Source organism: Lolium perenne, chromosome 7 (assembly GCF_019359855.2).
Source record: "Lolium perenne isolate Kyuss_39 chromosome 7, Kyuss_2.0, whole genome shotgun sequence".
NCBI lineage: Eukaryota > Viridiplantae > Streptophyta > Magnoliopsida > Poales > Poaceae > Lolium > Lolium perenne.
The window spans coordinates 202312714-202384802 of record NC_067250.2 but is presented as its reverse complement, the minus strand read 5'-3'; the positions used below and the strand labels follow the sequence as shown (position 1 = coordinate 202384802).

The window sequence follows — 72089 nt, the reverse complement described above, 5'->3', positions numbered from 1 at the left end:
CAAACTCGTGGAACGTGGCGCAACTTCGGCGGTTCTATGCTTAGAAAACAATATAGTCGACTATGTAAGCATACATTGTCCTGAAGAGCTCACAAGTTTTTAGACGCACTCTTTTCCTTTCAGGGCACCGAGTGGGGCTGGAAGGTTTTTAATGAGGCGGGCCTGCGATGCTGCAGTATAATAAAAATAGTGATGGTATATATCTTTTTTCGCAAGGCTCGGGGGCTCGTACCCGAAGAATTTACAAAATATATTCGACTCTCAAAATATAGATCAGAATTACTCGCCTTGGTTAAAAACCTCGCGACTAACAAACATAGATACACCAACGAGGATACTCGGGGGCTTGCAAAGAAAAATAATAACATACAAATTTGCCTTGATTGTACATAAGTCTCGCAATAATTACAATATATACAAATATATTCGACGAAGGCTACGCATCTCGAGAAAAGGAAAAAGAATAGCTTTCATATGAATCTATCTATGGCTATGTTCTCCTTGGCAGCACAGATATTCTGCGTCGAGTTGTCATACCGATGATCTGTAAAGAAAGCGGCGTTGTAACGAAGAAGCTCGTCAATCATTTTCTCAGCAACAAGTGACGCAACTTCATTGTGTTTGTCAACATTCACCATCCTATCCGATGTTTTGCGGTAGAAAAGGTCGAAGAGATTGTTGAAGTCCAATTTTGAGTGATAGACCTTCGTCCAAATCAGAGCAAACTTTGCACCGGGCACCATTTGGGCCTTTACAAAGTCGTGGATAAACTCCACATTCCTGAACTTATCCATAAGTTCAGTAATGTTTGCAGGCTGTGGGTTTCGAGGAAACATGGCGTTATACACCATGGCCAGAGTACTGCCGAAGAAATCTTGGAACTTCCGAACTTGAGCAGCATGATCCTGGAATTGCAAAATTTGGCGGGCACGATTTTCGTTAGCCCAGAAGTCAATATTGTTCTTTCTCGCAAGATCAAGAAGAACCTCGACTCGAGAGTTCACCCATTGTTCTTTGGCGACTGCGTCAAGGAACGAACCTACATACAGGACAGAAGATAAAACACAACCTGGTAAGTGACATGGAAAATATAGAAGGAAGAGGAAAGCCACAATAGAACATACCCGCCATATCTTGACTTGCATCAGTCATCAGCTCAAGCATATAATTCTCGCGCTTAACAACACGAGAAGCATTGATACGTCTCCAACGTATCGATAATTTCTTATGTTACATGCTACTTTATTGATGATACCTACATGTTTTATACATACTTTATGTCATATTTATGCATTTTCCGGCACTAACCTATTAACAAGATGCCGAAGAGCCAGTTGCTGTTTTCTGCTGTTTTTGGTTTCAGAAATCCTAGTAAGGAAATATTCTCGGAATTGGACGAAATCAACGCCCAGGATCTTATTTTTCCACGAAGCTTCCAGAACACCGAAAGGGAAACGAAGTGGGGCGACGAGGCGGCAACACGCCAGGGCGGCGCGGCCCACCTCCTGGCCGCGCGGCCCTATTGTGTGGGCCCCTCGCGTCACCCCTAAACCTACCCTTCCGCCTACTTAAGCCTTCGTCGATAATAACTCCAGTACCGAGAGCCACGATACAGAAAACCTTCCATAGACGCCGCCGCCGCCAATCCCATCTCGGGGGATTCAGGAGATCACCTCCGGCACCCTGCCGGAGAGGGGAATCATCTCCCGGAGGACTCTTCACCGCCATGGTCGCCTCTGGAGTGATGTGTGAGTAGTTCACCCCTTGACTATGGGTCCATAGCAGTAGCTAGATGGTCGTCTTCTCCTAATTGTGCTATCATTGTTGGATCTTGTGAGCTGCCTAACATGATCAAGATCATCTATCTGTAATGTTACATGTTGCGTTTGTTGGGATCCGATGAATAGTGAATGCTATGTTATGTTGATTATCAATCTATATGTATGTGTTGTTTATGATCTTGCATGCTCTCCGTTGCTAGTAGAGGCTCTGGCCAAGTTTTTGCTTGTAACTCCAAGAGGGAGTATTTATGTTCGATAGTGGGTTCATGCCTCCATTAAATCTGGGACAAAGGATGTAAAGTTCTAAGGTTGTGGATGTGCTGTTGCCACTAGGGATAAAACATCAATGCTATGTCTAAGGATGTATTTATTGATTACATTACGCACCATACTTAATGCAATTGTCTGTTGTTTGCAACTTAATACTGGAGGGGGTTCGGATGATAACCTGAAGGTGGACTTTTTAGGCATAGATGCATACTGGATAAAGGTCTATGTACTTTGTCGTAATGCCCAATTAAATCTCACACTACTCATCATAACATGTATGTGCATGGTCATGCCCTCTTTATTTGTCAATTGCCCAACTGTAATTTGTTCACCCAACATGCTTATTCTTATGGGAGAGACACCACTAGTGAAATGTGGACCCTGGTCCATTCTTTTACATCGAATGAAATCTACTGCAATACTCGTTCTACTGTTCTCTGCAAACATCATCATCCACACTATACATCTAATCCTTTGTTACAGCAAGCCGGTGAGATTGACAACCTCACTGTCACGTTGGGGCAAAGTAATTTGGTTGTGTTGTGCAGGTTCCACGTTGGCGCCGGAATTCCTGGTGTTGCGCCGCACTAACACTTCGCCGCCATCAACCTTCAACGTGCTTCTTGGCTCCTACTGGTTCGATAAACCTTGGTTTCTTACTGAGGGAAAACTTGCCGCTGTACGCATCACACCTTCCTCTTGGGGTTCCCAACGGACGCGTGTTTTACGCGTAACAAAGCAATCAAGCATCAGCAACAACAGATTCCTTCAGTTCAAAAGCCTCTTGCGCTTGCCGAAGAGCAGCCCGCTCACGTTCCGATGATTTGTGAGATTGGTCCATGACGGTGATAGCCTGCTTTTTCATAGCTTGTAACTGCTGTCGAAGATCGGCTAATTCTTGGTGTACTGAATCAACACATGAAGAATCGTCTAAGAAAACGTCGGCATGTGTTCTTGTAGAGCGAGACGCGGCAGGCAAAGCATCGGAAGGACCATCGGCCCCGGTATAATTATCAAAAACCAACTGGAAGAAAGAAATAGAGACATCAATCATTCGGTGGGGAACACTTTTTCACTGATAGTCAAGGTATTTACATAAAGAAGGATCCTTACAAAAGTCGACTCCTAGTGAGCCGATATGAATAGTCGCAAGTCACAAAGAAAGCGACAGTTACAAAAGGAAAGAAAAGATATAGGCACTTGTTGGTCTACTTGACCTCCGTCCTGGTGGTGCTAGTGGATGCAGTAGACTTCGGGTTCAGGAAGGCAAGGATTTTCTTTGAGTGGATCTTGGCGTTTTTCATCAAAGCTTTCCAAGTCTCCTTGTTCATCCCCTTGGGATTGCCAGCCTTCGCCCAGTCAACGTTCTGCTCACTGGCGGCAACTAAGCCGATGGTTCCCTCAACCGCAAACATTAGACTATCATGGCGATAGGCCAAAGCAAGATCCTCCTTACCTAAGAAACGTTGAATAAGCTCAGAGAAAATCTCCGGTTGCGTCTCCTTAGGAAAGAAGTGGGGGAATAGACGTGTAAACACGATGCGAGCATTGGAAATATTGGTGCGTGCCAAGTCGCCATTCAGCTCCAAGATAGAGAGAGCATCGAGGAGATTATCCTCGGTTTCCTCATGCAAAGTAAACACTTCACCCATCCGCCTTGCTGGAGGAAACGAAGAGTTCATCAATATCGGAGATAATTACATGAGCAAAGGCAGAAGCAAAATAATAAAGGGCAAGTGAATAACTTACTAGTGAATTTTTGATTCTTCTTGTCAAATCGTGCAACTATGGCGTTTTCACGCTCAATTTGCTAGGCTACCTTGTCGCTCAAAGCATCCTCGGCAGTCTGAAGCCTCGGGCGGAGCCCTTCAACAGTAGCGGCATCTTTTTCAGCTATCTCACGAGCTTTTTCGCTGCGCTCTAGCTTGACGGCAAGTGCATCAGCGCGTTCTTCGGCTCGCTGGAGAGCTTATGAAAAGAGGAAATCGGAAGACAAAGACCCTTTGTTAGAAGGCAAAAGGTCATTTGGCGAGAGCAGGAATTACATCAAGAGCAATGTGGCTTTACCTCTAAGAGCGGTGGCTTTATCGCGGAACCTAATGAATTGGGAGCCGAGGTCGATAAGATTCTTCATCAAAGGCTATCAAGAAACAAAGTCAGGGGAAAACAGTCAGTGGAAAGCAAACTCAACAAGGGTAAAAATATTGGCGGAAAAAGGACAATAGAAAAGCAAAACAAAACAGCAAACTAAGGAAAACACAAGTGACTTACATCGTCCAGGAAGGGAGTCGACGAATTCCCCGTGACAAGTTCACCAGTGTCGCCAACCCTAGTTCTTGCTTTCTTCAGCACATGTGCTCGGGGGCTGGCTACTTGAGTCGATGTTTCTATGATTTGTTGAGGGGGAGGTGAAGAATCCGCAGCAGTGCGAGGTTCTTCCGAAAGAACCATGGTGTTGGATGTGCTCATAGGAGCCGTACCATGAACCACAGGTTCCTCTTTTTCTTCCTCTTCAGAGCTGTCAATATAGAAATATGAGTATCCCGGAGAAAACAAAGATAGGAAAAACACAAAAATAAAGAAACTCACGAGCTAATGGCGCCAGCTTCATCGTAGGGGTCGAAAGCACCCTCTTCTTCAGTTTCTTCGGCACCCGGATCAGTAGGCTTTGAGGCGCCGGAATCCTCTACATCGCTTCTTTTCCTCTTGCGCCCAGGAGAAGTGGCAAGAGGAGGAGAAACGGAGTGACCAGACTCAGACTGTTGTCCTGATCTAGTTCTGCTCTCAGAAGAACCTGCGGATTTCTGTGATCCCACGGTTTCACTCTCAGGAAGAGGTTCCTGAGAATCGCTAGTGACAACTTGCCGATCATCTACCTCTCCACCTTAAGGAAGGGGGGAAGAGAAGATAGAATTTGGTGACCCTGTAAAAAGGCAAAAGCAAGATATGAGTACATATGGAAAACAAAGTAGCAGTCGAAAAAATAGTTAAGCAACTTGGAGGAAGGTTACTTACTTCGGGAAGAGTGTGGCTACCACTGAAGGGCACCACACGACAAGAGGAAGGAACTTCGTCATTTTTACTCAACAAAGTAAAACGGCAGACGAGTTTTTCCAAGTCCTTTAGAGGAAGCTCGGCAGAGACTCTATCAGAATCTTCGGGACCCAAATACATCCACATGGGATTTTTTCGGGCCTGAAGAGGTTGAATGCGAATGCAGAGAAAGTATGCAATAATCTGGACACCCGATAGTTCGGCTCCGTTAGTGTTTTGGAGCTCGTGAATATGTGTGATCAGGTCTCCTGTAGCCGCCTTTTCTTCGGAAGTCGCTTTGGCATCCCCAGATCGACGTCTCTGAATTTCTTCGTCAGGGTCAAAAGGGGCAATGCCATACTCTTGGCTGACAAAAGATTTATCCTCTATATAGAGCCATTTCTTGCGCCAGAGTCGGCGAATTTGACATCAAAATAGTCGACATCTGGGCGAACGCATATGACAACGCCACATATGTTGTAGGCGACATTCTTTGAGTTGTTGCGCCGGAGGAAAAAGATACGTTTCCAAAGGCCCCAGTGAGTATGGATGCCAAGGAAACACTCACAAAGAGTGATGAAAATGGAAATATGCAAAATGGAGTTGGGGGTCAGCTGGTGAAGCTCAATCCTGTAGATAAAGAGAAAACCACGGAGAAATTCATGGGGAGGGACAGAAAGGCCGCGGAAGATAAAGTCAACAAAGGTTACCCGGAAGTTGATGGGAGGGCGCGGAGTGCTCTCGTCACTAGGAAAGATCACGGACTCCTTGTTGAAGAGGTCGAGTTTCTTCAGCATCTTCAGGTCATGGGGAGTGGTCTTTGAGCGTTCCCATCCAGAGATCTTGGCTTGTTCCATGGATACATCGGCGTCAGGGGCGCGAGAGGTGCAACGCTTAGTGCGAGTCATGCAGTGGGTAGCGAGAGGAAGAAGAAATAAAAGCAGCAACTGCGCAAGGAGCTCAAAGAAACAGCAATGGCGGAAAAGGAGAGAGAGAAGATGTGCGGCGCGGCGAAGGGGGTAACTGAGGACAATGAGGTAAATTTATAGCGAGGAGATGATCCGCCGCGCCGTTGGATGAAGAGTAGAGGCATTTTCAGCCTTACGCGTGTCCACAGGGGTAGAACAGTCTTTTCAGCCTGAATTTACTGGATGGGAGTTACTGCGCACGTGCCGGAAATTACGGAGGACGTGTGTCCCCCACTTGCGTCACGTGTCGATGGTGCAGAACTTCGGACCCACGTTTCAGAGAAGTGACAGGAGCCTTGATTTCCCAAGAAGACAATCGTGGCTATCGTCAGCACTGATGTCATTCAAAAGAAAATTCGAGTGCTTCTATCAAATATAGCGACAGGAAAATCTCGAGTGTTCCAGCAGAGAAACTTCGGGAGCTTATGATCAAATACAAGCATTTGTTCATATGCTCGGGGGATACTCTTATCAGAAGTATTGTTCACAGTTCTGATAAGAGGACAAGGTGACAAAGAAAAAGATAGAGTTGGTGAAAGATAGCAAAGGTTGAGCCTACAACCAAGTGCAAACACTTGGCTGTAGCCTCAGGGGCTACTCCCATCGGGAGCGCTGGTCGCGCACCCGATAAAAAAGAGAGGTAACATCATGTAAAAAAAGAGACAAGAGGAAAGGGAGGTCAACAAAATAGCGACAAGACAACAGAAGTTGAGCCTACAACCAAGTACAAGCAGTTGGCTATAGCCTCGGGGGCTACTCCCATCGGGAGCGCTGGTCGCGCACCCGATGAAATATAAACATCATCATACATTTTTGAGTTATACATAACTCTCTATCTACTCCCATCGGGAGGTCAAGATATTATGTCATCATATGATTCGAATAAATATACCACTCCAGCAGCCGACAAAGGCACTCGACAATATATTCTTCGAGTGCATCCGTTGCGATAAAATCTCTGAATGCCGTAATATTTTACGAAGGTAAGTCCCCAGGATCCGTCCTGTGCGGCGTGGTATCGCACCCGGATGCGCTCTACTACTCTATCCATGTCAACAGATGCGAAGAAAAATCCTAACGGACACGTTAGGTACTCGATAAAAATTCAACTAGAATTCGGCATATGGTAAGACCTTAAACGGCACATGTCAAATTAAGCCAGTATCCCAAGGTCGAGTCCATGGACTTGACCTTGAAGTAGGTTTTTGTGGGATTGCCACAAGAGCAGTTAACTGGTACCTGATCCGTCAGATGAACCAGCTCCATCTACTATTATCCCTGTACAAGATATAAATACTTCGAGCAAAAATATTACAAAGATTCATAGAACTTATGGATTGTTTTTACAATGGAGATTTTACTCAACTCTACGATTCAAGCAAAGTCTCGGGGGCTACTGACATAGGCATCCTAGATGGGCCTGCCGACCCGGGGATAACTGAAGGCCCACGATCCGAAGTCTATGAAGCTCGAAAGCTCAACAAATATTGATATGGATAATAGATATATTAGGAAGTCTTGTTGTAATACGAGAAGGACTCGTGTAAACCTTCCGAACATTGTAAACTTGTACGATACGAAAGCCTCGGCTCCACCTCATATATAAAGGGGAGCCGAGGGAGAAAGACAGAATCGAATCATTGTCAACACACACCCTAGTTTTTCATAGTCGAGCACCTTTTCGGCTAAAACCTTTGAGATCTACTTGCCCTCTACTTTCCGCGAAACCCTAGTCTACAACTTGTAGGCATTGACAAGTTAATACCTTGTCACACGGGTCCTACTTATTTCATGTCCAAAAATCTTTTGTCTTTTACAAAATTACTGGCCATCTAGTTTCAAACCAGCAACCTTAAAAATAGTTCAGGCGATGCCACTGTACTATTAATCACTTGTTGATAATAGGAATGGATCAATTTCTTTTGTGCTTAAATTTAGGGCAGGGATTTTTTGATGATCTCTAGTGATTTATAGGCAATGGACCAAACTTGGATTAATCAAAGGACCAAGTTCACATGACCATACATGCATGCATGCAAGGTGTTAGAGATTTTATCAAATTTATGGGACAACACGTGAGCCAAGATGAATCAATATTGCGTCCATGTAGTCACTGCCATAATGTGATGCGACAAGATCAAAAAGAAGGTTCAGCTCACCTAAATTTCTATGGTATGTGCATGACCTATACAAGGTGGGTTTATCATGGGAGGCATTTAGTGATGATGAGAGCCATAGTGAAGAGCACGGTTCATATCAAAGTGGTGGCGATGAAGAATTTGGAGAAGGCAACGATAATAGTTATGATGATGACGCATGTAGTATGCTAGATGATTTGTAGAAGTGTGGTAAAAAAGGTGGTAGTAAGCCTAATTTTTATGCAAAGTTGCTTGAAGAAACAAAACGAGAGCTACATGAGGGATGCAACACTTACACAAGTTTGACATTCATTATGAAGTTGCTTTATATGAGAACATACAACCGGGTCACATATAGAACATTTGATCTATTTATGCAGGTGTTAAGTGCCTCTTTGCCATGGGTGGATTTTCCAAAATCTTATGATGTGTCTGAAGTTGGTCTTGGTTATCAAACAATTCATGTGTGGAAGTTTGATTGAGCTTTGTTCTAGGGAGATCATAAGAATGACAAACATTTCCATGTTTGTGGATTGTCTAGATGGAGAAACCCAAATGCCAAAAAAGGTTTCTCACAAGGTGCTTAGGTGCTTTCCCATAATTCCAGGGTTACATGGATTTTTTTTTTCTAACGAAATTTCAACACACAAGATCTGGCACAAATTAAAGAGAGCTGTTGAGAAAAAAAAGTTTTGAGGAACCATGCTGATGGAAATCATGGAAGCACTTTGACAAAAAGTTTGGTTGGTTTGCTGCTTATCCCCGTAACATAAATCTAGGCATTGCCACATATGGATTCAATCCCTATGGACATATGAGAAATAATTACAATATGTGGACTATCTTTTTCATTCTGTACAACTTTCCACGCTGGATTTTCATGGATTCATCCAATTTCATGCTATCATTGCTTACCCAGGAAATCCATTAGGATTTTTTTTTTCATGTGGTTATGCAGTCACTTATAAAAGATATGATGGAACTATGGAAAGGTGTGGACACGTATGATGCATGCATACAAGATGAATTCAAATTGCATACTGTGTTCCTTTGGTCAATTCAAGTCTGTCCTAGATATCCCACTATATATCTGGACGTAGAACCAGATGCTTTTATGCTTGTGTGCAGTGTGTTGAAATTTCTTGCTACGAGTCTTTGAAACAAAAATTGGATATATTGGTCATTGCCGGTTCCTTCTTGAGGTTCACCTATATAGGAGAAGCGAGTTTTTCAATGGAAATGTTCTGAATGGAGATCCACCAAGGAAGTACACACCGGATGAAGTAGCACAGAAGGTAGAAATTGCAAAGGATTATAAACCATGTAAAAATCCATCATGTAAGAAGCAAAAGTGTACAATTACTGGTGAGCCAACCTAACACATGAAGGCCAGCTTACATGATCTACCGTATTAGTTAGAAATGAAGTTAGCACATAACCTAATACGTGATGCAGATTGAGAAGAACATATGTGCCGATATCCTTGGTACCCTTCTTGAACTCAAGGGAAAGAACAAGGACACTATTAATGCTAGAATTGATTTGAAAAAAAATGAAGACTAGGAAGAAGCTTTAGAGGCAAGATGAGGGTGATGTTTAGAGAAATCCACATGCACCCTGGAGGCTTGAGAAGGAAAATAGGGTAAGATTGTGCAGATTTTTAGCCAGAACTAGATTCCTAGATGGTTATTATTCAAACTGGGAAAGATGTGTGAATATTTTGGCTAGTAAAGTAAACAGTATGAAGATGCATGATTGCCACCTATTTTTGCAACGTATCTTGGCACTTGGCCTTAAATGAATTGCACCAGTAAAGGAAATGTATCAGGTTATTGCTGAACCGAAAAGATCTTTTTAGGGAGTTGTGTGCGTAAACACTCCAAAAAAACCTATGCTCGAACGTTTTTAGGTTGAATTTGTTATAATTCTTTGCAAACTGTAGGCTATCACCGCTTTCTTTTATTGATGTAATGGTACCATTAGCTTTTCATCTACCTAAGGAGGCCCTTCTAAGGGGGCCAGTTTATTATGGTTGGAGAATGCTACATTACCTAAAGTCCGCTATGTGTAAAAAAAGTTATCTCGAAGGTTCAATTGCTGAGGGCTATATCGTCAATGAGTGGTTGACATATTTCTCCAGAGATTTTAGTAGTGACGTGGAAACAAGGTTTAACAAGGATGGAAGGAACCAAGATAAGCAACAAATAGTTAATCCTGATGAGTTTAGGGCTTTTTCAGATGGAGCAATAGGGTTAGGAAGATCTATACTGAAACAATTTGACAAGGAGTTTGAAAAAATGTTTGGTATGGCATAGAAAATTGTGAAGATGCAGAATCATATATCGAGTAAGCTTTCTACAACTTATTAGTCAAATTCCACAGTTTTAGACAAATGTGAATGGTAGAATGTTAAACTTTATTTTTTGTGTATAGCCTTTGCAAACAAGAACTAATGGATATGGGTGTGAATACTGCTGGAATTTTGTCTTGAGCCTTAGCCCATGTCCCAATATAAATTCCGAAATTCTCTTCGCCCATGTGGGAATGGAAAGGGGTGGGACTAAAGTTTAGTCCCACATTGCTAGTTGAGAGAGAGTTTGAGTGGTATATAAGGTGGGCTGTTCTAGTCATAGTAAGTGAGTGAGAAGAGAGGGAGCCCTCGAGCACTCCTCCTCCTCCGCCGCCCGCCTCGCCTCTCCTCGCCTTGTCAAGCACGTCACGACGCGACGTGGGAATCTCGCTGAGCCGAGCTTATCTTTTTGCTGTTTGGAAAATTAATTGTGTATTCAATTAAGAGTCATTAACGGACGTTAACACAACCATTTTTGTTCTGGTTTTTATGGATCGTGGAGTCGTACGTGGGCTGCATCCCACGACCTTCCCGAACCGCACTATATAAGCACGGACGCAAACCCTAGCCTGTACGAGACACCATATGCGACCGCCTTTTTCCAGTTCATTGCGCTGCCGCCTTCGTCTTCCTCATCCCATCCTTCGGCATGCACCGAGCGTTGGGACATTAGGCCTCCGGAACCCTGCCTCTCATAGACCTGTACGGGTGAGGGGCAATCAGGTTTTTGGGGAGCGCTTACGCACGACTACTGGCAACACGACGTCATCCAACGATGACTTCCCGAACGACGACTTCTTTTCGGACATCGACAACCTCTTCGGCAACCTCAACATGGGCGACAACCAGGATGCTGCTACCGCCAACATCACCGTTGCTGCTGCTTCCGCCAACATCGCCGCTGCTGCTGCTGCCGCCAACGCTGGATGGTACGTGTTTCCGTCATTCTCATTTCAGATCTTACAAGAGTTTCTAGTACTGCTGTTTGGAGTAGATGTGATAGGTTTATCTTGTCTAGATGCTATATGTTCATCTACTCTGTTCATCTGCATGATTAGTTCATCTGCTGTTTATGTAGTCATGATTTATCAACTGTTTGTTCGGATTAATTCATATGATAACTTGCAAATATGTTCAACAATCCAAAAACCTGATTATAGGCAAATGAATTCAAGTGGCATTTCCGCTGCTACTAGGCCGCCTCTCTTTGATGGTTCACACTATAAGAGGTGGCGCACGAGGGCAGTTCTCTGGTTTCAAAACCTAAACTGCGATAGCACCCTTCTTGGCAAACCTGAGGGTGATCTTTCTCCTGCCCAGGAGGAAGGTTACAAGAAAGTCGATGCCATGTTTAAGGCGGCTCTCTTCAGTATTCTTGCGGACAACATTGTTGACCCGTACATGACTTTTCAGCATGGTAAGGATGCGTGGGATGCACTCGAGGCCAAATTTGGGGTCTCGGATGCTGGCACTGAGTTGTATGTCATGGAGCAATACTATGACTACAAGATGACTGGTGAGCGCTCCGTTGTTGAGCAAGCTCATGAGATACAATCACTTGCCAAAGAATTTGAGCAGTTTAAGTGTACCTTACCGGTAAAATTTGTGGCTGGTGGCATTATTGCCAAGCTTCCTCCTTCATGGACGAACTTTGCTACTTCTCTGAAACATAAGAGACAAGAGTTTTACGTTTCGGATCTCATTGGGTCTCTTCATGTGGAAGAAAAGGCGAGAGCAAAGGACACACGTGCTCGAGATTTTGAGGGAGGTTCTAGTGCCAATGTGGTACAGAAGAAAAACTTCCAATCTCACAAGTTCAAGAACAAGAACAAATCTGAAGGCAAAGGCAAGTTTGATGGCAAGAACAAGGCCTCACACTCAACCAAATTCAAGAAGAAGACTGATAAGAAGAAAGAGGTTTGCCACGTCTGTGGTGAGCCTGACCATTGGGCTCCTAATTGCCCTAATCGCTATGATAAGCGTGGGAATGGCGGCAAGACCGCTAATGTTGTTATTGCTGGCGATACTGAGATGAAGGAAGCTGGGTCGCAAGGACTTACTCCGTGCTGATGGGAAACGACTCACGTGCTTCTGTTCATGGTGTTGGTACGGTAAATCTGAAGTTTACTTCGGGGAAGACCATCCAGCTGAAGAATGTGCAGCATGTTCCCTCCATCAATAAGAATCTCGTCAGCGGATCGCTCTTATGTCAAGATGGTTTTAAGTTTTTTTTGAGTCCAATAAAGTTGTAATTTCTAAGTGTGGGCAATTTGTTGGAAAAGGCAATGAGTGCGGAGGCTTGTTCCGCTTATCTTTATCAGACTTATGTACTCAAATTATTAATCATGTTGGCAATGATAGTGAGTCCAATATTTGGCATTCACGACTTTGTCATATTAATTTTGGGTGCATGACGTGGCTAGCCAATATGAGTTTAATTCCGAAATTTACTACTGTCAAGAGCTCCAAGTGTAAGTGTGTGTGCAAGCTAAGCAACCTCGCAAGTCTCACAAGACTGCTGAGGTAAGAGATTTGTCACCGCTGGAACTCATACATTCAGATATTTGTGAGATGAATGGCGAGTTGAAAAAAGGTGGAAAAAGATACTTCATGAAGTTAATTGATGAATCCACTCAATTATTGTTATGTGTACCTTCTGAAATCTAAAGATGAAGCTTTTAATCACTTCAAAATCTACAAAGCTGAAGCAGAAAACCAACTTCATCGAAAGATTAAACGGCTTAGGTCTGATCGTGGTGGAGATTATTGTTCCAATGAGTTTGATTCTTTTTGTGCGGGGCATGGTATTATCCATGAGAGGATGCCTCCCTACTCACCTCAGTCTAATGGGGTGGCCGAAAGAAAGAACCGCACTCTAACTGATTTGGTTAACGCTATGTTAGATACATCGGGTCTATCCAAGGTATGGTAGGGGGAGGCTATAATGACCGCGTGTCATGTCCTAAACCGTGTTCCCACAAAGAACAAAACCATTACTCCATTTGAGAAATGGGAAAGGAAAAGGCCGAAACTCTCCTACTTACGTACTTGGGGTTGCTTGGCGAAAGTGAATGTGCCAATACCCAAGAAGCGCAAGCTTGGACCAAAAACCGTGGATTGCGTTTTTCTGGGATATGCATTTCATAGCATTGGCTTTAGATTTTTGATAGTGAAATCTGAAGTATCTGACATGCATATTGGTATAATTATGGAGTCGAATGATGCGACTTTGTTTGAGGACATCTTTCCCATGAAAGACAAGCCTAGCTCATCAAATCAGGAGATGCCTAGTTCATCAAGTCAGGAGTTAGTTACAATTCCTGAACCTACCATTGCGATAGAACACTATGATAATCCTGTGGATGACAATAATGAAGCTCCCAAAAGGATAAAGAGACAGAGGACTGCAAAGTCCTTTGAACATGCTTTCATTGTGTACCTCTTGGATGATACTCCCACTTCTATTTCAGAAGGATATGCATCTCACGATGCTGACTACTGGAAGGAAGTTGTCCGAAGCGAGATGGATTCCATCTTAGATAATGGGACTTGGGAGGTTACTGATCGTCCTTATGGGTGCAAACCTGTAGGATGCAAGTGGGTGTTCAAGAAAAAGCTTAGGCCCAATGGTACCATTGAAAAGTACAAGGCACGACTTGTGGCCAAGGGTTATACTCAGAAAGAAGGCGAAGACTTCTTTGATACATACTCACCTGTAGCTCAACTGACCATTATTCGAGTACTACTTTCCTTGGCTGCCTCACATGTTCTTCTCGTTCATCAAATGGATGTTAAGACAACTTTCCTAAATGGAGAGCTTGATGAGGAAATTTATATGGAGCAGCCTGATGGATTTGTAGTAGATGGTCAAGAAGGAAAGGTGTGTAAGTTGTTGAAGTCTTTGTATGGTCTTAAGAAAGCACCTAAGCAGTGGCATGAAAATTTCGAAAGAATCTTAACTTCTGAAGGCTTTGTTGTAAACGAAGCTGACAAGTGTGTATACTATCGCTATGGTGGGGGCGAGGGAGTTATCCTTTGTCTCTATGTTGATGACATATTGATATTTGGGACCAGCCTTATTGTCATTAAGGAGGTTAAAGAGTTCTTGTCTCGTTGTTTTGAGATGAAGGACTTAGGAGTAGCTGATGTAATCTTAAACATCAAGCTTCTCAAGGATGACGATTGTGGGATTACATTGCTTCAATCCCACTATGTGGAAAAGATATTGAGTCGCTTCGGGTATAGCGACTGCAAGTCTTCTCCAACGCCTTATGATCCTAGTGTGCTGATTCGAAAGAATAAAAGAGCTGCTAGAGATCAATTGAGACATTCTCAAATAATTGGCTCGCTTATGTATTTAGCCAGCGCCACGAGGCCTGACATCTCCTTTGCTGTAAGAAAATTGGCTCGATTTGTATCAAGACCTGGAGATGTTCATTGGCATGCTCTTGAGAGAGTGTTGCGAGCTATGGTATTCACTATACTGGGTATCCGAGTGTACTTGAGGGTTATAGTGATTCCAATTGGATTTCTGATGCTGATGAGACTAAATCCACGAGTGGTTATTTGTTTACACTTGGCGGTGGCACTGTTTCGTGGAGGTCTTGCAAGCAGACCATCTTAACGAGATCAACAATGGAAGCAGAACTCACAACACTAGACACTGCCACTGTTGAAGCAGAGTGGCTTTGTGAGCTCTTGATGGACTTACCTGTGGTTGAGAAACCAATACCCGCTATTCCTATGAACTGTGATAATCAAACTGTGATCATCAAAGTAAACAGTTCTAAGGATAATATGAAGTCATCAAGGCATGTGAAGAGGAGATTGAAATCTATCAGGAAAATGAGAAACTCCGAAGTTATGGCGTTGGATTATATCCAAACGTCTAGAAACTTGACAGATCCTTTCACAAAGGGTCTATCACGAAATGTGATAGAGAATGCATCGAGGGAGATGAGCTTGAGACCCACATTATGAGTTACTTACAGTGGTAACCCACTCTATGTGATCGGAGATCCCGTGAATTAGAGCTAGGAGATAAGCTGTTAGTCAGCTGGGAGGAGAGTATCCCTATACTAAGTTTACCCTCTCCGTGAAGATGCAATACTCTCCTGATCTGCATGGCAGGTTGATATTTATCTTAATGTGTTCTAAGTGGCTTATCCAAGCAAAGATGTTGTCCCGCAGAACATCTTCTGATGAACACACCTATATGAGTCTGATTGTTAAACATCGCAATCTATGGGAGTTGGGGGTTCTCTAATAAACTCATGAAAGGCCCTGGAGTGTGACGTATAAGCTCCACACCGCGAGGAAGCCTCGCGGCAGCCATGTATCGGTTTAGGCTTTGTGTGAAGCTAGTTCGCAGAAAACTTGTAGTTCAAGGAGTAGTCCACTATTCAAGTTGCAAACTAGTGTAAGATGAAGTTCTTAGTGGAAGTTCAACTTAACAGTCTCCACCATGCACCGGTATATAAAACAATGATTCTGGAATAATGGTATTAGATGTGCCAATGAGACTTTGTGGGGGATTGCTAGAATTTTGCCTTGGGCCTTAGCCCATGTCCCAATACAAATTCTGAAATTCTCTTGGCCCATGTGGGAATGGTAAGGGGTGGGACTAAAGTTTAGTCCCACTTTGCTAGTTGGGAGAGACTTGGAGTGATATATAAGGTGGGCTATTCTAGTCCTAGTAAGTGAGTGAGAAGAGAGGGAGCCCTCGCGCACTCCTCCTCCTCCGCCGCCCGCCACGCCTCGCCTCGTCACGCCGTCACAACGCGACGTGACGCGGGAATCTCGTCGAGCCGAGCTTATCTTTTTGCTGTTTGGAATAATTGTGTAATCAATTACGAGTCATTAACGGACGTTAACACAGCCGTTTTTGTTCCGATTTTTCTGGATCGTGGACTCGTACGTGGGCTGCATCCCACGACCTTCCCAAACCGCACTATATAAGCGCAGACGCAAACCCTAGCCTGTACGAGACACCATATACGACTGGATCTTTCCAGTTCATTGCGCCACCGCCTTCGTCTTCCTCATCCCGTCCTTCGGCGTGCACCGAGCGGTGGGACAGTAGGCCTTCGGAACCCTGCCTCTCGTAGACCTATACCGGTGAGGGGCAATCAGGTTTTTTGGGGAGTGCTTACGTGCGACTACTAGCAACACGACGTTGTCCGATGACGACTTCCCGAACGACGACTTCTTTCCGGACATCGAGAACCTCTTCGGCAACCTCAACATGGGCGACAACCAGGATGCTGCTGCCGCCAACATCACTGCTGCTGCTGCTGCCGCCAACGCTGGACGGTACATGTTTCTGTCATTCTCGTTTCAGATCTTACTAGAGTTTCTAGTACTACCGTTTGGAGTAGATGCGATAGGTTTATCTTGTCTAGATGCTATATATTCATCTGCATGATTAGTTCATCTGCTGTTTATGTAGTCATGATTTATCAACTGTTAGTTCGGATTAATTCATATGATAACTTGCTTATATGTTAAACATATACCATCGACGAGGAGCTGACGAATGAGTTCCCAAAATGGTTTAAAAATCATGTGAGACAATTGGAAAATGTTCCCGAAGATTTACAGTCACTTGCAGATGACCTGGGAGACGCGTAATTGTGCGCTCTGCCTACAATATCAAGGGTAATAGGTTTCGTACGGTAGGTCGGGAGAAGGACCTAAAGATGCAAAATTCTAGCGTAATGAACAAAGAAGTTATTACTGCAACTTCTGAGTTCTACGGTGTTACGCAATAAGTTCTCGAGTTGCAGTATGAGCGTAACAAGCACATCGGTAAATCTGCCTTCTTATTTCATTGTGATTGGTTTGAACTTGCAAGCACGGGTCCAAAGATTAGAAATGATGAATTCTTCAAACGAGCCAATACCTCTGTAATTTGGTAAAGAGTGGAACCTTCATTTTAGCTAGCACAAACATGCTTTAACTTGGATGATACTGTTAAGCTTCATGCACTAGCCACTTGAACCAAAAGTCCGAACTGATGGAAAGGGCTAGGCAATCCACATATACACTTCACAACACCCCCACTCGCGTGTGACGGGAGAAGAGAAAGTCAACACGTGAAAGAAGAAGAGCACACCGAAACAGCGGTGGCTAAAGAGGGGGGCAACAGCAATTTTTAGGCTTAATTGCGAAAACCATGTGAAAGCCAGGATTTGAACTTGAGACCTGGGGCTCTGATACCATGTTAAGCTTCATGCACTAGCCACTTGAACCAAAAATCCGAACTGATAGAAAGGGCTAGGCAATCCACATATACACTTCACAACAGATACAACTTTTTGTCATCCTTAGAAATTGTGAGAATTTCAAGAATATAAATGATTAGGAACCCATCAACTAGCAGCATGAACGGTTTAATCGGAGAACGTCAACCAAGTCGAAACAGAGGGTGTGACCGGAAAAAACTGCGGCATAGACGCTGTCGTCGCAACTCCATAATCTATGGGGTTGTCGATTTGGATTGACTTGGCACATGCACCTGAAAAATCGGCATCTAGGGCATACCGGGCGATCATGCGTGACATTTTTCCCAAATCCGTGGCGCTACAGGGTCTCCAAAACGAGAAAAGAAGTTTTACGATCTAGCATGGAAAGAGCAAAAATCATCGGGACGGTCAGCGCCCAACTTTGTCACCCATGCCAACATTTTATTTTAGTGATTGTGATGTTTTTGTCCACTCCATGAAACACTTTGTTAGTTAAGAGTGTCTTAGCCAATTTTACCAAAATATCACACAAGTGACGGAATAAGACTACTAAAGATTATCAACAAAGGTTGAGCATTTCCAAGAGAACCTTCTCATACATGGAAAGAGCGACATAATCAAGAACTATTTCTATAGAACTCTCATTATTATAGCTATCAATTAAATTTGCGGTGTATAAAATGTACAATCGAATAGAAATGAGTTTTGCTAGTGTATTTGGATAGAACTAGCACAAAACCCGTGCGTTGCTACGGTGTCATATTAAATCGAAGGTTATACTTTCATATGTTTATATTTATGTGTCGATAGCTCTCGATGCCGCGCAAACCCAACCTCCCCTCTCTCGTGATATTCTTCCTCCCGCTGCCACCCTACCGGTCCATAGCGCTAACTTGAGCGATACTGCCCAGTTCTTCCCGATGTGCCACACGGCGCGTGATTCCTCTTGTTCCTCTCTTCCTCGGCTACATTTGACCGTAGCTCGCCACGCCGCCACAGCTCCTCTACTGTCGGCCTTCTCATGCTTTGTTGCTAACAAATGGCAAAACCTATACGACGCGCCGCACATCGTCGCGAGCGCTTGGGTCAGATGCAGTTAGGGGCTTTATTGTTTTCGTGCGTACGATTTTTTCTCTGGTGTGGTCCGATTTTGTTCGGTTTGTTCGGGCTTCTGTTTTGTTCGTTTCTTCCGGCTTTTTTGTTTTTGATTTTGTTTAAAATGTTTAGATTTTTTTAAAGTACAAATTTTGGGGAAAAATCATTTTAAAAAGTCGTCTAGATTTTCAAAATGTTCATACTAAACACTATTTAGATAAAAAAAATGTTCTGAAAACATTCAAAATTTTTTGGATTTTGAATTTTGTTCGAATTTTGGAATTTGTTCAAATTTTGAATTTTGTTCGAATATCAAATTTGTCGGAAATTGAATTTAAACAAAAACAGAGAAATGATAAATGAGCCGACGCCAAGAAACTACAACCAGCCTAGTGGGTCAAGAAACAGAGAAGTGATAAGACGCCGCGTCAAAGGCCCTTGGCTGGCCACCACCACCTCCTTCGGCCCAAGTCAGATCACGATCGCACCCCCCTTCTGTTTAAGAAATACACCCCTGCCTCCAAACTGTAAACGCGATCAAGTCCAACACATCTGCTCCTTCCTCAATCCTCCTCTCCAAGCCACAGTTCATCGCTCGGCCTCTCTCCCCGACCCGGACCCGCTCGTCCTTTGCTTCCGTGATCGATCTCCGCCCGGTCCTCCCAGCAGCTGGCGGCAAACGAGTGAGGACGGGCTCCTCCGCCCCTGTCGCTCGCATCCAACCGAGCTCGCGCCGCTCGGCCTACCCGTCGCCAGTCGCGACCGCACCCTACCCTCCTTCGTTATCCTTCACGCGCGCCCCTCCCGTGCCATCTGCGCTGTGCCATGGCCAACCTCTGTGCTCCACTACCTGCGCGCGTCGCTCTTTTCCCAAATTCTTGGCATCTCCTTTTATTCTCCGATCTCCCAAATTCTTCTGATCCCGCAGCAGGTTTTTTTCTCCTGCTATTCGCCTTCTAATTTGCCAATTTCTTCTCTGATCCCGCGCAGCATTTCCTCTGTTATTTCTTCATCATTTTTTTAATTTGCTTCCTACAGATGCTGCTTGTAGTTTTCAAGGTAGCTTGCTGTAACCCAAAAACGTGTGTATATAAACTGCTTGGACTCGGTATAGAATAGCGATGTGGGACTATTTATTGACAAAAGAATATCTGTGTGTTGGGCCTCAGCGGTAGCAAGAGATTGGCCCAGAGATAGCGGAAGCAGCGCCGAGCGATCGGTGGACGAACAGAGACGGAACTAACCGAACCGGTAATTAACATGGCATGGAAGTTTTGTTGTATTATGGGAATCGGTGGGAGGGTAAATCCGTCCAAAAAAAGTTGGACGAAATTTTTGGCAGAAACCTTAGCTCCTTTATTATTAGGTACTCCTAGCCAAAGTACCCGTGCGTTGCTACGGGTTAACTTTTGTTAAATCATAAGAAAATGAGCTTCTAGAGTTAGTTTGAATGTGACTAAAAACAATGGTTAATAAAAATCCAACAATGATCCATAATTTATTCATAAAAGAAGCTAATCTTAGATGAACTTCGCATCGCAGCGTCGATACGAAGTTGACGACCCTTCATCATCATGTCAAACGTAGCGATGCTGTCAGGGAGGACGCTTCACACGTATCCAAACCGATGGGGCCTCAGGTCAGGGAGCGCAGATATTTAACGACACAACAATCGTGTAGGTCTGAGTCTTCTTGTTTTAGTCAGTCAAGTTTCTTCTCCTGCCCAGTGCAGCCTTTGAACATGCAATACCAAACTGGGAAAGAGAACGAAAAGACGGACGAAAACACATTTAGGTTGGACGAAAGCAACGAATACATGTATGTTGCAACGGGCTAATTTTATTTTTGTGGAAAGATGTTATGATGTAGCATTTGTTGGTGCCGCGTTCGGTCTGCTGCTTAGCTGGACCTAGTGCCTCGCGTGGTACTCCAGCCTACCTTCATCCTCGCGTTTCGTGCTCCACCTGAAACCCTCAAGCCACACACACTCTTCTTTAGGTCCCCTGTCCTCGATGGTTTGATCTTCCCGTTGTGGAGGCAAGGAGCATCATTTTATACCATAGTAAATTGAACAAAACTGTGTTAAAAAAAAAGTTGAACGAAACAACCACCTTCGTTGAGTATAGTACACTTTATATATGATGCAGTCTTCAATCTCTGTCCCGCACACAACCCTGAGCCGCCCAACCTCGCCGTTGTTGACCGTCGTGCTTCTTCACTGCGAGCAGGTCGTCGTCTGCTTGGCTGCATCATCGTCGCCCATCGCCGATGGCCAGACAAGCAGCTAGACATGCCCGACAACAAGTCCGGCAATTTGTTTTCTCTGACAACAAGTCCGGCAACTCCCAATGGCCCACATTAAAATTTCGTCGCTCGGAACTACTTCGCCGGACATGTATCAGCCGGACTGTCCGTCGCGTCAACGTGTCGCCGCTTTGCCGTGCCGCCGCCCTTGCCGGCACACACCTACAAGGCCATTTCGAGGTGTGTGCCGGCTGGATCCACCTCGGAGTGCATAGTGCCTGGCCAGCACTGCCACCACCACCATTGCGCCGCCCGCGACCGTCGCCAGCGATGAACCGGCATACGTATGTACTGGTATACATACATATGATAGAAAGACGTATAATTTGGTTGGGCTATACAGGTTTTGTAGTATTAATTATGAAGGAGTATCGGACGATCTTAGCCGTTCTTGTGTTTGAGTTTGCCTAAGTTTAGGTTGAGTTTGAGGGGACGGGGTTGTACCGAAGCAAAGGCCGATGCTCATATAAATTAGCTCCAGCGCACTCATCTGCATAAAAATAAGATGCAGCTAAATATAACCTGCCAAAAAATCAATTAGAATTAATAAAACCTTGATGATGAAAAAGACTAATCCCTCGGCGTATTTGTCGTACAATTAATCAAAATGTAGGCTAAAATATGTTTAGATCCATTGAACATGTGACAAATATTTAGGTTTAGAGAAGTACATAAAGCACACAAATCTTGAGATCATGCCCCGTTTGCAACAGTTATGCACCTGAAAAAATTATATATTTATCTGCCAAGTAAACAATGAACTGCATACTACTAATGAATCAGAGTTAAGCATCATCCGGCAGCAGTTAATTTTTACCGGTAGAGTCATACAAGGAGAACATGTCCTGCAAGCGCACCTTGATATATTGGAAATCGTCACAGATCGTATCCTTGTACTGGTTGCTGACCAGTTCTTCATTACCCAGATCCTCTTTTCATACTCTTTCTCAAAACCAGGCTCTCACAACCTTGTCTTGATACGAGGCCAGCGACCGTCTCCACGCGCAGCCGAGCCTCGGCGTCCTGCAGCTATTGCCTGATTATCGAGCTGCCTTCTGTTCGTCCTGCCGCTGCTGCTGCCCTGCTTGCATGCTCATGCCGCGCCATGGCCCACTCCCGCCTCTCTTCGGCGCGCACCAGCGACGCTTGGCATGTCGTCCCTCAAGCTGCAGGCCATGGCCACGTCCTGCAACGAGATATAGACAGGAGCATGCCGACCCCTCTGTGAACAAAGTTCAGCATGATGTAGCATCGACAGGACGCCTGATGCCTCTCGCTCGTGTGGTCCTGCGTCATCCTGGTCGAGGAGTCGCTGGCAAAACTTGGCAAACCAGCGCAAGGGCCATCCTCCACATCCTCCAAATCTCTCGTCCTCCCCCCTCCTTTCTCTCCATGCACAGGCACGGGCGCGCTAGGTAGCATCTCAGATTCTCAGCACACCTCGGCCTGCTAAGACGGCAGCGTGGCCGCGCTCCAAGTTAGATTCTCGTTCTATCTCCGTCACCATGAGAAGACCTCAAAGCAGGATGTTCTTCCGGTGCACCTCCACTTCCTTGAATAGCATGTGCAGCTTGTCCTCCTCCACGTCGGTGCTCAGCGACTCCTGGATATCTTGGCCGCGTTCTGGTTCTTCCGGCCGGCCAGAATTCCTCTCGATCGGATCTTCTATGAAGAAACCCTCAAAACTCGATCGATTCGGATTTGCAGCCGAAGATTAAATTGATCAGCCTCGGTGGGGCAGTGTATATATGCATAGAGCAACCGTACGGGACACATAAACCTGCAGACCGGGCCTAATACAAAACGAGAGATAGCTATGTACGACGAGAAGCCCCGGACAGACGGAAGACTCCTAACCAAGCACGGGCGGGTGGAAAACGTAGGAAATAATTAAAGCAACCAGACGAACCAAGAAATCAACGACGGACGACGGAAACATGCACTGGTGGAAAAAGGGCCTTTGGTCGCGGTTCGCAACTACCATTAGTCGCGGTTGCGCAACCGCGACCAAATTAGCGCGACTAAAGGCCCCCCCTTTAGTCGCGGTTGCTTACGAACCGCGACTAAAGGCCCGTCCACGTGGGCGCCAGGCGACCGTCGGGGCGGAGGACCTTTAGTCGCGGTTCTTCTGGCCAACCGCGACTAAAGGCCGCCGCAGGTTTAGGGTTTTAGGCCCCCCCCCCTAAACCTGCCCCCCCTAAACATATTTTCTGTTTAATTTGTATATTGTTTTATTTCTTTTGTGCTTTATTGTAATTTTGAAGGAGTTTCACATATTCTACGGTACTACATATATACATGCATATGAATGTACAATTTCAAACAAATTTGAAATTAGAACAAAAAAGAATTCAAGAGGAATATACAATATATATTCAATATCATCCGATGACCATATACAAGTTTGAACAAGTTTCCATACATAATTTAATGCATGTATAGTTCTACGTCCTCGCAATGGTGTTCTCCTTTAGGATCGAGGACTTCCCTCCTGAACCATCCAGCTAGTTCCTCTTGAAGTGGTCGGAAGCGAGCTTCTGGACTAAGCATCATCCGGAGGTTATTCCTCTGAGCATTGAGATCACTCGGAACGCGCTCAGAGGTGTATCTCCGGATCATCTCACAGACATAGTATCCACACAGATTGGTTCCCGGTGGCTGCATATCGCTACCATTCTTAGCCTTTGACCGCATGAAATTTAGCTCTTTTTTGAATTCACCGACCTTTGTATCTGCGAACCGTCTCCAAACCCTACGAGGCAAAGAAAATTAAATGAACAAGAGAGTTATTAGTTAATTACTTGAAGCTTAATTAGGAAATGAACGAAATAGGCCGATCGATATAGAGCGCAAATGAATGAAAACAATTACTTTTGAATCATTTGTCTCATGTCGGCCCACTCCGCCTTATCCATATTCAGAGAGTCGTGGACGATACATTCTGATTTGTCAACTTTAATTACTAGCAGAATCCAGTGGAACCTGCGGATACGATACATGCACAGTACGTCATGCATAACTCATCGATTAGCCGGCCACATACCATGCATGGAGTAAACAAAAGAGAATGTGCTCAAGACATAAACACTCACCCAAAATGGTAAGGAAATAGAATATCACTTTTGAGTTCCTCGTTTTTCAAGAAACCGCCACAGGTCTTTCTCCACGTCGGCGGGGTGATGCTTTAACGTATATCCATTAACGATGTGTGGGTCAATGAACCCAACATCATGGATGCTCCTTACTCTGCATTCCTTAATCTTCAATCTGCATGTATAATAGCGGACACAACAATATAGTTAGGACATATATATATATAGTGCAAGCAATATGAACGAGATGGGGTAGAAATAAATCACTTACAGAACGTAGCAACTGATGATAGATTTGTCGAGCTCGCGCAGATTAAAAAGATGGAACAATTCACTCAGATGAATTTGTACAGAGTATTGTTTGAAGTGATGCTCATATCCAACTTCCGCATAAATATAATCTTTGGCGTTTTTATGTTTTATGTAACCCTTGTACCAGTTCAGCAGACCTTTCATTTGTGGAGGTAGATCCTCTTCCTGCGCAGGCTCGACGAGAGGCCCATTCTTCACATATGTAAGTACTACCTCCTTCACTGGCGCCTCATCAAGGCCTAACAGTTCACGAAGAGTAATACCTAAGTTGGCCGCTTGTTCTCTGGCACTCGTTACAGTCAATCCCTGTGCTGCCGCAGCTTCTATGATTTCGGGGGCATCCGGACCGGCGGCTGTCACTATAAGCGGGGCAATCGATTGTTTACTTTGTTCCCCGAGCTGGGCAACAACTCGTTTCCCGCTTTGTGCACTTTGTAATTCCGCTTTATCGGCCTCCTCTTTCTTCTCCTTGAACATGCGTGCCTGATTCTTTAGTTCACGTGCATAGTCGTCAGGCAGATTCTTCGCGGCTTGGGACGGTGCGTTCAAAAATGACTTAGCCCACTTCTTTTGCTCATCAGAAAATACTGGCTTGGGCTCGGGCTCTCTTTTCTTCTTGCAGGCCGCCTTCCATTTCTCTAAATCAGCAGTCGCGGCCGCCTCGACTTCCTCGGCACTACGTTCCCAAGGCCTCGTGGGGAGAGGCTTCAGTGATGGCTCCGGTACCTTTGTTTTCTTAGGTACGTAAGGGTCCGGGTTAATAATCCAGGACTGCTGCTTCTGCTTCTTCGCCGGAGGTGGATTGGGGGCGGCGTTCGCACCCGCCCGGGGCGGACTAGGGGGCGGCGGCTGCTTACCCGCCGGAGGTGAATTGGGGGGCGGCGTCGGCTGACGTGAAGGAGGTGTAGGTGAAGCACCACCACCACCACCGCCACCTCCGCCACCACCACCACCGTAGGGGGGTGGACTTGTTGGCGCCTCGCCTAGAAACTTGATAAACTTCTTCTGCCATAGAATGAACTGGCGCTTGACATCTCCAAGTCTTGTCGCCCCTTCAGGTGTAGCAATGTCAATGTCCAGGTCCTCAAACCCTTGGACTATGTCCTCCACCGTGGCACGAGCATAGCCATCTTGAATGGGGTTGTTGTGGTGGAGTGCTCCAGGTGGTAAAGCACTGCCGATGGCTACCTTCATGGATATGTTCCCGATAGGATAATACAGATGACATGCTTTCATCTCCTTTATATCGTCCACGGGGTAGCGAGGAGGCTCCGGTGCAGTAATTTCGACCACCAGAGGCTCCGGTGCAGTAATTTCGATCGTCGGTGCACCAGCCGGTGGGGCCTCCGTGGAAGCCATGCTGCTTCTCCGCTGCTGGCTTCCGAGATCCAATGGATGATCTTCATGCTGCGCCCGAGCTGCATCTCTTTCGGCTACTAGTACACTCACGGTTTTCTTCATGACATCCATTTCCGATGCCAACCGCGCCACAACATCTGCTTCCCGATCCATCTTTCTCTTACGGCTTCTGTAACCGTACGGGTCATCGTTCTGGGGGAACCCTACTTTCCACGGAATGTGCCCCATGCCTCGTACACGTCCTCCGTGTTCAGGATTCCCGAGGGCTTTTGTCAGGGCGTCGTTCTCTCTGTTGAACTTGATCCTCCCCTCTTGAGCATCCCTCATTGCCTCAATAAGCTTTTGGGTGGGTTTAATTATTTTACCCTGGTAAACACACTCCCCTGTCTCCGGGTTCAGCGATCCCCCATGCCCGTACCACCAGCTTTTGGCCCTTGGGTCCCATCACTCCGTACCTAGACGGATTCCTCGCGCCCTCAGCTCGTTCTCCATCTTCTCCCACCTAGGCAGCCAAAAGCGATACCCTCCTGGCCCCATAATATGATTGTACTCCTTCTTGGACGCATTATCCTTATTTTTTTCGATATTTCAAGGAACTGCTCCGATTTCTTTTGCTTCACAAATTCTGGCCAATCATGTTGCAGTTTCTCATATTGTCCTTTGAAATCCGGAGTCTTGCCCTGCTTGACAAAGTCATGGGCTAGATTTTGCTTGTATTTCCGGAATGCGTTGGACATCTTAGAAAGAGCGAACTGTTAGACTAGCTTGCACCTCTCCTTGTTTTCCTCAATCTTGTTACCCTCCTCATCGTATTTGCGGTATTCCGGAGGTAGAACGAAATGTTCCATAAGCTTGTTGAAGCAATCTTTTTTTGTTCTCTTATCGACAAAAGTGAAACCAAGACGTGCCTTCTTTGGCTCATTCCACTGCTGGACGGTGATCGAGACGTTGTCTCTAACAACGGCTCCGCATTGGCTGATAAACTTAGTGGCGTTCTTGCGGGGCTCCAGCGGCCTGCCGGTTGCTTCCTCGACAACCTCGATGGTGCATGTTTCTCCTGGTTTCATCGTCTTGGTTGCGCCACGCTTTGACGACGTACTCGATTGTTTCGACGATCCGGCCGAGGGCTAAAATAAGAAAGAGAGTCGCGCGCGTTAGTACACGCATATTTATTCAAATCGATCAGTTAGTTTGTATCACCAGAGGCTCAATGTATATATATACCTCGGCGCCGGAGGTGGTTGCTACTTCCAATTGAAGATCGTCGTTTATCGACGTTTCTTCGGCATCATCTTGCTGACGGCGCCCTTCATCTTCACCCTCAAGGTTCAGATAAGAAGAGATATCATCTTCTTCTTGTCCGGTCGGCACATATAGAATATCGCCGTTTATGATGCCGAACATATGGTCTTCAAGGTCCGGATCATAGTTGTCCATAATCGGGTCAGCTCTATCGTCCGCCATATGTCAGTCCTGAAAACATGTAGTAAAAACAAATTAATTGTGTATATGCATTATCACATCTCTTCTACATATAAAGAGAGAGGGCGACGAGGGAGGCGAGAGGGGGGACGCAGTGACCGCGTGACCGAGAGACCGGTGGCGATGGCGAAAAGGCGGTGGCGAAAGGGCGGTGGCGGTGCCGAGGACACATAACCCTCGCCGCCCCCTCTCGATCCCAAAAAACACCGCGCGTATACGGAGGGGGCGACGAGCGCTGCCCCCTCCGTATACGCGCGGCGCCCTTCTCTCTGGCCGGTGGCGCGGCGCCCTTTCTCTTGGCCGGCGGCGTGGCGCCCCTTCTCTCTCGTGTACACTGGCTGGCGGCGGCGCGGCGCCTGTGAGTGGCGGCGGCTGCGGCGAGGGCGGCGACGTACGGGGCGCGGCGGTTGCATTGAGGCGACGTTGTTCAGCGCGTCGGCGGTGATTAAATTTTTTGTTAAGTTAATTAAAAAAAGATGAGAAAGGGGGGCCGGGGGCGGCGCCGCATGTACTAAGTCACATAATACACATAATTAGTCACATAATACACGTTTAGTCACATAATCGGCGGCGATTAAATTTTTTGTTAAGTTAATTAAAAAAACTTAGTTACAAATTAGTCACATAATACACGTTTACAATTTAATTAAGTTACATTTTTAATTAAAAAACTTAGTTACAAATTAAAAAACTTAGTTACAAATTAAGTTACAATTTAATTAGTCAATGAATTAGTTAAATTTTTAAGTCAAATTTTTTAAACTTATTTAAAAACAACTTAATTAGTTACAAATTTACACTTTAATTAGTTAAATTTTAATTAGTTAAAAAAACAAAAAAAAGACCGGGAGATCTCCTCTGCTCTCTCTCTCCTCTCTTCCTCTCTCTCTTCCGGCGGCGCGCGCGCAGAGGTGCGCGGCGCCCGCGCGCATGGCGGCGAACGGCGCGCGTGGCGAACGGCGGTTGCGGGCGCGCGCGCGGTGGACGTGTACTGCGCGCGCGCGTGTGCATGGCGGCGGCGGCGCGCGGTGTCTTCGGTCGCGGCGGCGGCGGCGCGTTACGTACTGTCGCGCGGCGGTGGTCGGCGGCGGCGAGGGTGGCGACGGTCGGCGGTCTTCGGCGTGAGCGGCGTGAGGCGCGGCGGTGGCGGTCTTCGGCGTGAGCGGCGATGGTCGGCGGCGGGCGAGGGCAGCCTGACGGCGTTCGGGCGCGGCAGAGACGAGCGGACGCGACGAGGAGAAGAAGAACTGGCGCGGCGGTTCGCGCCGCACCAGTATTTATAGACCCCCCCCCCTTTAGTCGCGGTTGGGGAGGCAACCCGCGACTAGACCAACCGCGACTAAAGGGTATTTCGGCGGGTTTTTTCAGTTCCCGCGCGCAGCTGGCCAACCGCGACTAAAGGTATTTTTGAAAATACTTTTCTTTTTCAAAATCAGAAAAATAAAACTAATTCAATTCAAATTCTTAAAAATACAAATAATATATCAAAAAAATCAGAAAAATAAAACTAATTCAATTCAAATTCTTAAAAATACAAATAATATATCAAAAAAATCAGAAAAATAAAACTAATTCAATTCAAATTCTTAAAAATACAAATAATATATCAAAAAAAACAGAAAAATAAAACTAATTCAATTCAAATTCTTAAAAATACAAATAATATATCAAAAAAATCAGAAAAATAAAACTAATTCAATTTAAATTCTTAAAATACAAATAATATATCAAAAAAATCAGAAAAATAATATATCAAAAAATTCTTTCTTCCCGCCACTTTCTTCCCGCCTCTTTCTTCCCGCCTCTTTCTTCCCGCCACTTTCATCCCGCCACTTTCTTCCCGCCACTTTCTTCCCGCCTCTTTCTTCCCGCCTCCTGTCTTCCCGCTCCCATTTTTCCCGCCATTTGTCACTACATATAGGTAGCCCGGCTTGGCCAGCATTATCACATCTCTACAATCTCTCATCACTCTCTCATGGCTTCCACCGCACCCACTCTAACCTACCAGCAGGTGGAGGAGCTTTGCGCCTCGAACTACCCTTGCCCACCGGGCTACCGCGTCCCTGCCGGCTGGAGCCTAAGCGCCGGCGGCGTGCCGGTCCCTCCCGTCCCTCAGGGTACTGCGCGCCGGGCGGCCATCACTAACCACTACTACCTCGACCTCACGCCGGAGCAGCGGATGAATCCCCGCTGGCATCCCGATAACCAGCATACTTGGGACGCCTTCTTCATCAATCAGCGTGAGAGGGCGCTCGCCAGGTATGAGGAGGACGGTCTGCCTCCTGGAAACTTCCACGAGGCCGGCCGTCGGCTATGGTGGTAAGGCCGGACTCTGCAGAGCGTCATGGACTACATCACAGCCGGCGATATCCCCCGCCTGCGCTACCCTCAGTTCGAGCCACGAGCGCCGCCCGACGACAGCGACGACTGCAGCGACGACGACGGCGGCAACTTAGAAGGCGACGACTACCAGTACAACGGCGGTGGCTATGAAGACTACGAGTATGCATATTATACGCCTAGGCAGGAGTATGACTAAATCACTCCAAATTTCATGTATGCAGGAGTATGACTTAGTCACTCCAAATTTCCCGTATGCAGGAGTATGACTGAATCACTCCAAATTTCATGTATCATCAGTGCTATCTCGAGTCAATTGAATCATTCGAAAATGGACACCAAACACATCACGGGTAATATAATTCACATGATCCATTCAACAAAGTTTGGTACAATAAATTATTACACATCATTTCTTTCCTTGTGTCCCTGCTTGCTTACGATTGTGCCGTATCCATGGAGCATCCTCATCATTTAACTTAATGCTTGGGTCGGTGTTCACTTTGAAGGGCGGAATTTCAGCAAACATATTATAATCTTCTGACATTTCTGTCTTGTCCTCCACTCCCACGATGTTTCTTTTCCCTGAAAGAACAATGTGGCGCTTTGGATCATCGCATGATGTACTGATCGTTTTCTTATCTTTCCGTTTCCTCGGTTTGCTACTCATGTCCTTCACATAGAAAACCTGAGCGACATCTTTCGCTAGGACGAATGGTTCGTCAAGGTAACCAAGATTGTTGAAATCCACCAGTGTCATTCCGTATTGCTGGTCCACCTTTGCCCCACCTCCTGTTAGCTTGAACCATTTGCACCGGAACAAAGGGACCCTAAAGGAGGGTCCATAGTCAAGTTCCCATATCTCCTCTATGTAACCATAATATGTGACCTTTTGCCCATTCTCGGTTGCTGCATCAAAGCGGACACCACTGTTTTGGTTGGTGCTCTTTTTATCTTGGGCGATCGTGTAAAATGTATTCCCATTTATCTCGTACCCTTGGAAAGTCGTTATAGTCGAAGATGGTGTCTTGGCCAACATGTACAACTGATCTACAACATGATCGTCATTCATTAAATATTTTCTCAACCAACTGCCGAAAGTCTCCATGTGGGCCTTCCTAATCCAGGATTCAGGCTTCCCAGGGTTGTCCGAGCGTAAAATATTCTTGTGTTTCTCAAAGTACGGAGCCACCAAGCTGGAATTGGTCAGAACTGTGTGGTGTGCTTGATCGAGAGAATGGCCGTCCATACATATCGTTGATTTCCTTCCGATCGTGCCTTTTCCACTTAGTCTCCCCTCGTGCCGCGATCGAGGAAGACCAATCGGCTTAAGGTCAGGAACAAAGTCAACACAAAACTCAATTACCTCCTCATTTCCATAGCCCTTGGCGATGCTTCCTTCTGGCCTAACACGGTTACGAACATATTTTTTTAATATTTCCATGAACCTCTCGAAGGGGAACATATTGTGTAGAAATACATGACCGAGAATGGAAATCTCATCGACTAGGTGAACCAGGAGGTGCGTCATAATATTGAAGAAGGATGGCGGGAACACCAACTCAAAACTGACAAGACATTGGATCACATCGTTCTGTAACCGTGGTAGAACTTCTGGATTGATTACCTTCTGAGAGATTGCATTGAGGAATGCACATAGCTTCACAATGGCTACTCGAACATTTTCCGGCAGGAGCCCCCTCAAAGCAATCGGAAGCAATTGCGTCATAATCACGTGGCAGTCGTGAGACTTCAGGTTTTGGAACTTTTTCTCCGCCATGTTTATTATTCCCTTTATATTGGACGAGAATCCCGACGGGACCTTCATACTCGCTCGGGCATTCAAAAAAGATGACCTTCTCTTCTTTGGTCAGAGCGTAGCTGGCACGACCTTGAAACCGTTCCGGATGCCGGTCATCAGGGTCTTTCAAACTTTGCTGGTCCTGCCGTGCTTCCTTTGTATCATTTGACTTCCCATACACGCCCAAGAAGCTTAGGAGGTTCACGCAAATATTCTTCGTAACGTGCATCACGTCGATTGCAGAGCGGACTTCTAGAACTTTCCAATATTCTAGCTCCCAGAATATAGATTTCTTCTTCCACATGGCTGCGTGCCCGTCAGCTCCCTTCGGAACTGATTGTCCGCCAGGACCCTTTCCAAAGATGACTTTCAAATCCTTGACCATATCAAATACCTCAGCACCAGTGTGTTCCGCAGGCTTCGGCCGGTGATCTGCCTTGCCGTTGTAATGCTTGCCTTTCTTTCTTACTGGATGACCTTTCGGAAGAAATCGACGATGCCCAAGGTACACGTTCTTCTTACAATTTGGCAAATGTACACTTTCAGTCTCATGTAAGCAGTGCGTGCATGCATTGTATCCCTTATTTGATAGTCCCGAAAGGTTACTAAGAGCAGGCCAATCGTTGATGGTTATGAAAAGCAACGCTCGTAGGTCAAATTCCTCTTCTTTGTGCTCATCCCACACACGGACACCAGGTCTGCCCCACAGCTGTAAAAGTTCATCAACTAATGGCCTTAGGTACACATCGATGTCGTTGCCGGGTTGCTTCGGACCTTGGATGAGCACTGGCATCATAATGAACTTCCGCTTCATGCACAACCAAGGAGGAAGGTTGTAGATGCATAGAGTCACGGGCCAGGTGCTATGGCTGGAGCTCTGCTCGCCAAAAGGATTCATGCCATCCGTACTTAGACCAAATCTTATGTTCATTGCGTCAGCTGCAAAATCTTTGAACTCTCTGTCGATCTTTCTCCATTGCGTTCCATCTGCGGGGTGTCTCAACTCCCCGTCCGACTTACGGTCCTCTTTGTGCCATCGCAACAACTTGGCGTGCTCTTTGTTCCTGAACAGACGTTTCAACCGTGGTATTATAGGAGCATACCATATCACCTTGGCGGGAACCCTCTTTCTGGGTTTCTGGCCCTCAACATCGTCACCAGGGTCATCGCCTCTGATCTTATAACGCAATGCAGTGCATACCGGGCATTCATTCAAATTCTCGTATTCACCGCGGGAGAGGATGCAGTCGTTGATGCATGCATGTATCTTCAGAACCTCTAAACCTAGAGGGCAGACAACCTTCTTTGCTTCGTACGTACGGGCGGGCAACTCGTTATTCTTTGGAAACATATTCTTCAACATTTTCAGCAAGTTTTCAAATGCCGAGTCAGCTACACCTGCATGTGCCTTCCATTTCAGCAAATCCAGTGTGCAGCCCAGCTTTTTCAGACCATCATCGCATCCGGGGTACAGCGCCTTCCTGTGATCCTCTAACATGCGATCCAAATTCTCCCTCTCCTTTTCAGTTTCGCAGCGTCTCCGTGCATCAGCAATGGTCCGACCAAGATCATCAACGGGATCATCACGTGCCTCTTCTTCACCTTCCCCTTCACCTTCCCCTTCACCTTCAGCATCCTCCATGAAAGTATCACCGAAATGAGCAAGATAGCTTTCATCGATGAAATCATCCCCTTCTTCATCTTCTTCCATTATAACCCCTCTTTCTCCATGCTTGGTCCAACAATTATAGCTTGGCATGAAACCGTGCCGAAGCAGGTGCATGTGAACATCTCTTGAGGAAGAGTAACCCTTCTGATTCTTACAGTTAACACATGAACAGATAACAAAACCCCCCCTGCTTGTTCGCATTAGCCACTACGAGGAAATCTTTCAAACCCGTAGTGAACTCGCCGGAGAGTCGGTTACCGTACATCCATTGCCGATTCATCTGCATTATTATAATATAAAATATATAATTAACCATCATGCATTTGTTAAACTAACTAGCTACAAACAATATAAATTAAACAATGAACTACACACATGCATATTTTATCAATGACACATCAAAGGTTCAAGTTGCTAACCGCGATCGAGGAGGAAAAAATAAATGAGAAAGCTCAAGTGTGGCTCAAAAACTTCATATCATGTTTGTTTCATGCTCTTGGGGCATTTCATCAAACACCTTATGTGCATAAGAGGAACCAAAAGCAAACCTAACACCCACTTGTGAAGTTTGTGAAGAGAATAGCTCCAAATGGCTAAGTGTTGGCTGGTGGATGGGTATATATAGGGGAGGGGCTTTAGTCGCGGTTGGCCTGGCAAACCGCGACTAAAGGCCTTCGGGCACCTTTAGTCGCGGTTGGCCAGGCCAACCGCGACTAAATCCCCCCACGTGCACCACCTGGCCACCGAGCGCCCTGAGCCGAGGCCTTTGGTCGCGGTTCGCCTCCCGAACCGCGACTAAAGGTTCCATTAGTCGCGGTTCCTATAGCTTCGCGACTTATGGGGCTGGACGGAAGCCTGTTTTTCTACCAGTGATGATGTACCAAACCACGGAAACACTTCTCCCTTTATTATTAGGTATAGACTAGCAAAAGTGCCCGTGCGTTGCACCGGGAGTCCTTCGTACTCGAGGAATAAGGCACTAGCTAGTACTGGTGGACCTTCGTACTCGAGAAATAGGGCGCTAAGTAGTAGTGGCGGGTTGACGAAGATAGCAAGGTCGCTGGCCGCGGATGCATATTGAATCGTGATGAGACTGCAAGCTTTGGCGGCTTTGCAAGATTGAAAGGGATCATGTGCAGATAAAATAAGAGGTAGATATGTACAAATCATGATTTCCATAATAAATTGTAATCCTTATTCTAGTGCAAATGGATAGTTTAGTCTCTAGAAAATTTACGACATGACACAATAATTTTTAAATATATATGGGTCATTTGTATTGTTCTCTGACTAAATAATGTTCTGTAACTAAATAATTTTCAATAACCTTCAGTTAACAATTTGAAATGCTTTTCTTAGTTATATGAGACAGGGAGGAGTATCAGCCAAAGATACATGTCCGAAATTGTAAGTTGAATTTTTTTTTTGCAAACAACATCAGCTAGCAGCAAACAGAAATGTAAAAAATCATAGCACTAAACCGCATCATCAGCTAAGCAAATTGCAAAGATACCAAAGCAGTGCGAGCGGGCTGAGCTTCGTGCGCGCGCACGTCTGATTAGGCTCGTTCTGCGGCTTCCTCGCCGCGGGTGATTCTCGAGGCTGCCATCTTTTTGACTCGAAAGACAATTAGCTCACATATGCCCAAGGGTCACACTTTAATTCCTTCCTGATGAACCTGAGTTCAATCTCAATCTGTGCTGCTTCCTTGTTGATTTGCAACTTGCCAACCTATATGAATAGGTAGAAGTCCATGTGAAGAAGCGAGGTGGGATTATTATTAGCACCAATCACCGATCTATTCTACAGGGAGAGAACTTTGTTTAACAGTACCAGCCCAAAGGCCCAGTCCAGGTCCAGCCACCGACGCCCTCCCAATCCTATCCCTTCCCTTATTCCCTCCCCTGGCTCAGCTCACCACACACAGCACGCGGACTGAGATCCGGTGCCCCGACTAAGGCAGGGCACGGATGAACAGTACCGTGCCCTGCTGCCTTGGCCGTTGGATCGAAAATGAATAGACCAGATTCTGCACTGTAGCATGCACTGTGGATGTCACTGTAGTAGGTACTGTGGACGATGCACTGTAGCAAATATACTGTAGCATCCGCCCTGTAGATGTCCCCTGTAGCATGCGCCTGTTCACGTTCATCCAGCCATCGGTTCTTGATCCAACGGCGTGAAAAGGCAGCAGGGCACGGTATCGTTCATCCGTGCCTCGCCTCGGTCGGGCACCGGATCTCATTCCCAGCACGCAAGCCCCAACCCCCGCTGCCACACGCGCTTTCTCGTCGCCGGCGCTGCTAGCTCCGCCTCCGGCCGACGCCTCTTGCCTGCGCTTCGCCGCCTGTCATACCCTGCTCCGCCTCGGCCGCGCCCGATCCCCGCCGCCATGCTTCACCAGCCGCGCCGCCGCTACCCTTCCGGCTGACGCCGACCTCTGCTGGCTGCCCTTTTCCCCGGGCGAAGCCACGTGTGCGGCGGGAGGCGTTGACCCGCGGCGAGCGACGCCGTCGCGCCGGGATGTGGTCGCGGCCGCCCGTGCCCCTGCAGAAGCTCGACCACGTCGCGCGCGCCGGGATGTGGCTGCGGCGAGTTCCGTGCTCCCGCGCCCCTGCAGACCCTCGACCCGCGGTAAGTTCCGTACGCGCCCCTGCAGATGCTCAATGACGTCGCGTGCCCCGGGATGTGGCTGCGGCGAGTTCCGTGCTCCCGCGCCCCTGCAGACCATCGACCCACGGCGAGTTCCGTGCGCTCATGCCGGGGCGTCGTTGGCGGCAAAAATGGTGGGGCGCGGAGACAGGCGGTAGGAGCACCTAAGCCCTGGGCATCGGGGGCCGTTGGAGGCAGGGATCTGGCGCCCTAGGCCATCCTAAAGACCCACCACATCTCTCTCCTCCCACTTTCCATCCAGATAAGGGCGCCGCCGCCTGCTTCGCTGTCCCGGCCAGCGCAGCGCGTCGCCGTTCCTCCCCCTTGTAGGCAAACCGTCGGACGCTTACGCCCCTCCCCGTCATAGCCAGCGCCGGGCGCACAGCCTCCTCATCGTCGCGGCTAGCGTCGAGCTCCGCCGTCCGTCCTCCCCCAGGCTCTGTGCCGACAATTGGTGGGGTGGAGGGGCTCTCTGGACTATCTCGTGGCGCGCCGCTCTCCGTGACTTTCGTGGATATGAGCATGTGCCGGTGATTGGAGTAAGCTGGAAAGGGGGAGAAGAAGGGAAAGGGAATCGTGGTCGCGTGCGCTGGTGGCTGATTTCAAGTACAGAAGTGTTGGCGAATCGTTTTGTTTACTTCGCGGTGGCAGGGCATGTAATTATGATGAAGATTAGGGGTAATAAAAAACGTACGAAAAAATTGGGGAGAAACCTTACTTCCTTTATTAGTAGTTATTATTATTATTATTATTATAGATAGATATTGAATTATGAGCTACTAGATATTACTTGTTGCATACGTAAAACGTCTGCGATCTTTGCATAAGGTATACGACTGATTGGAACAGACATGTGCCATCTAAGATAAATACATACAACTCCCTACCCCATGGCACGCAATTTATTTAAGGAAACTGCTGGGCGTCCCCCGGGAGATCTGATTCCCCAGTCCCCCGGTCGCCAGCCATCGGATTGGCCATCTTAGACGGTTAGATCTAGTTTTACTGAATGTAGCAAAAAAAACCTCCCGGGAGCAAAAAAAACAACCCGCTTTTGCTACATTGTAGCAAAAATCGGTTCAGTCATGAAATCAAATAAAAAGCTGAGCTCGCCGGAGACCTCGCTGGAGAGCTCGTAGCAATAAAGTTATGCTATTGTAGCAAAACCAGTATCATCGGAAAAAATTGACGAAGACTTCGCCGGAGACCTCGTAGCAAAAAAAATGCTATTGTAGCAAAAAATAAAATATCGTCTGAGACAACAATGAGACCTCACCGGAGACTTCGCTGGAGTAATTGGAGCAAAACCGCATCAAAATTGTAGCAAAAAAAATTCCTACGTACACAAACATGACGGAGACCTCATCGGAGAACGCCGCCCAAGGTTGCAGCAACTCTGTCCACCTAAGGCAGCAACACCTCGGACCGCCGGGGTAGCAACGTCGGACACCTAAGCTAGCAAAACCACCCCTCCAGCGGTGGCAATGCCAGATGCCAAAGGTAGCAACGCTGGCATTCGCCGGTAGCAAGGACATGTGCCGGTGGTAGCACACGCCCTCGCCATGTCCGAACGGGGCAGCGCTGCCGAGCTCCGTCGGGACGAGCGCTCTACATCGGTGGTGGGATTGGGCTGGCGGCGCGTGGCCAGAGCGGCAACGGCGCGCGGGAAACGAGGCCGCACCACTGATCACCGAGCATGCCGGAGCACGGCCGACAACGTCCATAGAGGAGGCAGACTGGACAATTACTTGCGGGCAGCATGGATGGAGGCCCTAGGAGGAGAAAGTCAGGGAAGACGGAGGCGCGGGGGAGAGGAAGGATTCGGGGGCGGCGACGACACACTAGTAGTTACCGGGGGAAGGAGTCAGGACTGGCGGCGACGGCGGCGCTGGGGCCAAGCTCCTGTTTGTCCCGTATGGATTTGGGGAAGAAGAGACTCGCGCGCATGGAAACGGTGATGTGGGCCCCAACTATGACGTGACTTTACCAGGACCACGCGTTGGCATGCAATCGTGCGTCGCGCGAGCCGGAGGCTGGGAGCACCTTATCCCCCGGGGGAAACGAATCATTTTCCTTTATTTAACCATGTGCATTGTGGAACAACGTCGTCCACCCCCTTATATAGTTAAGGTAAAGTTTGCCATGAATGCATGTTCTGTACTGGTGACCGTGGTGCTGCCGTGGTGCTGCCGTATTTGGCCCACGACCATTGGATCGACTTTGGTCCGACAACGGGGATGGATCGACCCGTAGCTATTTCTATACCTAATAATAAAGGGAGAAGCGTTTACGTGGTTCGGTCCGTTATTGTGTTTTCGTCCGTCGTCCGTTATGCCTTTGTACGTCGTGTGCGTTCGTCCGCCCTGAATCCTACCATCGCACGATCGAGTGCGAGCCGTGCTCGGTTCTGTTTCCATATGTTTCATGGATAGCTAGGCTCCTCTACGGTCTCGATCGCCTAGCCTACATATACGTAACCTCCCTGTAAGCCTCAGCTCACGGATTCAGATAGCAATAGCAATTCTTGTGCACGATACAAGTTCCACAGCGTCTCGCTGGGTTCAGAGAATCGCACGAAGGCGAGAAGGAAGAAGGGAATTCCCAATCGGGTTCTGATTAGATTACAATACGAGAGATGCGATTTCCTTGAGCCAGCAGCCACAAGTACCTCGTTCCGCTGCAGACCACTATCGAGGCCTTATTTGGATTGGGCCATCGCAGCTAGATGGACTGCACGAATCTCCTGACGCCTTTGGGCCCGTCTTGCCACTTTCAGAGCATCCTCCAGGTAAGGGGTCGTGACATTACCTTCCCCTGAAAAAGCGGCTTGTCCCCAAGCCGGTGCATCTGGGTATGCAGCAACAACGGCGAACAGGGGCTCCCAACACGTGCATGACGAAGAGATGCCCTCCCATTCCAGCTGAACTTGTGGTATTTGCTTGCCACCACGCCTGATCATCCGCGAGCCACAAATGCGACTGGGTTGCACCACCTGCATTTGAGTGTACATCACAGGAAGGTCAGTACTCACCGCGCTGGGATCTGCGATTGCCTTCTTCAATTGGGAAACATGCACTACTGGGTGAATACGAGCAGAAGCTGGCAATTGCAATTTGTAAGCTACATTCCCCACTTTCTGTAAGATTAGATAGGGACCGAAGAACCTGAAACAAGTTTCTGAGAGGCTCGCGGAGCTACTGATGTTTGCACATATGGTTGCAGACGCAAGTAAACCCAGTCACCAACCGAAAACTGACGCTCACTTCTGTTTTTGTCAGCCTGGTTCTTCATGCGTTGTTGAGCACGCTGTAGATGCTGCTTGATCAGGGGAACCATTGCTGCTCTCTCCCGAAGCCATGCTTCCACGTCTGTGTGACCTGGCAAGGAGGAGTTCTGAATTGCAAACTGTCGCGGAGCTCGACCATATAGTACCTCGAAAGGAGACTTCCCTAGAGCTGAATGAAACGTAGTGTTGTACCAGAACTCCGCTTGCGGAAGCCACTGTGACCATTTTTCCGGCTTCGCATGCACTAGGCAGCGTAGGTAAGTTTCAAGGCATTGATTGAGCCGCTCAGTTTGGCCGTCCGTTTGTGGATGGTAAGAGGAACTCAGGTTCAAGGTAGTATCAGCCAACTTGAATAACCGTTGCCAAAAGCTGCTGACAAAGACCTTGTCCCTATCCGAAATGATTACCTGTGGCATACCATGCAGTTTATAGACATTGTCCATGAAGAGTTGAGCAATGGAGGCTGCTGTGAATGGATGTTTAAGGGGAATGAAATGTCCAAACTTTGTCAGCTTGTCAATGACCACAAGTATAACATTGAATCTGTTGGAGTTTGGAAGACCTTCGATAAAATCGAGACTGATAGTATGCCAGGCTGATGGAGGAATGGGTAGTGGTTGTAGCCTTCCTGGTAACTTAACATGTTCACTCTTCGCTTGTTGACACACTTGACAAGCAGAGACATAATGCAACACATCTTGTTTCATGTGTGGCCATGAGAAGAGTTGTTTGACTCGATGGTATGTAGCTAAGGTGCCTGAATGACCTCCCAGTCCACTGCTATGCAATGCTAGCAAAACTGCCTGATGTGCTTCTTTATGGCTGCCCAACCAGACACGCCCTTTATGGCGGATAATGCCATCCTGAAGGGAAAACCCTTGCTCATTAAAGCCCTGCACACTGAGCTCTACCAATAGTTGTTTAGCTTTAGGATCTTGTTGATATCCTTCCGTAACAATTTCAATCCACCTTGGCTTGACCACTGAAATTGCATAAGCATGTGAGTGTTGAGGACGCCGAGACAAGGCATCAGCAGCCTTGTTGGTAATACCTTTCTTGTAGACAATCTTGTATTGCAAGCCCATTAACTTGAAGAATGCCTTCTGTTGGATTTGAGTGTTGAATTTATGTTCCCCAAGGTGTATCAGGCTACGCTGGTCTGTATGTATTGTGAATTGTCTATGTTGCAGGTATGCTTTCCACTTGTCAATGGCTAATAAAATAGCCAGACACTCCTTGTCATAGATTGACAAGGTTTGGTTGCGTGGCCCTAAGGCTTTGCTGAGGAAGGCTAGTGGGTGACCTTGTTGCATTAGTACAGCCCCAACTCCAGTAGCGCATGCATCAGTTTCCAACACAAAATCTTTGTTGAAGTCTGGCAGAGCCAACACAGGTGCCTGAATTAGAGCTTGTTTGACAGCCAAGAAAGCCTCTTGTACTGTTGGAGTCCAGATGAACTGCCCATTCTTCTTCAACAGATTTGTCAATGGACGACAGAGTATGCCAAACTGACGTATAAACTTGCGATAATATCCTGCGAGGCCAAGAAAGCCACGCAACTGCTTGACGTTTTCTGGTCTGGGCCAATGTTCCACTGCTTGTATCTTTGCCGAGTCTGTCGCCACTCCATTGGCACCAATTATGTGGCCTAGGTATTCCAAGGAACTCTGAGCAAATGAGCATTTGGAGCGCTTCACATAGAGCTGGTGAGTTTTCAGGAGCTGAAATACCTGTTGCAAATGTGCACTGTGTTCATGTAGGGTTTTGCTATAGATTAAAATATCATCTACAAAGACCAACACAAATTTTCTGACCACAGCGGAAAACACCTTGTTCATTGCTGCCTGGAAGGTGGCTAGTGCACTCGTTAGCCCGAAGGGCATTACACGGAACTCATAATGCCCACTGTGTGTGCGGAAGGCTGTCTTGCATTCATCTTCAACTGCAAGACGTATTTGATGATACCCAGAATGCAAGTCTAACTTGGTGAAGAACCTTGCGCCTGCTAGCTCGTCCAAAAGTTCATCAACCACTGGCATTGGATAGCGATCCTTCACAGTCACTGCATTGAGATGTCGATAATCGACACAAAACCTCCAGGTTCCATCCTTTTTCCTTACCAAAAGCACCGGAGACGCAAATGGACTGCGACTAGTCTGAATTATACCTTGTGCAAGCATCTCTTTAATCTGTCTCTCTATCTCATTTTTTTGTTGCGGGGAGTAGCGGTATGGCTTGACATTGACAGCTTGTACACCTGGCAGTAGTGGGATTTGATGATCAAAGTCCATGTGTGGAGGCAGCTCAGTAGGTGTCTTGAAAACGTCCATATGTTGTGTCAGCACTGCTTCTATCTCCCGAGGTAATATTTGAGTGGATTCTGTAGCAGCATCCAACTGAACAAAATGTTCAAGTGCTCTTTCTTCATCCAAAGCTTGCAGCTCTGCTAGAGAAATAGGATCACAGCGTTCCACCCTTGGTTTGAGCCCCTTCAAGGTAATACGCTTGCCATTCCAGCGGAAACGCATGGATTTCTTCGGCCAATCTACCCACATTGGCGGCAGACTCTCAAGCCAATCCATGCCAAGCACTATGTCATACCCTGGCACGGTGAATACCTTGACAGTAGTGCAAAACGACTGCCCTTGACACTGCCATTTCAAGTCCGGCACAGCACAATCAACACGAGTGCGTCCTCCATCTGCTACTGTCACTGTCACTACTGGAATAGATGTGGTGTCAAGCTTTAACTGTCGTACAGCTTCTTCACTGATGAAACTACCAGCACTCCCAGAATCAACTAGCAGCAATATCTGTTTGCCATTACATGTACCTTGCAGCCGCATGCTCTTTTTTGCTCGGCCACCAGCCATAGTACCCGGAGCAATGTGCATCAGGGTTTCCTCTTCTCCACTGGAACTGTCGTTGTCGTGTTCAACCTTAGACTCACTAAGCTGCAGAACGTCAAGTAATTCTTCAACAACATTGAGGGGAACTGTTTTGCTGCATTTATGGCCTGGATGGAACTTTTCGCCACAGGTGAAGCATTCTCCACGAGCTCGGCGCTGTTCTCTGAGAGTTTTGACCCGAGAATCCCGCAACATGACCCTGGGTTTGATGATCATCGCTGTGCCATTCAGGCCTGGGGGTGTGGACACGCGACAGGTTGGGAGAAGTCTCGAGCACCGCCACACGAGCACATACATCATCGACCGACTTCTGCAGAGTACGCACCGTTTCATTCATCTGCGGCATCCAGGCGCTCAACCCCTTGAGTGTGTCGTTGATGAGCTTGATAGTGGCCATGGTCTCTGAACCTTGCTTCCGCAGGTCGGAGAGATCCGCTTGCATCTTCTCCATGACCACGGTGTCGCAGTCGCTCCACACCGCCGATGTTGCTGTCAGCGCTTGCCGACGCTTCCGTGTGGCACGACCAATCTCGCCTCTAACTGTCTACCACCGCCGCACGCCGCCGTGAGACCGCGATTTGCTGACGCGAATCTCAGCACCGCCGCCGCGAGGAGTAGAGCACTCGTGGGAGCGATCTCAACCACGGCTGCCTCTCTCCGATTCGCCTCCGAGCTCGCTGAGATGATACCTAGGAAGGAGATCGAGATCTGGCTATTTGTGTGGATTTTTTTTCTACGATTTTTTGGTGGATTGGGCGAGGCTCTGATACCATATGTAAGCCTCAGCTCACGGATTCAGATAGCAATAGCAATTCTTGTGCACGATACAAGTTCCACAGCGTCTCGCTGGGTTCAGAGAATCGCACGAAGGCGAGAAGGAAGAAGGGAATTCCCAATCGGGTTCTGATTAGATTACAATACGAGAGATGCGATTTCCTTGAGCCAGCAGCCACAAGTACCTCGTTCCGCTGCAGACCACTATCGAGGCCTTATTTGGATTGGGCCATCGCAGCTAGATGGACTGCACGAATCTCCTGACGCCTTTGGGCCCGTCTTGCCACTTTCAGAGCATCCTCCAGGTAAGGGGTCGTGACACTCCCCTGGCTAGCGGAGAGACCTTTTGTTGGTATAATCTCGCGATTGATCAGCGCCAGGGAGAGAGTTGGATTTCTCCATTGCGATCGTCTCTTGATCCATCGGCGCTGGTTGTTGCCTCCGAAGGAGACGTGGCTGATCACGCTGTTATTTTTTGATCCCGCTGGCCTGGATAAGATCTGCTTCTATAATCCCCGGTAGGACGTCACCGTGTGGCGTTTTTCAACATGGAGAGGGCGTGGAGTTCATCGGACTCTCGCACAGTTTCGAATCAGGCCTAGCACTGAGATCTTCGTCCAGGTGGTCTTCTACGAGAACGGCGAGGGCTGAGTCTTCCATAGCGAGAGCAGGTGTACCTACGAGAACAAGGCCGGCTGCCTGATGCTTGGCTTGCGAAGGACCCAACTGGAGGCGTCCTCGTTCGTGTGCCGCAACATCGTCACCGGCAGCGTTCATGCCTACTCGCAAATCACAAACATGCGATCGTCCAGATCCGTGGCTTTCGGGAGGTTGCCATTGCCATTACCACACGGTCTTCGTTGGTAGCCTCTCTGGTCTCAAATCGCTGCGCCGGGAGTATGCAGTTCCAACCCGAGCCTTCACATCTTAAATATTTAGGGCATCTCCAGCGGCGCGACGCATTTTAGCGTCCGCGCGCGTCCGTTTGCGTCGGCCCTTTTGGTCGAAAACGACCGCGCGTCCGTTTGCGTCGGGGGTGGCTCCAGCGGCACGACGCATTTTTTTTAGGACGAATCATTTTTTTGAACTGAAACATAATTTACAAAAACTGAAACATAACTTACATACTTGAAAACAGAAAAAAAAACCTAAAACGCCTACTGCTGCGCATCGTGGCCGTGCTGCTCGTCGTCGCTGTCGAGCAAGATGACCTCCGGTATGTCCCACGGCCAGTAGCCATCCGGGGGAGCGTACGTCGGGCGCGATCGCGGTGCTCGAGGTTGAGGAGGCTGAGGCGGCGGTGGAGGCGCCCAGGGCTGCGGCTGTGGCGGCGGATGAGGAGCCCAGCCATAAGGCTGTGGCGGCAGTGGGGGAGGCGCCCAAGGCTGTGGCGGCGGTGGATGAGGCGCGGCCGAGTCCAGGAGCGCCTGTCGAAGGGCTTCATCCGCGGACAGGCCCGGCGGCATGACAGCGGTGGCGTAGCGGGGGCAACGGCGGCTGCACAGGCGCGTCGTACTCGGAGACGAGGAGGCCGAGCTTGGCCATCTCGTCGTCCGTCATGTTGTCGGGGAACTCGAAGTTCCGGCCCTCCGCCATGGCCTGCTGCCATTCGTGGAAGACGAGGCCGACGTAGTCCTCGCTGTCGTCCTTCACCTCCTCGCTATGGTACGCGAGCGCCTCGATGTAGTCGTCGTCGTCGTCGTACACGGCGTAGGCTTCGTCGTCGTCGTCCTCGTCCTCGCGGTCGTTGTGCTGCGGCTGCTCACGTTGCGTCGGCGCCTGCTGACGACGCGTCGACACCTGCTGACGACGAGCCGGCGGTGCAGGGCCGAAGGGATAATCCCTGTCGCCCATGAAGCCAGCCCTTCGTCTGCTGTCCGTCTCCGTGGACAGGTACGTACGCCAACTCTCCGAGTCGATGGCGTACGCCGGATCGGCGAGGAGGTCCGCCGGCAGATATCGCCTCCTGCGCCGGATCTCCTTGGTCCGCTCAGGCTCGCGCGCAGGTACTGGAGGGATGGGCACCCGGCGGCAGCTGAGCCGCCAGCCGCCAGGCAGCTGCACGCCGGACCAGGCGTCGCACGGCACCCATTTGCCGTGCATGAGCCTCCCCACCGTGACGGGGAGCGGCACCTTCTTGCTGCCGCTGCCGGAGGCCTCGAAGTCGTTCTTCTTCCCCATGGCGCAGCGGCGGTTGTGGTGCGAGTGGAGCTGTGGGCGAAGGAGCAACGCGGCCGCTGGACTTTTAAGGGCGGCCGCGCACGGGATACGATGCCATTGAAGGCGCCGCAGAAGCCCAGCCGCCGCCCGCCAGTGCACGCGCAGAACAGAAAGCTGCGGCATTCATGGCGAAGGCTGCGGCGCAGACGCGGAAGCGCTGACCGCGGAAGCGATGGCCGCGGAAGCGATGCCCTCCATGCAGGCTCGCTGCCAGGCGGGCCCGGTGGAGACCGCAGCGGACACTTTGCGCGTCCGCGCAGCGTCCGCCGAGACGCAAACCTGGCGCATATTCCGCGGACGGCTCGGTCACTTTGCGTCGTGCCGCTGGAAAGGGTGCCAGACGCGCCGCTGGAGATGCCCTTACACTACCAAGACACCGAATTGATTCAGAATAGCCTCCGATAGCCGGCATCGTCTTGTCTTGGTAACAGTTCGGCACACTCTCCTATATTTGATTCTGAAGAGGCCGTAGGCCGTAGTGGTGTATACATGCACAAGACTTAAGTCTAGGTAACAAGAGTGCAAAGTAAGATTGTTTCCAGATGCCAAACACTAAGATACATCTCCGGTGATTTGAACACATAATAATTTACTTCTAAGTTACCGAATCATTTATCACCATCCAAACTATACTCTGACCAATGGTTGCAATGCAATTGTCAGGTTAGAAGTATCGGCCCTTTACACAGTGTCGACATGATGGAGAGGGCCAATACTGGTGCCTGCCCTGCTCCATATTTTTCTGCTCCAAATTTCGGTATGCTCATAATTCATTGGTGTTCTTGCTGATGGCTTCAGAACGGAAAAGACCATGGATGCAAATCAACTCCATGTGTGGGTATGCTCATAATTCCTTGCTGAACTTTGTATTGGTGAATTGGCCTGCTGCTTTTTCTGCTCTATATATGCTCAGATATGCTTTGGGACGATTTAGAAAGTGTGAACTGGTGGAGCACAGAATTTTGATGGATAATTATGTGCCCACACTGTAGTCCATGGTAGCGGTGTTGTTGCATAGTTTGATCTGTTCCCAACATACTTTGTCCACATAGGAAAGAAGTATAAAGTACATATTGTAAAATGAGAAGGCGTTGCTCCACAAGAAATTCCAATGGTTGTGGGTGTTTTGGACAAAATAAACCCAGGTTGTAAGGTTTTGGCAGTTGCAGATTGATGCAACTTGGAGACTCGATATTGAAGAGCATAAAAATGTCAATGTATACCAAAGACATAATTTTTTTCAGAGTAAGCAAAAGAGATTCTTGTTCGGCCGTCTGTTTTTACCCCAAATTTTCATTTAAATTACAACCCTGCCACCGCTATAGAAGCTATTGCATCGTTAGCCTCACCTTATTTTCTCTTCGGATTTTAAATTAAATGTAATTGCTAGGCCACAATGAGAATTAAATTATACTATGTTTTTCATGACATAAAAAATATTCAGTAAAAAACAATTTGTAGCAACACGCTGACACCTAACAATAAATTTGTTCGGATTTATATCTTAATAAAATTTAAGTTTGGAGCCGGCTTGCAATCTAATATTTTTAGAATTGATTACATTCATCATGAATAGGAGAAAACATGATCACTATTGATGATAGTGACAAATATGAGGAGTATCAACACAGGTTTTGTAAAAATGTTTGAATATTGGTTTCTCCCGATGCAACGCACGGGCACTTTTCCTAGTCTATACCTAATAATAAAGGAGCAAAGGTTTCTGCCAAAATTTTCGTCCAACATTTTTTTAACCGTTTTGCCCTCCCACCAGAATACATAATACAGCAAGTGCCATGTACCGGTTCGTTTAGTTTTTTTTTTTTTTGGCTTCTCTAGCCGAAGCCAAGCAGAGAACTGTCCTCCTCGAAATAGGCTTTCGCCCCGCTATATTTCTCCTATAAATGTTGCAAGACTACCCAGCCATCCAGGGGTCTGAGAGGGGCAAATGAATCCTGTTCGTCCAATCCGGTTGACACAGTAAATTTGCAACCCCACGTTTCACAGCAGCCGTCGGATATGGTAAATTTTTGTTCACTTCGTGCTTGTTTGAATAGGTCAATGACAGCTGGGCCCGTTTACGTGTAGGGCCGGTGTTTCAGCCAGCGAACCAGCTTAACGATCAAGTGCACGTCGCACACATGTCCCGCTGTGAAAACCTAGATCTTGATTGGCAAAAATATCTGAGGCGTCTCCTCCCACGGCCTCCACTCCACCTTCTCGCTCCGAGCCGCCGCCCTCTTGTCTCCTCTCTCCCGCGGCCTCGACTCCCCACTCCTGTCGGCGGGCAGAGGCGGGCGAGCTCGACGAGTAGCTCGCGCGGGCGGGGCGTCAGTGGGGCGAGCGCGCGCGGCGAATGGCGGGGCGAGCGGTCATGGCTGGGGGAAGAAGATGCGACGGCCATGGCGGCTGACGGCAGGAGCGCGTCTGGGAGAGGCTGGCGGCGCGGAGGGTGAGCGGCGATCGGACGGAGCAGGATGCAACGGCCACGGTGGTGGGCGGAAGGAGGCGCTGAAGGAGTGGGTCCGGAGGATGGCGGCGGCGCATCAGTGGAGTCACTCACGCCAGCTCGTCGGCTCCCTTGGCTTCCTCAAGCCATCGGCAAGCACCAAGGCCGCCGACCCAAGAGGGCGTGCTCACAACGGGCTGGTCGCCTGGATCCACCCCGCCGCTTGATGCCCATGGTGCGTACACTCTCCTCTTTCCTTTTGGCACAGATCATTTGTTCTTTGTTCTAGGCTTCTAGCCCGTTGGAGATGGAGCCCTCTCTCCTGTACGTGATTTAGTCTTCCTCTATTCTCAGTTTATCATGCACAAAAACATGATTTATAGATGGGTACCCAGTATGCTTTCTCCTGCACGATTCTCTAACCGGAATGATGACTCAGCTATGTAGCGCTGTAGCCCTTGTTGCTTTCTAAAAAAAGAGGCAGGTTTGTAATGTTTAGGCACAATTTGTATATTGTCTACTTCCACCAATAAATGTTTGGAGGTGGATGTAATATCCTAACCAGGATATTTTCCCTCCTTCTTACTACCTTTTGATTGTTTGAAGTTCATCCTGGAGTTCCTCTGCAATTTCCACTCAATGTTTTATTTCTTTCTGATGACCCCACACACTGTATTTTGTTTGCTTAATTTAAGATTTACTGGAATATCTTTGTACATAGGAAGCTTCCCTTAATATAGATCTATATGTACCACATAATAACCACGTCGAGCAGGATGGGGCGGCCGCGGTGGCGAGCGAAAGGGGGCGCTGAAGGAGCGGGTCTGGAGGAGGGCGGCGACGCATCAATGGAGTCACTCACGCCAGCAGGTCGACTCTCGCCAGCCTCCACAAGCGACGGAGATGGTTCGGCCTGGCCATGGCGATGACAGTTCTCCGGTAGTGAGCTCCTCTTTATTTTTCTTTCCGCTCTAATTTCATTCACGTTTCATAGGCAGAGTTTGGGCTGCCACTAGATTTTACACCATAGATGGCAGTAGCCAATGTTTCTTTCTAATGTCCATTAGTGCAATTTCTTTTCATTTTTCTTTATTATTTTTCCGATATATCTTGAGGTGCTTCTGATTTTCTAAACAGTATTATGGGCTCTGCACATGTGATGAAACTTATGCTTATGGCTGCATTTATAGGATCTGTGTTGTAGTTGCTGCTGCTGCTGGGCGAGCTGTTACATAGTCACACTGAGGCTGACACACAACATTGCTTGCATTACCTGACGGATTCATCCCTGGAGTGATACATCAAAAGATTACTCGGATGGTTGCCAGATAACACGAAGGAGGTAAGGAGTGTCATTGATATATTATGGATGGTTTATACACCTTAATTCATACATATCTTACATGTGGTACCTGGCAATAAATTATTTTTCCTTTATGGCTAGGAGGTGAACTTCCTAGAAGTAGCAATAACAAAGAATAATGATGTTATGCCAGATGAACTTCCCAAGGCGGATAGTTCTTTTTTACCTGGCCCTTTATGGCTGATAGTTCTTTTTTACCTGGCCCTTTTCACTTTGCATGTTCTAGGATTTAGTAGGCTTGCTTCTTGTCTCATCCTGTATTAGGCTCTGGTTATGTGCTCTTCTTCTGTGTTGAGGTGTGTCGCTTCCTTCTCCTTACTAGGAATGCATCTTCCGTTCAGGGCCTCTTTTCTCTATGGTGATTGACTGATTGTTCTTGCTTTGTATCTAATACACTCTGCTGCTATATTTCATGAGCATAGCCTGAGAGAATTCTTGCATTTATGGTACGAGCAGAAGGTATGATCTGAATGTGTCATTGCACAAAAGGCAAAACTTCCGCTATGTGTCATTGCAGAATGGCTCTCTTCTGTAAGGTATACACTGAACACTTGCCGTTATTACCTTTATTTGGTTAGGTTTTCATGGGAATAGATTATACACAATGGCGCAATGCACTCTGCTTATGGTGAAATTTGGTGAGCTTGTGCGTACCATTTTATTTTTTCGGTTTGTTTCTTTTTTTGTTTCCAGCACCACATGGCATATAATTTCTTTATCATGGATTAACCATGTATGATGTTAACATGGTATGTTCTCATTCGGTGCATTGCAGATTTGCTTGAGTGGTAGCAAGCTGCCTTGCAGATTAAAGTTGGCATGATCGCTGCAGGGTACAGAAACATGAGTCAATCCTCTTCCAAGGTTAACTCCACATGTTCTTCCCTCTTCTAAATTTCTTTTCCATGAAGGATGAATTCTCGAAGTTTGTTTTGTTTTCTTGGAACACACATTAATATGTTGTGTTTAGCGTGCTGTTAGAATTTTTTTTTCAGGACCTTCACATGGATCTTTTAAAGAAATCTACGGTTTGCTAATTATAGTTCTGAAATTATATAATGGACTGTTTGGTGATGTCATATTTTGTTGGCATGATAAGTGGTGAGTAGGTTTCATGCCACGGAGAAGATCATAATAGAGTCGCTCTGGATTATGTAGCTGTTTTAGAACCCTAATCATATATCATAGAATAGGAGAAGGTGATAAGAACATTGATGCATGTGATCACACTTTGTCAAACGTTGTTAGCACCTTATCTACCAGTGGAAACGTACAACTTCTAGAAAAAGAGTCTTTCATCCTTCATGCTTGTTCCATCTCTAAAGGGCTCTGCCCTACTCGGCCAGCCAAGGGGCTCAAAGGGGCAAAACAATCTGGTCCATTCAATCACGCTGCAACAGTAAGTTTCTAAAGCCGCTTTTCACCCCAGCCGTTGGATGCAGTAATTTTCTTTTACTTTTTGTTTGTCTGGATAGATCCATGACGGATGGGGCCTTGCGTGTGTGGGGTCGGCGAGCAGAGGCAGCGAGGCCACTCGTTCACGTTTCCTTTCTCCTCTCGTTTTTCCGTGCGTGTGGTAGTGGGTGAAAACCCTAGATTGGCCCCGTGGTGAAAAAAATCCCCCAATCTCGTGAGGGCGGCGACGTGTGGGAGGAGGGAGGCGGAGTTGGATGCGAGGCGCGGGAGCAGCTATGTGTCGCTGGTCGAGGGCGCGGTTGTGGGCTGGCGGCGGTGACCTGGCGCGATGGGTCGACAGTGCCTCGACCTCATTGCTTCTCTTCCACGCGTACGCGCTGGAGAAGCATGGCCGGGAGGCATGGCAGGCGCCGCCGCCTCATGCCTCGCATCCGGAGGACCCCACATCAGGAGGCAGCGCTGGCGCCGCCGCTGCATAGAGCGCCAGCAGGCCACGGGCGCCACCGGTCGCCGCCGGCCGCGGGCGTCACCCTGCCAAGAGTAGAGAGGCCGTGGCCACGTCTACTGCCGTCCCGACAGTCTTCTCTCTCCCCCAGCGGGTGGTCGCCCTCTCTGGTGCGTGGGCGTGCCGGCTCAAGCGACGCGGTTCAATGGGGAGACAAGGTGAGCGAAGCTTCTTCCATGCCGGCTACGTCGGTTCAATGGGGAGACAAGGTGAGCGGAGCTTCTTCCATGCCGGCTACGTCCTCCTCCTCCTCCTCCTCCCCCCCCCCCTCTTTCAAGGTGGTAGGCACCACGATGTTGGGGACGGGCCAAGCGTGAACCTGGGGCAGCAGCATGCTCTGGATGCGAGCTGGGCCGGTGCCTATGATGCCATGGTGAGCATCTCTAAATCCTTATTTCCATTTGCTCTTGATCTCTCTCTCTTCTAGGCTTTGCCATGTCTACTGGTTCTCTACGCACCTTCTTGGTTCTTTCGATTTGCTTGTACCTTCAGGTCATAAACTGTTTGATGAAATACCTGTGTGTTGATCCATTCTTGCTGCTCTATATTTTGGCTGTTCATGAAGCACCTGCCGTCCAAGCAGGGCACTTTGTGCGGTGACGGACTACTCCTGGAAGAAAACGAGGACAAGAACACCGCTGCCACATGTGAGCTCTGTGCTCAGCCCTTGTTAATTTCCTCTAAAAATGATGAGATGCATCTTGTTCAACTTGTGTAGATTTCTTTGTTCTGATCAGATGCGTGAGGGCTTTGGTTGCAGCGGATGTTTTATTTTGTGTACAGATTTTCTTTTGCCAAATTTGATTTTCAAACTCATGACTTTTTTGTGTGATTGAGATACATGTAGTAATTGATACTGAGCTGGATGATGAAGCACTTAAGGCACAGTACTTGAAAGCTCACCCGTATGGAGAGTGGCTCAAGAGACAGAAGATGTACCTCAAAGACATTGTAGAATCTGTCCCAGAAACTGACAAAGTTGCTTGAAGCATTTCTGGCTCACGTCACCTTCATGATAGGACCATATTATCAGGTTGAAATATCTGGTAGACTATCAGGTAATATCCTGTTCCAGAAAGCTGCTTTTTAATACACCATTAGCATTGAAATTAGACTTGATAATTGATGAAAATGGTAGTATGACTAGATGCTTGCTGCAAAATGAAATGCAACGCCAATTAATGAGTACAAGTGTTAGTAATAAGATGTGCAAGTAGACTAGGGTAGGAAACTGTTTCCCGACTTTTTTTTGGTCAAGGTTAGCATATTGTTATCATCCATATGTGCCGTGCATAGTCAGTTTTCTTAGGTATACAAGTGCACTATTTAGAAACTTCAGGAAATAAGATTTGTAATGCTGAATTTTGTGCTCTTGCAGGGTTAAAATGCCAATGAGGCTGATGCTATCGTTTCCTAAAATGGCACCATTGGAATGGATCAGCTGCATTGGTAATGATTAGTGCAAAGCTGCAATTTATCTCAGTTTCCTCTAGACTATGTAGATCTCTCTGCAGTTTACTTTTCAACCAAATGATTTCCTTAAAACATCATCTGATGTTTAAGCAACACAAATATTAATTATTGGACACTTTATGTAAATATCACAATATTTCACAGATTGAATCGTCCTGAACAGTCAACAAATGTCCTACATTTCTAAGTAGGCATATCTTTAGCGCTTATTTCTCCTATTATTTTGTTTTATGTACCAACATTACTGCTGCATGCTAATAGAAGGTTGTTGCTTTCTGTGTTTCACTAAGCTTGTTTCTGTTATCCACTTTCTCCTTATTTGTGCAGCAATTAGCTACCGTGAACACGGCATATTGATTACGAGGAGTTGGTGCGCCTTCGTCTCTTCTCCCCTCAACCAGGAGATGTCAGCGAGATATCTTGCATCAATGATGCACAATCAAGAGATGATGGGGCCTTGTGACGTGTTTTCAGTGGTGGCTCCCTTGGCTGTGCGGTGTCCTCGGCCAGAGCAGGGGCCTGCCAGCAACCTCACAATCTCTGGCTTGTTCATAGGTATACCAGCTCTGCTATAATTCTCCAATGGAATTCATGTTATATGCTCAGTTCGTGTGGTGTTCTTAATGTTACTTGTTCATATTGTTTGGTGGTCGACACAAATGCAAAAGGAGCGGCATAATGCTTTTTTACGTCTATAAACATAAATACTACCAGGTATCATGGCTCCTAGAGGAAATGCTTAATTCTATGCTAATTTTCTCTCTTTCAGTAATCCTTTTGTTGTTTTATAGATTTGGCATAATGCTTATTTCTACCTCTAGCAGGCCCCTTGTAATTACCGTCAAGAATGCTGCCAATTCGCCTACTGCAACTAAAGGTACAGATGAAAGGCCTTAGTTTCTAATACTATTGTTGCAGCGTAGTTGGTGAAACTGATTTGTTTAGGAATATGCAAAATTACGCGAGTTCATAGATCTGAAGCAATTCCATATTAAAGAATCTATACTTCCCATAATGAACTTGGTATCTCAATTTGCATAGGTCGAGTACAAGGAAATACCAAATTGAGTGTTTTCTCCTCACTAGGTTGAGTACAGGGAGAGATGTCGGAGGGCAGCATCTGGAGCGTCACTTGATAGTCATCTTTCCAAAAAAGGTCCCTATCAAAGTTCCTTATTGGTTCTTGCCATTGATCTATACTCAAACCTCTCCACTGAAGAAATACAAGTGCTCTATAATGTGATTTATCCTTTCTGTACTTACGATCTAACAGTGATTTATGTGAGGTGCCATTGATGTTCATTGTTTGTTTGGCAGAGGTTTAGTACCAAGGGAAATAATCATGCCAAGACAAATCAAACGAATTTATTTTGTTCAGAAAATCAATTTTTTTTAATATTTTAGCAAGTCTCGTGGCTGGCGGCTGGTTGCCTGTCTATGGAAAATATTGGTTATTCATTGCTTGCTACGAGTTCATTGCCGGCGACAGTTTGCCTGCCTATGGAAAATATCGATTAGTTCTTCATTGCCTGCTATGAGTTCAAAACGGAAAATCAGTAATACACTATAGGAAGCTGTTCTGAATGGAAGGCGTCTTTGCTAAATTGAGTACAACGTAAATACTTTATTTTAGAAATTGCAGAAAGGCTGCCCAACTTGAAAAAGATATATGGTATGGAAGCCAAAGCGTATATTCACCGAATGCTTCTGGGATAGAAGTGCTTGCATTGGTATGTTACCGTTTGCTCTCTAATGTTAGCTTGCACGATGAGAGAGGGAAGTGGTAGTTTTTTCCCTGTTGGATATATATTTGTTGAATTACTTGGTTCTTTCTTCCACTATCGATCTTATCTTTCCAGTCTACTGTTGTCTTACTTTTCAGTAGGTTCTCTTGTCTGATTTGGAAAAGAGCTGCTGATGTTTGCACTCGAATTCAATGATGGTTGCCCAGTTTATGTTAGAGTGTATTATACTGCTATAAAAAGTTGTACCAATTTATTGTATACGTAAATTATTATGTAAACATCAGAGGTTAAGATTAGTTATCTTACAACTTTATAGCGAAAAATACTCAAATTTATAACTGTTCGAGAGTTAAAAATGTGTATTTTTCTAGGTTGTCTAAATCAAGAGCTTTTATTGCCTCTTTAGCAATCTACTAGGATCATTGGTATTGTCCAATATGTATTGCAATTGGTATATATGTACTCGGATCTGGCAGGCATATTGCATTGTTCATTCCATCGGTTATACCTCCCTTGCTCGGCGGCCGAGACGTGGTGGCGACGGCCGAAGGAGAGTGGCGCGGCCGGAGACGGGCCAGCGCGGGCGGATCCGCGGCGGCGACGACCGGAGGCGACGGGTGCGGCCGGAGACGGGCTGGCGCGGGGCGGATCCGTGGCAGCGGCGACCGGAGGCGAGGCCATCTCTCCTCCCTGCTCTCGTCATCTTCAGTGGATGAACACTGGGCAGGCGGCAAGGGATGGTCTTGGCACAGCCTGATTCAACTCCAGGTTAGACTCGCTGGAGTTTCTTTCCTCGATTCTTACTCCGATTTAATTTCTGTTTTTCTGCTAATATTTGGAGTGTGGCCTGCAGATTATTCTAACACCGAGGGATGGACGGATGGTCATGGCCCAGCAACTGCACCTGCATCTACTTCCGCAACCTCTCCAAAGAGCCACGTTGAGGATCTCTTTTTCCCCAATGACCTTACACGTTTGTATGATTCAGTTGTCACCTTTTCCAGATGAATCAAGTCTCAATGAATGAGGTCGAGACGATGCTTGAGCTCTACAAAATCATAAAAGCTGAAAAAATAGTGTGAAATCATACTTAATTATTATATATTACTGCAACACCTCGGTGGAATGGAGTGTCTGCAAGATACTAAAGCGGTTAAATTCTGGCTAATTCTTAATACTAAAATAAGCTAAAACTTATGGTTTAAATTCTGACTTGATTTTGCTATTTGACATGTTTGAGAGTAGGCTTTGCCATGTATCATTACCATGTTAATTCAGGTTCTAATAAAAACATATGATATCTCTATATTTTTCTTCACTCTATTTCATGTTGGTTATCATCGACACTAATATTTTTCTTTTCCTATCTGTTAACAGAAATTCTACCCGAATTTTTATTTCTTTCTTCATATGAGATCCTTTAGTTCGTATTGTTGAATGTTACATATCTCTAAATATCACTATATTCATATTTCTCATATCTGATGGACCATGAGCTGTGTATATGTGCCTAATCACTTTACCCATCAGCTCTTACCTGGCATAGTTTTCAGCTGTTCACTGACTTCCACGTTGTATTTTGGAACCTTCCATGGGGATTGATCTCATGTGTTTCAATCTTCTGAAGGTTCTTTTGTCAATACTTGCTTTTTTGTGATGCTGCACTTTACACCCGATGGTGTTATTGGAACCGAATACGGTAGTTCTTGTTTAATTCAAGCCCGGATATGGTTAGGAATGTGCTAGCGTACTTTCCTTATGGTTGCTCACTGGACAAAGCACTAAATATGAAAAATATGAAAACTTCATTAGTATCTGTAGGTAGAAAAGGAGGTTCTGTTTGGTATAAGATAATATGGGGCCGGTCACAAGAAAAGAAGAGGAAAGATCACAAATTATTGTGAATATAGTTGACAATTTTGTATACATAGGAAAGTTTGCATTGTGACTTGTGAATATTTTTTCCCTCCTTCCCGCGCTTCTGTAGACAGCTTAGGAATTCTGTGGTGTACGAATAGTACCCTAAAATTCAAAGCGTAGATTTGTGGGGCACATCAAAGAGCGACCTTAATTTCAGTCCAGGCCTGAGTGGCCACTATCTCGGTCTTATCTTCTGGTTGCATATTGCTCTCTACATCCCTCTTTCCTCTCTATATCTTGTATGCCTTTCATCAGGGTGCAGCTGCCTCTTTTGAAGAAATTAAGAGGAGTTGCTGATGAGCTTCAGGGTATCCTAAAGAGGCAATGCTTTGGAGTAATCTGTTTGAGCTGGCCCTCTCATATTTTTGTCACGGTTTATTTCGCTTATTCTAGCTCTTGTTATTTGTCGTTAACATGTTAGTATTTGCAATCGTTGTTAATTGTTCCATCTGCTCAATTCTTCTTGTGTTCTAATGTTACAGTGTAGTAGAATTAAAAAAGTGATGTTAGTATATGCTCAATTCTCATTTAGACCATATAAAAACATGCATTTGGTCAAGTTTACCATATTCTAGAAATGGTTGACTGACCAACCTAGGGTGAAAATACTTGGTTGCACTTGAATGTGCTAATGCTAGGGTGAAAATGTTGAACCTGCTGAGCCTAAGGTAGCAGCAGGTAGTAGTAGCCTTATTCAGCCGATAGTGGTTATTTTCTAGGTAAAGTGTAGATGCGAGATATGATATGCCCTATTTTTATGATCGTTATAGTCACTTTATGCTTCTTTTAGCTGGGACATTGGTTTGTAAGGGGAAAGATTTTAAAGAGCGACCAGAGCATTATTAGGAACCATATGGTGATTCCGTGTTCAGGAAAAACAATTGCCATATAATATCACAGTTAAATTTAAAAATGCTATGATGATGGCTCCCATATGGTGATTTAGTGCTCAGGAAAAACAATTGCCACGGTGGTTGATAGAAAGCACAAACTTCTTAGGTTTTTTCGTTGCTTGGGGTTACCAGCTTGGTGCTGCCTTGGTGCTATTGTGGTTCCCAGTACTTTCTAGAAGCTTACAGTATATTTATTTTGGCCAGTTGGTTGTATTTTTCATCTGTTGCCAATAAATCATCTGTTTACCTGTCACATGACCATGTCACTGCCTTCTAAACCATATTTCCACTCCAAAGCAGACTTACCTATTTACTGACTGATCCTTGTTTCTACCAGGAAAACCAAAAAGAATAGTTGGCAATACCACCCAAAAAATTCAGCTGCCAATGTTTTGGTTCTCAGGGTCAATTGAGTTACTCATCTTGAAGTTGAGACAAACCTACAAGGCTATAGCGTGATGAAAAATATGAGGTGAATCACTTTTCTATTGTCTCTAGCATTTTTCTTGTTTACTGCACATCCATTTATTTGGTACAGTTAGCTAAGGTAACAGTGTAACACCCCCTTGACCCATCAGGTAATATATGCCTTCAAAAGTTGTTTGTGCAATAGTAATATCGTAGCAAGTATTCTGGAAGAGAGCCATAGTTTCCAATGTAACGTCAGGAGTTCTACTGGTTACTTTCTTCAGGCTTGGTATTAGAAAAGCTTTGGGTTCACGGTGATCTTCAACTTAAAATTTATTTCAATTTTTGTGATTTTGGATGTTCAGGTCAAATAGGTCATATTTTTCTTCTATATGTTGATGGAAAACGGAGCACCGCTGTGCTTCTCTGTTTGGAATCTTTTCGTCACTGTTTTGAGCTGTAATTTGTAGTCTTTTTAGGAGTTAAATCAAGCTTTGCTGCTATAGAATGTTTATTTTCCTTTTCTTGAAGGAAATCATTTCATTGTCTGAGTTACTTGTTCTATACAACCTGACTATATTTTATTTGTGCCTAGGTTGATGGGATATCGAATATCTAAAACCAGCACAATGTATCCTGGGGGCGCCAGTGACTACCGCAGGAAAGTTGGGGAGCCATCAGAGGATTTTGCTACATACATCCAGCAGAGAGGCTATGACCTTCATGATTCAACCTACGGAAAGTTTGCTTCTATGTTTGCAGTAAAATTTGCATGAAACCTGGAAAGATTTGTTTCTAAAGAGGTGAACCATTCTAACATCTGTTTGCACATGATCCCAGATGCTCGAGGATGCCAATTTCCATAGTGTCATCGCCCAAGACCGCACCGACCAGGTTATCCACTTTCTCGTAAATTGCTTGGACAAATGTACAATTTCTTCAGAGGCTAACATGATCATCGCTGTCTACGTTGTTTCAGTTCCTGGGGGTCCTGGAGAGGTAGCTGCCTTTAACCGAGAAGACCAAAGAGACTTTCTGGGCACCTAGGTTAACGTTTTGAACCCTATTTATTTTGTGCCTTTTCTTTTCATCATCTCTGGTTACTCACTACATCCACATCCACCTATGTTCTATCACTGGGAGGACTACGACGACATCGTAAAGGGCTTGAGCTTGAAGCTGAAGCAGAGCTGCTTGAGTGATCCACTGCTTGAGGTGATATTGCGAGCATCATCATGGTTTATTAATAGGAATATATTGATGTGGCATTGCAGTGGCGTATTGGTAATTGATAGTGCTGATTCTAGATACATGTAAACTCCTTATAAATACTTTCATTTATACCGTGAATATATTGTTGTGGTGCTGCAGTCGTGTATATATGTGTGACATGTTACTATTTCTAAGACAAGGCTTATGATTTTAATATGTATGGCTTTAGTGTTTGCGCCAGGGCGGAATGGGTCATCTTTCTTTGCAAATAAAAATATCGAGCCTATTTACATGTAAATAAAAATATAGCATTATATTTAAATTTGTCTTTACCAGAAAACCTTTGTTGCCACTACTATTTACTGAGTAAGAGAAATGGTTGAATGCATGTATATAAAATCGACATATGTTCTGTTACTTTGCTTGATAAATGTTTGCTGCCATTGAGTTTTTCTTAATACTATAATAAACTAAAACTTATGAGTTAAATTCTAATTTAATTCTGCCTTTTGCGCGATAGCGCAACCGGTCATCTAGTTAATATAGCAACCAGGATACAACAAGCAGAGAAGAGAACTGTCCCGCCCGAGCGCCGCCGGCCAGCGCGACTTCCGCCGCTGGCTAGGCCCTCGCCGACCGCTTTCTGCCAGGGCCCCGATGCCATGACCCTTGTGCGCGCCTCCTGCCGCCGTCCAGGCCCTTGCCGATCGCTAGCGCCCCTCCAGCAGGCACATGCCAGCTTCCGCTAGCGCCCCTCCTGCGTTGCCAGGAAGCCGCCGCCGGAAGCCCTCCAACCCTTCATCCTCTGCCTCCGATGAGAAGCACGTGGACTCGGGCCTCCACTCCAGATTTTTTATCTTTTGATTAGCAGCAGTCAACGCCACAGGTTTGTTGTTCTCGTCAGCCACAATGGAGCAGTCATGGGGAGATGGAGGGGAGGGGAGGCCTCAGGGATAGGTGGAGAAGGGGGAGGGACATGGAGGGGAGTGGAGGCGCCGGGGATCGATGGAGCGGGCTGCTGCTCGCGGGATCCTGCTGTTGCTGTTGAATTAGTCGAGATATCCCTGATGTTGCTGTTAACTGAACACTTTTTTATTGCAGTTTTGTTTCTTGGCAAATGTTGCTGGTTCCGTCTCTTTCACAAGAGTGAGAATTTTCCACAGGATCTGAAAACTAAGCATAGTTTATGGATTTCATATGTAGTCCTAAACTACAGAAGCAAATCGACTAAGAATAACAAGCATCAACCCCCTTCTTTTCGAGCTAATTAAACAGAGGGATTGTGGCTTGCCTCCTGCCTGCTCACACTGCATGATTAATGGGAGAAGCGATTACATGATTGTTGGCTGTTAATTGAACGGGATTCGTGGACCTGCCTGCATTCTTTGCATTGAATATATTCGTGGACCACTGCGTCGTCGATGGGGCACACGCCGCAACTGGGATGGGCAGAAGCAGAGGGAGCTGATGAAGCGCTACTCCAGCCGGTCACCCGCTTCCAGGCCAGGCCGCCTCCGAGGAGTGAGGCACATGCTTGCTGGTCGAGCTCAAAATATCAGATCGCCAACTCATTCCCCTCACTGCCGAACTGGCTCCTGGAATTCAGTCAACCCTTCAAGTTGTGCGGCTCAGATTCTTTCTTCAAAAAATAAGCTACTAACTGAGAATAAATACCCCTAGAGTATTAACGAGTTAGGGAGGACGATCGGGTAGAGGAGAAAAGACATTTTTACAAGCTCGAACTCTTCTTCCATTCCATGCGAAGACAAAAAATCAGACTTCGATTCATGCAAGTTCAGTAGCAGTTAGACAAACAAGAAAAATACCATATACTACTAATTGGAAGCTAAAGTGATTATATGCTCACTTCTAGAGAAAAATCACGCGTACTAAGGGTACATCGTCCACAGCTATTGATCTCTTGCAGCTGTATTCGAAAAGAATTCAACTTTGAGGCTCTTTTCTGAAACTGCTATTTGGAAATAAGTGAAAACATCCCCAGAAAAATTTAAATGAATTTGAACGATGATTAATCTGGGTTTGTTAAACAAGATGCATAAGGCAATGGTTCTAGCGTTAGACTTAATTAGGCTACATTGTTAAAATATGGGAAATAAGGGGCTTGAATGACACATGGATCATGTTGGTGAATATGATTTTCAATTTCCTAAAATTGCTAAGAAAAAAGGTTTTCGTCGTCCGTTATTTCACTTTCCGACTTTACTCCTAAGATTTTTGAAATATCACGATGCATACAACCGCCATATAAAAATAGACGGTTCATTTTGTTTCTTCATGTGAGAGGGAGAGTACGGTTCGAAAGGGTAAGGCGTCAAGGTTGTTTCTTTTGCGAATAAAAGTTCCAAAATAGCTACATATGCTTGACTTCCATTGATGATGGTAACAAAAACAAGTGTTAAAACGGATGGTTTGCTGAAGCTTTAAGTATTTCTTTCTCCCAATGCAACCCATGGGCACTTCTCCTAGTCTCTACTCAATCGATCCCCTGGCCCTCGTAGCAGCTATCCTTTATTTTTGAAGTGCAGCACCGGCCAGCACATGCTGCCAACTTGGGTGAATAAAAATAGAGAAAAATTTCTGAGTATAGGGTGGTTGTGAATCGTGTGGCGTTCATATGTGCCTGTTTTTAAAAGCTAGGTTCATACCTCGGACAGGCCGTATTTGCTCCATAGAGGTTTAAAAAGGGTGGCGAGATCGCATGAGCTTGAGTATCATCTTAGGACAGAAAAGGCAGCTTCTGCATACCAAGCTAGCTAGAAAGAACAGAAAGCACAGGGAGATGGGGAATGGGCTGACAGAAGCTGGCGCCGCCGAAACCGTACGGATCATGTCCCGGCGCATGGTCCAGGTGCCGTCGGAGGAGGCCGTGGTGGACATCCACCTCAAGCCCTGGGACCTCCGCCTCATCACCATAGACTACATACAGAAGGGCATACTCCTGCCCAAGCCTCCCGCCGGATATCCCCTCGTCGACGGCCTCACCTTCTCCTTCGCACGCGCGCTAGGCGGAAGGTTCTATCCCTTGGCCGGCCGGCTTGTCGAGGAGCATCACGCCGACGAGACCATCACCGTCTTGTTGCGCTGCACCGGGGAGGGCGCTGAGTTCGTCCACGCCGTTGCGCCCGGTGTCACGGTCCACGACATTGTCGCCTCAGTCTACACCCCTTCGGTGGTTCGGGACTTGTACCCGTTCAACCATGTGCTCGGCGCGGACGCCGCCATCAAGTCGCTACCCGTCCTGGCGGTGCAGGTCACCGAGCTCGTCGACGGCATCTTCATCGGTTTGTCCATGAACCACTGCGTCCGCGATGGCACCACGTTCTGGGCATTCTTCAACGCCTGGTCGGAGATCAGCCGAGGCGGTGGCGAAAGCGGCGACCTACACGAGATAACCAAGCTGGCGCAGGTGCTCCAGAACCAGCAATGGTTCAAAAGCCCCGTTCCAATTCACATGCCGTTTAGTAAGCTGCAGCACGTTGTCCGGCGGTTCGAGCGCCCCGCGGTGGAGGACTGTTTTTTCACCTTCTCTGCAGCAAGCATCAAGAAGCTCAAGGCCAGGGCCAACAAAGAGTTGGCCGCACGGCCAATGTTACTATATCCTCGCTACAGGCCCTGCTCGCCCACCTCTGGCGGGCAGTGTCCCGTGCGCGGCGCCTCCCACCAGGACAGGAGACATCTTATTACATGTTCGTTGGATGCCGGGGCCGCGTGAACGGCATGCCACAAGGTTACATAGGTAACGCTGTTGTTCTCGGCGAGGCAACCTCCACCGTCGGGAAGATCCTAGACAAAGGGTTAGGCTGGACGGCATGGAAGCTGAACCGCCTAGTATCGTCATTTGATGAAGCCGCCATGGAGGAATGGCTAGATCGCTGGACCCAGGTGCCCGATTTCGAGTACATCGGGCAGCTATCATCAGGAGGTGGGACACTCATGACAGGGAGTTCCCCACGGTTCGACGTATTTGGCAATGACTTCGGATGGGGAAAGCCGAGTGCCGTGCGGAGCGGCCCTGGGGACAAGATGGATGGGAAGGCAACTGTGTTCGAGGGGCCGGAGAAGGGAGGAAGCATGTCGCTAGAGGTGTGTGTTGCGCCGGACGTGCTCAACAGGCTTGTTGCCGACGCGGAGTTTATGGACACCGTGAGTATGCCCATGTCATCAGCTTAGGAACCAACTAATGTACGTATGCCGGAAGTTTAAATCATTGAATGCATTTATTATCCAAAAATCGGTCACATGTGCGTGACAAGATTTTGTTTGGCCCACCAGAGGTTCGAAATAAAAGTTGGTGGCAATAAATATCAAGGCATTACTTTTTTACAAGTCATTTATATAGAGTTATGGTTTATTTGGATTTGTTTTTTGATTGTTTACACCATGACTTCATTTCCAACATTATGGTTTTAGCTCAGTTTGGGCATGAACACCGCCCCCGATCCTAATTATGGATTGTAGTATGATAAGTTTTTTTTCTAAATTTTTTGGATTTAATGGAACCCTGGAAAGCACTGCTAAAGTGGCGTAAAGAAAACGTCTACAAGAGTTACTAGTTGATTTTATTTTATGTTTACAAGACCTATCTAGTTTACTCTTAATTGGATTGTGTTCAATGGATCGAAATATGCCGGAGTTAAGGATTCTCCTGCAGCTATGCATACATATAGAAATGAAGTGCAAATATGTAGTAAACAAAACAGAGATAAGAGATTTGTGAGCAGCACATCCGCAAATACTCTTGCCCCTAAAGTCAGAGGTGACAAGAGTCTCTTGGTCCAACCACTGTTCCTACAGCCGCGAGTACAACAATTATTAAGTAAATGAATACAGACCAAAGTATTAAGCTAGATGATTGTGTCGTTGATCCCGAATGAATCACTAAATATGGACCGTTACTTTCCCGACACTGAGGTTTCTCAGTAGCACGCCGTTCTCCATTCATCCCACTCTTTTCTTGATCGATCCGATAGAAATGAATACCTACAGATCATCGAATCGAGGCCAAAATACAATGATACAAGCTTCCAAAACTTCTATTGAATCCTTACACATATTTATGAGATTAGATGCATATAAACGTTGTGAGGATTCACCCCAATGCGCAACCCGTGCGAACTACTCACACATAATATCAAGATCAAAGATAGAAATCATTGTGGCAAATACTTGGATTCAAATCACAATATTCTTACAATGGTCGCCAATTCTTAAGGAGATCTCTATTACAATCGTGATGGATATGACTACGGAGGAGATGAGAGATTGAATGGATAAACTATGGTGGTGGATCTCCTTCGGTGTGGTGTTGATGGATCTGATGGATGGAGGATTTGTTTGGCGATGAATGGCTCTCTGATGGCTGTCTTTTTGGATTCGGGTCCTTCACAAAATTTATAGGGTTTGACCTCGGAAATGCTGCGGCGTCCAGTACGGGCGGAGCTTGCCCGTACCAGTGTCCGCTAAACCTTCTGGACCGAATTTTGACGCCTCGTCAACTTTGCTACACTTGTGACGTAATTTTCCTGAGTTATTGCATGTCCAGTTGTCATTATAACGTGTTTCCTGCACACCATTCAAACATAAATAGATTGCACATGTTTGCAATAATTAGTCATTAGTAACACATTAAGAGGTAAACTTAGTCAATTTCATGACTTAGCTAAAATTTTAAACGTGAAAAAAGTGGCGTATTTCACATCCATCAATTTCCCCAAGCTTAAACTTGATCATCCTCAAGTAAAAAATAATGAACCTTAAGGAACTTGGCGTTAAAACCAAAATAACGAGAAAGTAAACTCGAATACAAGTGGTAGACTTATGAGTCCATCACTTCTTCCATTCAAAAGCTTAGCATAGTTAGAGAAGTGCCAAGAATATAATACACGCATCAGTAACTCGAGACAACCACAATAAAGATTTATGATCATGAATAACTAGTTGTGTAAACAATCACTCTAGCTCAAGTAGTTAACTCTCAGTATGCCAAGCAACACTAGGAATTTTATTATGTTCAAAATTAAGTATGAGCATCCATGGAAAAATATGTGTAAGCAATGAAGTATCTTATTTACGCCCACATCAATAGATCAAGACTATATCAAAAACCTTACTATCTATTCCTTGCTTTTCAAGAAAATTCATATAATAGTAACGAGTCCATGCCAAGACTTAGAAGTGATACTTTTGGATTCCAATGATAGTTTCCAATCAAGAGTCATGAATGACCTTTTAGTAATATTTTTGCAACACTCATTGAGCTAATTGTACACACGAGTAGCCGGCTACCCGTGCCTTCAACACAATAGCTGAAACTGGGATTTATACCTCAAATCGTTCATAAGCCAGAGGAATTGTTAGCATCCCAAGAGTGTGCACCACAGTTTGTAGACACGATTTAAACATTGTCATACTTGATTCACAACATTACAATTTGGCATGCATCTCAGCTACCCCTAGACTTCAGTTCAACCAAACAACTCCTATCAAGAGTGCTATCAAGTCTCTCACCATATCTATGGAGTTAAGTATTGATGCTTGTTACGCGTACAGCACGCGTCCGTTGGGAACCCCAAGAGGAAGGTGTGATGCGTACAGCAGCAAGTTTCCCTCAGTAAGAAACCAAGGTTTATCGAACCAGTAGGAGCCAAGAAGCACGTTGAAGGTTGATGGCGGCGGAGTGTAGTGCGGCGCAACACCAGGGATTCCGGCGCCAACGTGGAATCTGCACAACACAACCAAATTACTTTGCCCCAACGTGACAGTGAGGTTGTCAATCTCACCGGCTTGCTGTAACAAAGGATTAGATGTATAGTGTGGATGATGATGTTTGCAGAAAACAGTAGAACGAGTATTGCAGTAGATTGTATTCGACGTAAAAAATGGACCGGGGTCCACAGTTCACTAGTTGTGTCTCTCCCATAAGAATAAGCATGTTGGGTGAACAAATTACAGTTGGGCAATTGACAAATAAAGAGGGCATGACCATGCACATACATGTTATGATGAGTAGTGTGAAATTCAATTGGGCATTACGACAAAGTACATAGACCGCTATCCAGCATGCATCTATGCCTAAAAAGTCCACCTTCAGGTTATCATCCGAACCCCCTCCAGTATTAAGTTGCAAACAACAGACAATTGCATTAAGTATGGTGCGTAATGTAATCAACAAATACATCCTTAGACATAGCATTGATGTTTTATCCCTAGTGGCAACAACACATCCACAACCTTAGAACTTTCGTCCTTGTCCTGCATTTAATGGAGGCATGAACCCACTATCGAGCATAAATACTCCCTCTTGGAGTTACAAGTAACGACTTGGCCAGAGCCTCTACTAATAACGGAGAGCATGCAAGATCATAAACAACACATAGATGATAGATTGATAATCAACATAACATAGCATTCATTATTCATCGGATCCCAACAAACGCAACATGTTGCATTACAGATAGATCATCTTGATCATGTTAGGCAGCTCACAAGATCCAACAATGATAGCACAATTAGGAGAAGACAACCATCTAGCTACTGCTATGGACCCATAGTCCAGGGGTGAACTACTCACACATCACTCCGGAGGCGACCATGGCGGTGAAGAGTCCTCCGGGAGATGATTCCCCTCTCCGGCAGGGTGCCGGAGGCGATCTCCTGAATCCCCTGAGATGGGATTGGCGGCGGCGGTGTCTCTGAAAGGTTTTCCGTATCGTGGCTCTCGGTACTTGAACTATTATCGACGAAGGCTTCTTATAGGCGAAGAGGTAGGTTTAGGGGCGACGCGAGGGGCCCACACAGTAGGCCGGCGCGGCCAGGGCCTGGGTCGCGCCGCCCTAGTGTGGCGTCGCCTCGTCGCCCCACTTCGTATCTCCCCCGGTGTTCTGGAAACTTCGTGGAAAAATAAGATCCTGGGCGTTGATTTCGTCCAATTCCGAGAATATTTCCTTACTAGGATTTCTGAAACCAAAAACAGCAGAAAACAGCAACTGGCTCTTCGGCATCTCGTTAATAGGTTAGTGCCGGAAAATGCATAAATATGACATAAAGTATGCATAAAACATGTAGATATCATCAATAAAGTAGCATGGAACATAAGAAATTATAGATACGTTTGAGACGTATCAAGCATCCCCAAGCTTAGTTCCTACTCGTCCCGAGTAGGTAAACGATAACAAAGATAATTTCTGAAGTGACATGCTATCATAATCTTGATCAATACTATTGTAAGCACATGTAATGAATGCAGCGATTCGAAGAAATGGTAAAGACAATGAGTAAACAACTGAATCATATAGCGAAGACTTTTCATGAATAGTACTTTCAAGACAAGCATCAATAAGTCTTGCATAAGAGTTAACTCATAAAGCAATAAATTCAAAGTAAATGCATTGAAGCAACACAAAGGAAGATTAAGTTTCATCGGTTGCTTTCAACTTGTAACATGTATATCTCATGGATAGTTGTCAACATAAAGTAATATGATGAATGCAAATATGCAAGTATGTAAGAATCAATGCACAGTTAACACAAGTGTTTGCTTCTTGACATGGGAGGAAATGGGTAGACTGACTCAACATAAAAGTAGAAGAAAGGCCCTTCGAAGAGGGAAGCATCGATTGCTATATTTGTGCTAGAGGTTTTATTTTGAAACAAGAAACAATTTTGTCAACGGTAGTAATAAAGCATATGTATTATGTAAATTATATCCTACAAGTTGCAAGCCTCATGCATAGATTACCAATAGTGCCCGCACCGTGTCCTAATTAGCTCGGATTTCCTAGATTATCACCGCAATACATATGTTTTAACCAAGTATCACAAAGGGGTACCTCTATGCCGCCTGTACAAAGGTCTAAGGAGAAAGCTCGCATTGGATTTCTCGCTTTTGATTATTCTCAACTTAGACATCCATACCGGGACAACATAGACAACAGACAATGGACTCCTCTTTAATGCTTAAGCATTCAACAACAAATAATATTCTCATAAGAGCTTGAGGATTGTTGTCCAAAACTGAAACTTCCACCATGGATCATGGCTTTAGTTAGCGGCCCAATGTTCTTCTCTAACAATATGTATGCTCAAACCATTCAACTCATGGTAAATCACCCTTACTTCAGACAAGACGAACATGCATAGCAACTCACATGATATTCAAAAAAGGGTAGTTGATGGCGTCCCCAGGAACATGGTTATCGCACAACAAGCAATTTAATAAGAAATAAGATACATAAGTACATATTCAATACCACAATAGTTTTTAGGCTATTTGTCCCATGAGCTATATATTGCAAAGACAAAGGATAGAAGTTTAAAGGTAGCACTCAAGCAATTTACTTTGGAATGTCGGAGAAATACCATGTAGTAGGTAGGTATGGTGGACACAAATGGCATAGTTATTGGCTCAAGGATTTGGATGCACGAGAAGTAATCCCTCTCAATACAAGGCTTAGGCTAGCAAGGTTATTTGAAGCAAACACAAGTATGAACCAGTACAACAAAACTCACATAAAAACATATTGCAAGCATTATAAGACTCTACACTGTCTTCCTTGTTGTTCAAACCCTTACTAGAAAATATCTAGACCTTAGAGAGACCAATCATGCAAACCAAATTTTAGCAAGCTCTATGTATTTCTTCACTAATAGGTGCAAAGTATATGATGCAAGAGCTTAAACATGATCCTTATGAGCACAACAATTGCCAAATATCAAATTATTCAAGACATTCTACCAATTACCACATGTAGCATTTCCCGTTTCCAACCATATAACAATTAACGAAGAAGTTTCAACCTTCGCCATGAACATTATGAGTAAAGCCTAAGGACATATTTGTCCATATGCAACAGCGGAGCGTGTCTCCCTCCCACACAATGAATGCTAGGATCCAACTTTATTCAAACAAAACAAAACAAGAACATACAGACGCTCCAAGTAAAGCGCATAAGATGTGATGGAATAAAAATATAGTTTCACTAGAGGAACCTGATAATGTTGTCGATGAAGAAGGGGATGCCTTGGGCATCCCCAAGCTTAGATGCTTGAGTCCTCTTGAAATATGCAGGGATGAACCACCGAGGCATCCCCAAGCTTAGAGCTTTCACTCTCCTTGATCATATTGTATCATCCTCCTCTCTTGATCCTTGAAAACTTCCTCCACACCAAACTCAAAACAACTCATTAGAGGGTTAGTGCATAATAAAAATTCACATGTTCAGAGGTGACATAATCATTCTTAACACTTCTAGACATTGTACAAAACTACTGAAAGTTAATGGAATAAAGAAATCCATCAAACATAGCAAAATAGGCAATGTGAAATAAAAGGCAGAATCTGTCAAAACAGAACAGTCCGTAAATACGAATTTTTAAGAGGCACCAGACTTGCTCAAATGAAAATGCTCAAATTGAATGAAAGTTGCGTACATATCTGAGGATCAGTCACGTAAATTGGCAGAATTTTCTGAGTTGCCTACAGAGAATTCAACCCAAATTCGTGATAGCAAGAAATCTGTTTCTGCGCAGTAATCCAAATCTAGTATGAACCTTACTATCAAAGACTTTACTTGGCACAACAATGCAACAAAATTAAGATAAGGAGAGGTTGCTACAGTAGTAACAACTTCCAAGACTCAAATATAAAACAAAAGTGCTGTAGTAAAATCATGGGTTGTCTCCCATAAGCGCTTTTCTTTAACGCCTTTCAGCTAGGCGCAGAAAGTGTAAATCAAGTATTATCAAGAGACGAAGCATCAACATCATAATTTGTTCTAATGATAGAATCAAAAGGTAACTTCATTCTATTTCTAGGGAAGTGTTCCATACCTTTCTTGAGAGGAAATTGATATTTAATATTACCTTCCTTCATATCAATAATAGCACAAACAGTTCGAAGAAAAGGTCTTCCCAATATAATGGAACAAGATGCATTGCATTCAATATCCAAGACAACAAAATCAACGGGGACAAGGTTATTGTTAACCGTAATGCGAACATTATCAACCCTCCCCAAAGGTTTCTTTGTAGAGTTATCAGCAAGATTAACATCCAAATAACAATTTTTCAATGGTGGCAAGTCAAGCATATTATAGATTTTCCTAGGCATAACGGAAATACTTGCACCAAGATCACATAAAGCATTACAATCAAAGTCATTGACCTTCATCTTAATGATGGGCTCCCAACCATCCTCTAACTTCCTAGGAATAGAAGTTTCACGATTTAATTTCTCTTCTCTAGCTTTTATGAGAGCATTTGTAATATGTTTTGTAAAGGCCAAATTTATAGCACTAGCATTAGGACTTTTAGCAAGTTTTTGTAAGAAATTTATAACCTCAGAGATGTGAAAATCATCAAAATCTAAACCATTATGATCTAAAGCAATAGGATCATTATCCCCAACATTAGAAAAAAAATCAGCAGTTTTATCACAGGCAGTTTCAGCAGTTTTAGCAGTTTCAGGCAGTTTTTCACGCTTTGCATTAGAAGTAGAAACATTGCCAACACCAATTCTTTTACCATTAATAGTAGGAGGTGCAGCAACATGTGGAGCATTAGCACTACTAGTGGTGGTAATAGTCCAAACTTTAGCTACATTATCATCTTTAGCATTTTCTTCTTTTTCCCACCTAGCACGCAATGCCATCAATCTTATATTCTCATTAATTCTAACTTAGATGGCATTTGCTGTAGTAACAATTTTATTATCAATATCCTCAGGTTTAGCAGCCATTTTATTAATTAAGGAAGATTGTGACGCAGACATGTATGAGATTCGGTTTTCAGCATTTGAAATCTTAGTTTGCAAACCCGAAATCTCCATATTCAAATTTTCAAGTTGATTTCCTATATTTTTCAACAAGGTAGATTGTTTATTCATAGTTTTAGTAAACAATTGATTTTTCTCATATTGTGATTGCATAAAGCTCTTAGTAGATCTTTAAATTTCTAGCATCTTTTCCTCATATCTACCATAAGAATTACCATAATCATTACCACTAGCGGGATATGGCTTGTAGTTGTTACCCAAATTATTCCTATTAGCATTGTTGTTGAAATTATTATTTTTAATGAAGTTTACATCAACATGTTCTTCTTGGGCAACCAATGAAGCTAACGGAACATTATTAGGACCAACATTTGTCCTACCATTCACAAGCATAGACATAATAGCATCAATCTTATCACTCAAGGAGGAGGTTTCTTCGACAGAATTTACCTTCTTACCTTGTGGAGCTCTTTCCGTGTTCCATTCAGAGTAATTAATCATCATATTATCAATAAGCTTTGTTGCGTCGCCTAGTGACAAGGGATTAACTTGTCAATGCCTACGGGTTGTAGACTAGGGTTTAGTTGGAAGTAGAGGGCAAGTAGATCTCGAAGGTTTCAGCCGAAAAGTACTCGACGATATGAAAACTAGGGTTTGTGAGACAATGATTCGATACTTTTTTTGTCCCTCGACTCCCCCTTATATAGGAGGTGGAGCCGAGGGATTTCGTAATGTACAAGTTACAGAGTCCGGGAGGGTTTCTAACTCATCCCGCAAGATTACAAATACTATCTTCTAATACAACTCTAGCTTTCCTTAATAGCAATTTGGGCCTCCGGTTCTTCTTATTCTTCGAGTCGTGGGCCTTCAGTAAACCCCGGGTACTATCTTCGGCAGGCCCATTCACTACAAGAAGAACTCCCCTACAACAACGCATACTTGGCAACCCTGCAAATATTCGTTGCAAAAATTTATCATAGATACGCATGTATGCGTTGCATCCACATCCGTAGTCCAACATAGAGATTAATTGGAACGTAGGGAAAAAACTTAGAGCCCAGCCCACTAAGAAACTCCCATAAGTTCTAACCTCACCTTCCACGATTAACGCACGAGCACCTTGAGTCCCTCCTCGTCTCCCTAAACCTAGCCGCCTCCCTCCGCAGCAGTTTGCGATTCCTCCCTCGCCGGTGAGTAGTGGCAGCCGGATTGCATGATGGAAGATCCGGAGGCTGCAGGGGGTCCTGCCGTAGTACCTTGTACGGTCCCCTTTGGCGCCGGTGGTGGCGTCCCGGCTCTCCACGATGTGAGTACACAGGCGCCCGTGACGACCTCTCGCATCTACGAATGTCGATTGCAAGAATTCCATGACAGAGATGAATGTCGATGTGGAGTTGTGGGCAATTCCATGATGGCGGCAGCAGGCCATGGGGACGACATGGAGATGGAGTGGTTTAGGATGGAGATCTTTTCTCGTTATTGAAGGTGAGCAATTCATTCATGTTGGAGCTCAAAGAATCTCTAATTTTTGTGCCAAGAATCAATCTTCAATAAGTGCAGGTTGTGATTCCTTTTTGACGCATTTCTACCCTGCATGTTGTGTCTGCAGTCTGATGCTGTCAAGCGCGGACCAGACAAGAAGCACAGGAATAGTGCAGGTCACTCATTATTGGTTTCTTGCAATGCGAGATCTGTCAAGACGTAGTATGTTCCAAAGATTGACGTCAGGTAAAATTGTATCCTCTCAAAGTGGCCATGCAGAAATAAAGTACTGATTTCTAATACACTGCACGATTTAGCCGATAACATTCCGACAGCCAATTATGGTGGTTCAG

The 72089-nt window shown here is 45.9% G+C and overlaps 1 protein-coding gene, 2 long non-coding RNA genes and 1 pseudogene across 9 annotated transcripts; all 4 read left to right on the top strand.

Annotated features, from left to right (window-relative positions):
* The first annotated feature begins 35492 nt into the window (after window positions 1–35492).
* On the top strand, window positions 35493–46160 carry LOC139834169 (uncharacterized). Its single transcript, XR_011749608.1, has 2 exons — window positions 35493–35872; window positions 45743–46160. It is a non-coding gene; the product is annotated as an uncharacterized lncRNA (long non-coding RNA).
* Window positions 46161–47032: 872 nt separating this feature from the next.
* Window positions 47033–54458, top strand: LOC127314463 (uncharacterized). 7 transcript variants are annotated; one of them, XM_071823616.1, is made up of 11 exons: window positions 47033–47763; window positions 48304–48467; window positions 48719–48870; window positions 49667–51185; window positions 51378–51459; window positions 51660–51870; window positions 52191–52261; window positions 52613–52840; window positions 52954–52999; window positions 53107–53162; window positions 53372–54458. In XM_071823616.1, exons 4-6 carry the CDS (start codon window positions 50958–50960, stop codon window positions 51797–51799), a joined length of 450 nt encoding a protein of 149 aa, XP_071679717.1. In that variant the 5' UTR covers window positions 47033–47763; window positions 48304–48467; window positions 48719–48870; window positions 49667–50957; the 3' UTR covers window positions 51800–51870; window positions 52191–52261; window positions 52613–52840; window positions 52954–52999; window positions 53107–53162; window positions 53372–54458. The 7 variants fall into 7 exon arrangements, with proteins under 7 accessions (XP_071679717.1, XP_071679716.1, XP_071679712.1 ...); XM_071823615.1 differs by having other exon boundaries at window positions 53327–54458; XM_071823611.1 differs by having other exon boundaries at window positions 53110–53162; window positions 53372–54457.
* Window positions 54459–54567: 109 nt separating this feature from the next.
* On the top strand, window positions 54568–58702 carry LOC127314464 (uncharacterized). The gene is made up of 4 exons (XR_007859674.2): window positions 54568–54798; window positions 54884–57315; window positions 57847–58145; window positions 58231–58702. It is a non-coding gene; the product is annotated as an uncharacterized lncRNA (long non-coding RNA).
* Window positions 58703–61254: 2552 nt separating this feature from the next.
* On the top strand, window positions 61255–62716 carry LOC127312408 (uncharacterized acetyltransferase At3g50280-like; annotated as a pseudogene).
* The last annotated feature ends 9373 nt before the right edge of the window (window positions 62717–72089 follow it).

Coding starts and splice junctions, on each gene's coding strand:
- LOC127314463 (XM_071823616.1), top strand. CDS start 50,958: ATGGGGAGACAAGGTGAGCGAAGCTTCTTCCATGCCGGCTACGTCGGT. Junction 51,186..51,377: donor CCGGTGCCTATGATGCCATG/GTGAGCATCTCT, acceptor CTGTTCATGAAG/CACCTGCCGTCCAAGCAGGG. Junction 51,460..51,659: donor CAAGAACACCGCTGCCACAT/GTGAGCTCTGTG, acceptor AGATACATGTAG/TAATTGATACTGAGCTGGAT.